This window comes from Moschus berezovskii, chromosome 8 (genome assembly GCF_049115385.1).
Source record: "Moschus berezovskii isolate FMDL1 chromosome 8, NW_MosBer_1.0, whole genome shotgun sequence".
Classification (NCBI taxonomy): domain Eukaryota; kingdom Metazoa; phylum Chordata; class Mammalia; order Artiodactyla; family Moschidae; genus Moschus; species Moschus berezovskii.
This window is the reverse complement of record NC_142467.1, coordinates 83,285,823-83,357,911: the sequence shown is the minus strand read 5'-3', so window position 1 is coordinate 83,357,911 and position 72,089 is coordinate 83,285,823.

The following is a 72,089-nucleotide window of genomic DNA, read 5'->3' as shown; positions in this document are numbered from 1 at the left end:
TCTGGTCCCATCACTTCATGGGAAATAGATGGAAAAACAGTGGAAACAGTGTCAGACTTTATTTTGGGGGGCTCCAAAACCACTGCAGATGCTGATTGCAGCCATGAAATTAAAAGACGCTTACTCCTTGGAAGGAAAGTTATGACCCACCTTGATAGTATATTAAAAGGCAGAGACATTACTTTGCCAACCAAGGTCCGTCTAGTCAAGGCTATGGTTTTTCCAGTGGCCATGTATGGATGTGAGTGTTGGACTGTGAAGAAAGCTGATCGCCGAAGAATTGATGCTTTTGAACTGTGGTGCTGGAGAAGACTCTTGAGAGTCCCTTGGACTGCAAGGAGATCCAACCAGTCCATTCTAAAGGAGATCAATCCTGGGTATTCATTGGAAGGACTGATGCTAAAGCTGAAACTGCAATACTTTGGCCACCTCATGCGACCAGTTGACTCACTGGAAAAGACTCTGATGCTGGGAAAGGTTGGGGGCGGGAGGAGAAGGGGACGACCGAGAATGAGATGGCTGGATGGCATCACCGACTCTGTGGACATGAGTTTGAGTGAACTCTGGGAGTTGGTGATGGACAGGGAGGCCTGGCGTGCTGTGATTCATGGGGTCGCGGAGAGTCGGACACGACTAAGCGACTGAACTGAACTGAACACCAGTGGGACAAAGAGGGAAAGATGGCTTCCAAACCCAGTGGTCACCAGGGTTAGGAAAGGAAGGAAGAGCTCCAACCTGTGAACAAATTCCTCTGCTAGGACTATGAGCAGTTTAAGGAGGCTCCACATTACTCACAACTTCAAGTTTCTAGGCAGATTTTCAAAATACAAGGCAGTTACACATTCTGTGCATCAAACACTCCACACTTTCTTTTCTGCCTTGGTCATTCAGAGAACAGGGGTTCTATGCTGTTGGTCCCAAATTTCTTCAAAATATCTTGCATAGCTGGAGGTACCTCTCTGGAGACTTTTTAGCTGTGTTTGGTTCTGTGTGTCTCATTTAGGGGCAAATTAGCAGCCGGGTGACAGGGTAAGTAATATTCACAGATGCAGGGACGTCTGTCAGGGTAGACAAGTTAAGGAAGAGTTCTCAAAGGCTGGAGGCAACAGGACATTAAAAGCATGAGCTACGACATGGCTGAAGTCGGCTTCCTTTCATCTGATACAGATTGAACATCTATAGTACGGTGTGTGCTTATTTATTAACAAAATTATTCACAGCAATTATCTGAGTCCTTAATCAAATTTAGTCTGCTCTTGAATATTCAGAAAAGAGTCTTCCTGAATAATGCATAGTTTCTCTTATCCTTTTCTTTTTTTTTTTCTGAGAGTCTAATGCATCCAAATTTGCTTTTTTTTTTTTTTTGGCTTTTTCATTTTACTTTAGTGTGTTGTTTCCCTAGATTTTTTTTTTCCTGTGGTAGTCCAGTGTCTTCCTTGTTGTTCAGTCACTCAGCCATGTCTGACTCTTTACGACCCCATGGACTGCAGCACGCCAGGCTTTCTCATCCTTTACCATCTCACGGAGCTTGCTCAAACTCATGTCCATTGAGTCAGTGATGCCATCCACCCATCTCATCCTCTGTTTTGTCCTTCCCTCCTGCCTTCAATCTTTCCCAGCACCAGGGCCTTTTCTAATGAGTTGGCTCTTGGCATCAAGTGGCCAAAGTATTGGAGCTTCAGCATCAGTCCTTCCAATGAATATTCAGGACTGATTTCCTTCAGAATTGACTGGTTTGATCTTCTTGCAATTCAAGGGACTCTCCAGAGGCTTCTCCAACACCACAGTTCAAAAGCATCAATTCTTTGGCACTCAGGCTTCTTTATGGTCCAACTCTCACATCCATACATGACTATTGGAAAAACTGTAGTTTTGACTATATGGACCTTTGTTAGCAAAGTAATGTCTCTGCTTTTTAATACTCTGTTTAGGTTTGTCATAGCTTTTCTCCCAAGGAACAAGTGTCTTTTAATTTCATGGCTGTAGTCACCATCTACAGTGATTTTGGAGCCCAAGAAAATAAAGTGTCTTCCTTAATCTTTCAGTTTTGTCATCGACAAATTCAGTGACTTCTCATCTCATCCATCTTCTCAGTTGTTAACAAATATACTGAAGAACAGTGTTCTTAGTATTGATTGATCCCAAGGGAGCTTTCCTATTAATCACTCCAGTCTTAAAGTTATCCATTTTTTCTTAGTGTCCCCATTAACTCCTCTTCATCCTGTGCGCACATTTTAAATATTGACACCATAGTAGTTTATTTATTTATTTTTTACTATATTCTTAGTATTTCTCATAAACATTTATCCTTCACTTCCACAATTTTCATACCTCTTAAAGGCTGAAACTGCCTGTGTATAATGAGGGGGCTGGACTCGATGAGCTCCTTACTAATGTTCTATGATCTATCTTTGTCCCAACTAGAAACCAAACAGGTGCCAGACAAAAATCATTAGCACATCCATTAACTTGGGCCCTGTTAACACAGCCACTGTTAAGTCTAATTACTGGTAGATTTCAACTGAGCTCTGCTGTCTGAGTGACTGCTGGTGAATGATAGTGTATGTGATTTGACAGTCATCATACATATTGAGGACTAAGCCTTAGTCACCTTTCACACAACTACTGATAAAGCTGAAGGGTCTAAGCTAGCGGATTAAAAATATGTAGGCATGCTTGTGATACAGGAACCCGCAAGCGCTTGTTGTTACTGCTTTTGATGAGTCAGAATGTGGGCATTTTATGTGCTATAATTAAATGTGAATGTATTACAGTATTATGCTTAGCACTTTACCTTTAGCAGTTCATATTAAAGTAGTTCAATTTTTCATGTTTCAGGAAGCCATATACCCTAGTATAGAAACACGAATCTACAGAGTAATCAAAATATATATGTATACACACAAACATATTATATATATGTATATAAGTTTAAACCCACTTTTCCCTCCTCAGTTCCATTTCTGCCATCACATGAAGGTACGTTGTTACAAATAGGACGGTTGGGCTCCTGCTGTGGCAACGCTGTGCATTCCCCCTGCAGAGGGGTTCCCACTTGTTGACCCCTCGTGTGATGAGGGGCACAAATCACAAACGATATTGGCCGGGCTGAGAAACAAAGGGTGTCTTAGCATCACCTCCCCAACCTTATGCCAGAGACAGACAAATTTCAAATCCCTTTTGCCCTTGTTTTGGAAACAGAGCCTCCCTTTGAAGGGAGGCCACCGCTCCATGCAGTCTGCAGATTATACTGCTGCTACTGCTAAGTCACTTCAGTCGTGTCCGACTCTGTGTGACCCCATAGACGGAAGCCCACCAGGCTCCCCCGTCCCTGGGATTCTCCAGGCAAGAACACTGGAGTGGGTTGCCATTTCCTTCTCCAGTGTGTGAAAGTGAAAAGTGAAAGTGAAGTCGCTCAGTCGTGTCCGACCCATAGCGACCCCATGGACTGCAGCCTACCAGGCTCCTCCATCCATGGGATTTTTTAGGCAAGAGTACTGGAGTGGCTTGCCATTGCCTTCTCCAGCAGATTATACTAGCTACTAACAATATCATCTGTGGTAGTTATGAGAATGGAAACACCCTCTTTGTCCAGTTCTGCTTGGACTATGACACTTAACTGGCCAGGGCCTTCTAGTTACAGTGCTATGAAGTAAATAGTGCTAGTTGCTATGTTAGTAATGGTAATAATAGTAAGCATCCTTATCACCATCAGGTACTGAATACATCATTCCAATGTTTCTAACAACAGCTTTAAGTATTGTTCATCCTGTTACTTGAACTTGGGTAGAGTGAGGTACAGGAAAGCTTAATAACTCAAATTTTTGATTTACTTTGGAAATGGTTCACTTGGACACATGGGTGATAAGATGAGGTATTTTTTTGTTCATGTTTCATTCAGTATTTATACATAGCATCACGAATATAGTCACTGTGTCTTCCCTCTGTCTAAGATGGGTCTAGCGAGCCCCACATCACTGTGTTGGGAAGAGTCAGCCAGCGAGTGTGAAAGCATTGAGTGTGTGGCTGTACCACTGACCTGCCTTTCATTGTTCTTCCCCACCTAGTCCTCTAGATATCTTGTGAAGCAGTAACTTGTTCTTAGTATGATGTCATTTGCTATTTTGCAGGCTAGGAAAGAAAGGCTAAAGGAGATAAAGCGATTTTCTCAGGGTGGACTCTGTGGTGAGGTAATGCAGGCATGGTTCACCCGCAGCCCATTTCCCGGTCCTGGAGGCTGCGTTTGCTCTTGTGAGGGCAGAGTTGCCCTCTTGTTCACTGTGTCGTCTGGCCTGCTCCACGTGCGTCTTCCCAGGGCGTTTGGTTCCTGCTCCTGGAAGCAGTTCCCTTGCATGGATGTCGAGAACTCTCGCCGTGGATCCCAGTCTGGAGCCCTGCATTGTAACCCTCCTGGTTTATTCCCATAAATAGTGAGTCACCTGGGAACAATAGCCAGACCCAGACGTCTCATAACTGTTCCTTCTACCTGGCTTCCGCTTTCTTGCCCCTGTACACGCGTGCTGCCCAGTTTCAGTTCACTCACTTTAGATGCTGTCGCTCAATCCCAGTGCCTCGGGCACTTAGCTCTGCTTCCCCGCCACGCCCACTGCACCTGTGCTTTCTGTGTATGTTCATTTAATTAATAAACTTTATTTTTTAGAGCAAAGGTTCACACCAAAACTGAGTAGAAAGTAGAGTCCCCATATACCCTTTGTCCCCACACACCACCACCTTTTTTTTTTTGAAGCTAATATAGCAATGTGACTTTCCCATCGGGGTCTTTGTATCTGAAATGCTACTTCTCAGTTCAACTGCCCTAGCACAATGCAATAAAGGGCCCATCACAATAACGTGGGTGCTGTACATTACTATTCTAACCATATATTTTATTGGAAGTCATATACCTCTGAAAGCTGGCATTTCGTTGGCCTCCTTTGCTTTATAGAAACCCTGCCGCTATGACAATGGGTAGGAGCAAGCCTAATGATCTTTTCCACATTCCTTCTTAGATTCAGAGCAAGAAAGAAAGTGTGAAAGAGAGAGAGTGAAATCACACAGTCATTTCCAGCCATTTGTGTTAAAATACAAAGAAAACAAGGCACATTCAAAAATGATGTGCCGGGCAGCCTCCATTAATATTTATTTTGGCATTAATATTGATAAGAAAGTACTTTGTAGCTGGGCTTCGCCGCCTCCCCCAGTGTCCTCCAGCTGTCTGTACTTGGGTCTCGTGGCCATTAGCTCACGTCTCCCTCTGTACCCAGAGCCTCCGAGAGCCTTGGCGGGCCTCCAGCTCACTTACGCTTAAATGGACACTCAAGCTCCAACGGACACACAGCTAAATAGAGGCCAATAATTCAATACAGTATGACTGTACTGGGGCTGCTAGTAAATCCATCAAGCAGTAAATATCATCTGAAGCCAATGCAAGCTTTTATCTTTCCAATTTTTTTTTTTTTTTGTATGTCTGAGCGAAGCCCAGGCATTCAGCAAATCATGTAATTTATTCTGCTGTGCCAAGCCTGGGCTGTCTCAGGCATCATATTGACTTTTTTTTTCCCCCATCTGTCAGGGGCAGTCAGCAACTCCAGTATTGTAGGAGCGCATCACATTACAGCTATTTATTTATTTATTTCTGCTGCCGCTTTGTAGAATGATTGGGCAAGAACACATTATCTCAGATCAACGAATACTAAGAAAAGCATCTGAACATCATTATGACAGCATGTTAAACATTTGTCCTCCCCAGTTTGTTAAATCAGCAAGTGTATTTCCGGAAAATGCTTGTAATTGTTCATAAAGGGCTCCCTACTGCAGAGTTATATTAAGCTGAAAATATGGCCTGTTATTTTCTTCAGCTCTTTAGGTCAGCAGTGATGCCAATATATTGTAAATAATGCTGAACGGCTGTTGTCGTGACTCGCTCTATGTGTGTGTGTGTGATGCATGCACAGACACACACTGCTGTGTCTCTGAATGTTGCAACATATTTTGTGCACATGTGTAGGTCAATGTGACATAAACTGCTATATGCAGGATGATTAGGTTGATAATCAGGTTGTGGTTTCCAGTGGTTAGAAAATACCTTGTCTTCCACCAATCATTCTAAATTTAGAGTGATAACAAAGTTCCTTTGGTTATTCTTGCTATCTTACTGAAAACCTAAGAATTATAAACCCTAAATTTGAATGTTGCTTTTGAAGTCTCTTGGTCTTGCTTCTATACGTAACCTCCAAACTGAACAGAGAGACAAGAGGAAGATGGATGTCCCCAAAGTCCTTCCTTCACAATGGGATGTCATAGTGTGAGGACAGCTGAAGCCGGTGGTACATAGAATGACTGGATGATGACACACTAGGCGCAGCCTGCTGACCCCTGAAGACTTTCCCCTCAGCTCTTCTCTAAAACCAGGTATTCTCCTTCTGAGATTCAGTTTGACTCTCAGCTGACTCCATTTGAATTTGATTAGCGTCCAACTCTTGAGAGCACACATCACAGAAAAGTGTTGTAAAGTAAGTGTCTTGATCTTCTGTAAGTAAATAAATATATGTTCTAAATATCCTTCCTAGAAGCACTAATGCGATGTGTACAAATGGAGCAGCGCCTTAGAATCAGCTATGTTGTTTGCCAACTCCTCCTAAAAATACTGTTTTAAAAAAGAACAGACCCTTTGTAAATGACTGTAAGTGAGGCAATTCATATTTTGAAAAGAGGTAGAATCAACATTGTTTTGAGAACCTGGTTCCTCCATATGTATGATCAGCTTTTTATAAAGTAACATCCCATTCCTTTGGAATGCTTTGCTTTGCACTCTTTGAAAAAAATACCTGTGGCTTGTACTTGAAAGAAAGTATCTCCCTGTGGGTTGATCATGAAAAACGACTTTGTATTTCATGCTCCGTTATTAGTGTCACTGCCTCAGAAGATGTCAGAGTGGTTTCTCCTGCCACATCTGATTGGGAGAATCTGGGTAAGCCTGAGCCTTGTTCTGAGATGGGATGAAGTCATGGCTCACACTCTTGGGTGTATAATTAGATGCATTTTCTGCCTCCACACAGCAGAGAGCATCAATGCATATGTTTACTTCCCCTTTATTAACCTGCAGTTAGGAAGTCCTGCACAGTACACACTGCTCTTAGTATTCCAAAGAGCTGCCACACTGTCTTTCTAAAGAAACATTAAAAGGCAACTCACCGAGCCATTTTCCAACACCTGAGAGCAATTAATGTAAGCAGAGACAGGAAACATCATCAATTATTTAAAATAAAATGAATATGTAATGCTGACCTTCTCCAACTGCCATCAGTTTTGTACTTACACCTGAATAAACTCAAGGGAACACAAAACCCACAAGGTACTTCACACTGCAGTTTGCAGCAAGGCAGGCAGTTGTTGCAGGGAGAGCTGCCTGTTGGTGGCCTGTTCAGCCCAGAGAGGGCCGTGCCAGAGCCCAGGACACCTGATGAGGGCAGGTGGACCTCCATTTCCGAGAATGCAGCAGCATCTGTGACCAGGAGCTTCATGTACGAGTTCCCCTTGGCCACAGTTTCTTTCTTTACTTTATACGCACTCCATCTTAAAAGGGAGGGCTGATGTTTCTATCTCGATGAATTTCTGAATATAGATATATGGGGAGGCATATACGCTGTATGTGCTTAGTTGCTCACTCATGTCCGACTCTTTGTGACCCCATGGACCCTGACCTGCCAGACTCCTCTGTCCTTGGGATTCTAGGTGAGAATACTGGAGTGGGTTGCAATGCCTTCCTTCAGGGGATCTTCCCAACCCAGGGCTCGAACCCAGGTCTCCCGCATTGCAGATGTAGTCTTTACTGTCTGAGCCACCAGGGAAGCCTGTGTGTAAGCACGTATATATTCTGTTATTTCTATTTATTCGCTCATATAAAGTCATTAGTCTTTTTTGTTTTACAGTTACCTTGTCTGTCTTGGGGAAAAATAGGAAGTGATAAATGTGGGGTGTGGTAAATGTGGGGTGTGCTTATTTGGGAAGCCCAGAGAGATGTGTTTATATAGTTGCAATATTGAGTTGCTGGAATTAAATGAATCATCTGCTTTCTAAACAGAGTCTTTCGGCAAATAGGAGAGCCTAGACCTTCTCTAAGGGCAGTGTCACCGACAGCGGTTAGGGGAGGGGACAGGAAGGGAACATGGAATTTACTACCTCATGTAATTGTTGCCCATGGCATATGGCATGGAATTTGGCACAGCGATGGTTGAAGATTTTCAGAGCAAAGCCTATTAGACACAAAGTACAAAAAGTTCTTTGTGACTGTTCAAGCTAAACAAGGCTTGAAGTGCTGGTGTCTATTTTCCCCCTGATCTGTATTTGCGATTCCGAGAAAACTCACAGAAGACCTCATGCAGAATGACCCAGACTTCCACTTTGGCCATTGTCTTAAGATCCCCTTACCCATATTCTGAGACCTAGGCTAATAGTTCTTGGATACAAGTCTCAATCATGGCTACGGAGGCAAAGCTGACTTTTAGTTTCTGTGACCAGATTTATCAGTGATACTCCTTGGGTTATTATGAAGAATCTTCCTGAGTTTCTGCAGTAAAACTTAATTTCTTTTTTAAGGAAATTATCCATTCATCTTGGCGCAGAGCCCAATCAAACAAGTTTCTTTTGAGAAGCTTAAAAAAAAAAAAAAAGACAAGGAGGGGATCATTTGCTAATGCTAATTACAGATAAACAGCAATAAGTTTTTATGCTATCCTCATAATCCTATGGCCAAAAAAGGCTTTGTTGCTTTTAATATGATGTTACGCATCTTAAACTTTAATGTGAATAAGTGGCTTTAGGGGAAACGCTAACAAAAAGAATGTTTTTTTTCGGCTGCATTCTTTATCACCACCATATCAGATTTCCTCTCACACAAAGAGAGGGTGCTGGGTTTTAGAAAATTCATGCTAAGAATTTGCACTGAAATAGTGTAAACAAAATTCATAGACGGCACAGAACAATCTTTTCACCCAGCTACTCCTGATTAATTAGCCATCTGTGCAACTGAGGCAATAAGAACATTCACCCTTGGTGTGCTTTGAATTCCCACAGCCATAGGTGGAAGCCAGAGCCTCAGGGTCTGTTGAATATCATGAATCTGTTAATTTCAATGACATGTATATGGTAGTGTTTATATCTGGGCATAAATGGTTAAAAAACACACACCAAAAATCAAAACTGGGTTATTATGGTTGGCAAATAAAGAGTGGAAAAGGAACTGTGGTTTAAATATATTAGGAAAAAATGTAAAGTTCATGATTCTGGGGAACTGTTTTTCCAAGATAAATAACCAGGAAGCTGTGACCCTATCCAAAAGGCGTGAGTTTATATAAAATTGTCTCATAGATTCTATGTCACTCAGAGCCACTGAGCCCAGAAATTGGTAGAAAAAGGGACATTTCCCAGGTTATGGAATCTCAGGCAGAATTTGAAGGGGCATATTAAATGAAAACTCAGCTTTTTAACTGCTGTCATTGCAGAAATCTCTGCCGAAATCATAACTTGAAAGCACAGTACCCGAGACTATGGTGCTGAGTCAATTTAGAGCAATCATCCATGGAGAGACTGAGTATTCTTTGCAATCAGGTCTTCCCAATGCAGAACGTGAACATAGAAGGCAGATGGCATGGGCCAGAGCTTGATGATTGGGTGAATGGAGTGAGGGGCAACTCCGGGATGGACAGAGATATTTCCCTCAGTCATCGCACGGAAGGCTTTTTTCCATAGTAAGGCATTGTTACCAAAATCCCTTGCCAACTGGAGCAGAAGTTTAGTTTGGCCTTAATACCAGGGGAAGTAAGACTGGGCAGTGGGAAGATGGGGTGACAGGACTATCAGGGCCAGGGGCCAGAATCGTTTGCTTGACACTGTGAAGGAACCAACACATAATAAAATAGACACCTTCATTTGTACTGCCTTTTTATTGGAGTATAATTGATTTGCAATGTTGTGTTAGTTTCCGTGGTACAACGCGGTGAATCAGCGCTCCATATACATGTATCCCCTTCCTCCTACCCCCTGCTCCGATCCCTCCCCTCTCGGTCATCACAGAGCACTGAGCTGAGCTCCCTGTGCTATACAGCCACTTCACATGTCAGCGCTACTCTCCCAATCCGTCTCACCCTTCTCTTCCCAGTCATGCCCACGTGTACTGCCTTTAGATTTGGGCTTTCAGCAGTGTAGTTCATACTGTATCATGTAATATTGGCTTTGTCACAGTCTCAGCATCACATCTGTATATTTGTGTTTGGCATTTGTTTTGTTTTTAATTCTGTTATGTTTGGAAAGGGTATCCCAACCCCTATACTTCTGTCCAGGGAGATCCTTGAAAAGTATTCTGGTCGGCAAAATCACCTTGACAGGATAAGGAGAATTAGAAGATTAATAAAGTGAAAAGGAAAGTGAAAGTGAAGTCGCTCAGTGTGTCCGACTCATAGCGACCCCACGGACTGCAGCCTACCAGGCTCCTCCATCCATGGGATGGCTTACCATAGGAAAATAAAACCCATAAAAGTCCTTAAAGTCATCCATTTCCAGAAGGAAACAGCTTTAGAGCATTGTGAAGTGTCTTTGCTTTTCCATTCTCCTTCGGCTGCTCAGAAACTGTGGATGTGACACTGCCCTATCCATAGTCCCTCAAGCTGTCTATGTTATGCATGCTAAGCCATTTTTTAAATGTGTTTGCAAATATGATGTCAAATTGCACATGAAAAAATTTTGGTGTGAAATATAAAGCTACATTATCTCAAGCCCACAACTAGCAACAGTTTAATGTGTGAAATATCACTGTATACTCTTTGTAGTCAGGGCATATACAGCTGTGTACTATATTCATGCTTGCGTCAGAAAGTGATACTGTTAACTCTCTTTTCAAGAAATAATTTAATCCTTCTCAGTGAATGATGCTGTCTTTCTGAAGTTCTTAGTTGGAGGCTGAGATCCATAGATATAGCTACACATTGCAAGATCCATCCCTATATAGATATGTTCCAAAAGAGTGAAGAGCGTGTGTGATAAGACTGTGAAGGGAAGTAGTGTGGTTTATTGAGAGGAACGAAAGGAAGCCACGTGGATTAGATGGTCTTAAACAAAGCAAGGAAAGGTAAGATGTAGGCAGTGTTGAAGCCTTACAAAACCCAGACCAGACTTAATAGCAGTGGCAAAGTATTGGAAAGACTTCAGACTGAGACTGGGAAGAAGGCCCTTACATCAGAAGAACTTCATCATGGATTGAATATGGGAATGAAGGACAGAGAGCTCTCAGGGAAATGCTCAGATTTCTGCTTGATCAGCTTTCTGTGTGGTGTCTTGATGGTGGTACAATAGAAAATTGGAAGCAGGCTTTCAAAGAATGATTCTGACTTTGGTTTTGGATGTGATGGATAGCTTTGGAGTATCCAAGTGGAGATGCCATGGGGCAGCTTGAAAATAATAAAGCTTATCAATCTCCATAACACACACGGAGCTATACGCATCATATAACCTGCTAGGCAGATGAAGAAAAATTCTCCAAAAGACAAAAGCTGTAATATTTGACCAGTAGTTTAGATGCTTTCAAATGCATGGCAGTTCCCCTTTCAAATAGCTCCTTTGAAGTTTGTTAATATGTAGGTCTCTCCTTTCCCTCCCTAATGAATTTTATCATACTTTTTTCCATAACTTGAGTTTCCAAACCTTCTTTCTTCCCTTGCTTATTACCGCAAGCATTTTTCAGGGAGTATTGATTTTAACTGATAAAAAGAGCCTGTCATTTTGAAGAAACTGAGTTGTTACAGTTGTAGGACTTCTGGCTGGTGAAGGTCTCTCTTTATTAAATCTGGCCCTATTTTCTCACAATAAATAAATCAGGTCTGAAGCTCAAAAGAAAATTTTAGATCATCTATGTATAAGTGTGGCCGTGGATGAAATTGCCTAAGCAAATAGACAGACATGGTAAGAAAGATACTCCTCTTAGAGTTTACTCAGCAACTTTTATCCCGTACTATTTGAATGTACAAGTTATTGCATGGGTTAGACATAATATTTTTATGTTGAATTTTACCTTTTATTGTAGTTGTTGGCATCACATGATGCTAGTTTAATGGCCTTATCTATATTTTATAAAGAGTGTCTAACTGCTTATATATTGTATCAAAATACATTTCTTACACTTTGGTCTCCCATTTCTATGAAGAAGAGAAAGCATACAGATGACATACCTGCCATTAGGTCTTTTTATATGAGAGGGTTAGACAGTAGCGTATGCAAGGATCCTGTTTTATACAATATGACAACTGCTAGCAAATTGAAGAATTGACTACAGAAAAAAACATCCCTTTTCCTCTCTTCTGTAACCTTCTTTTTTAAAATAGAAACACAGAGCATGGATAATCTGAAAATTAGATAATCCATTACAGGATAATCAAGAGCTGACGGTATAAGCAAATATTAAGGATTTTATACATCATTACCCATCAAAACTCTTATTCTTTGAGCTTTTCAATACATGCACTCTCTTCTGTACACATTCTCACAGGAAGGTGAAGGCTTTCATGAGAATCCTGTAAACTACTTTAAGCAGAAGCAAACAAAGAAAGCCTCATTGGTCACAGGGAGCTGGTTCTTTTTGCATGGACGCTAAAGGCATCAAAAGAACATTGCTGTAAAGAGTAGTTTAGTGATCACCTCTGGGTACAGCAGACCAAGTCTATGACTCATGTATTATTGGAACTGGATTTTAGAACTGGGCTTGATAAAACTCTGTAAATTGGGTCCTTATACACCATTTATTTACTTTTGTTTTAAAATAATGGATTTGTGAAGGACTGGGCTCAGTTGGTAAAGAATCTGCCTGCAATGCAGAAGACCTGGGTTTGATACCTGGGTCAGGAAGATCCCCTGGAGAAGGGAATGGCTACCTACTCCAGCATTCTTGCTTGGGAATTCCCATGGACAGGGGAGCCTGGCGGGCTACAGTCCATGGGGTTGCAAGAGTCAGACACACTAAACCACCACCACACTACAAAGGACCTCAAAAGACCCTTTTTATCTCCACTTCAAATATTCAAATATGGAGGATACTTGGAACATTTTAACTGGCTAGTGGATATTATAGACCCACCTGCCTGTCCTTCTGTACACTCGTGTCTAATCATCTTTGTCCTCAAGCATTTATGCAGCTGGTAGCTGTACTGGATCCTTATTTCCCTCACCAGGTTCACAGTCTTTTCGGTTGATACTAATTTTTGTCTAGGGTGTCCCTGGTGGTTCAGATGGTAAAGCCTCTGCCTGCAATGCAGGAGACCCAGGTTTGATCCCTGGGTCGGGAAGATCCCCTGGAGAAAGAAATGGCAACCCACTCCAGCACTCTTGCCTAGAAAATTCCATGGACGGAGGTGTCTCATAGGCTACAGTCCATGGGGTCACAGAGAGTCGGACATGACTGAGGGACTTCACTTTCACTTTTTGTCTTAGGAGATCGATTGTGATTGTGAAATGACTGGCCTCTAGTCACAGTCACCATTTGTTGTTCTGATTACTTGACCTAGGCCAGAAGCAATTTTTAAATTCTTTTTTCTGCTCCTTCTTTTCTGTAATTGCTTCACCTTTCCCCCCTAGCTCTAGTGTTACTACCTCTACTCAAAAGTTTTAATCAGCATCTCCTTGGGGAAAAAATAGGAAAAGCTCCTTGGCATGCCATTCTAGGCCTTCACTCTCAACTGACTCTCTTGACCTTGGGAACCCTTGGGGATAGACTGTCCCCCAAATTGGACCTTTACCTGTATGTCCATTTGTCAGCTCATTCTTGTGTTCTTCTGCTCATATCCTACCAGCAAATCTCTGCTTATTCTTGCAGGTTCACTTCAAATATTTCCTCTTCTGCAAACCTTTTCTTACTCACATAGAATTATTTTCCCCTTTTGTGACTGGGTGTCACTTAGTTCATATGTTCATCCCTCTGGTCCATTGCTTATCATATTCTGAGATGTCTAATGTTCATTGTGCTGTGACTGTCTCTTTCAGTGGAAAATGAGCTCTTCAGAGACAGGATTCATGTCTCATTCATCTGGAACCATCAGCACCTAAAACAGGGCTCACTCAAAGCAAATGTATTGATTTGCTCCTAAAAGAACTGTAGGAGATAGGGATGGAATTTGAATCTCGTTGGTAACGGATGTTGTAAGAAACACTGGAGAATGAATCTTTCTTGCTGTATTTACTGATTCTGCTATATTGGAGAAGTTATTTGTTGCTAAAGCTCGACTTCATCAACTCTCTCAAGATAATGGTTGTTGCTATTCACTCATTTCTTGATTCTTCTCTAATTCTGTGAGTATGACTGCAGTTATTAGCGCTTGTATAGGTAAGTGGAGTCATGTGACTCATTCTGGACGATTTATGGAAGGAAGGGGGTGTGCATTGTTTCCCACCTAGGCATCTAATTGTTTGTGCAAAGCCCTCACAGCTTTCTCGTCCTCCTCTAACAGCAAGTGGCAGCATTCAAGTCAGTGGCTGCTTCATAAGTCTGGGACCTTGAGTAACTGAGATAGAAACTAGTTTCTGTGACCCATGATGTACAAACAGCAGGGGCAGGAAAAAAATTTCTGTTTTCTAAAACTACTGCAATCAAATACTTGGAGGACATCCCGATAGAGATCTCTTAGAGAATGGTCCCTTTTTCCCATATCATCTTGAGCTCCTCCTATCGTGAAACTCACACTGTATCGTAAGGACTTATTCTTATATATGTGGATACGTGTTCTTGGTTGACTATTCTCTGTGGTTTTCCTGGGCCATTTGTATCTATATCATCTGGGAAGGTTATCAAAAAATTCAGATTCCAGGACTCCTGCCCACTAGTAATGAGTCAAATTCTTAGACAGTCTGGCCAAAGAGTCTATATTTTCAATAAGCCCTCTCAGCACTATTATAAATTTCATGAGGAACTGTGTGTCTTACTGGTTGATTTGCATTAAGTGAGAATGTCAGTTCTTGAAGGGTAGGGACCTTCTTTATCTTGTGTATATTCTGTTTCAGTATCCAGCACAGGGCTGAGCTCATGGTCCCTATGTAATCAGTGCATAATCATCGGGTATAGTGGAAAGAGGACAATAATTCTTGCCCTTCCCATCTCAGGGGCATTGTTTGAGGATAAAATAACAAGGATATGACATCCCTTTGTGTGCAGAAAAGTAATATACATAACTATCACAACAAACCACACAGTGAATATTTATTTACTAACACTGTTATGTCTAAGCCCTTAATGGCTTACTGAGCACTAAAACTCACTACTATATGCTGGGCACTCTTCTAAAGGCTTTCTGAGAATTTGAATCGCTTTAATCTTCCCAAAAGTCTTGTAGAGAGAGACTGTTTTTGTTTTTTTTCCAGCCTGTTTTGCAGATGAGAAAACCAAGGTTCAGGATTATCATTATGGTCAAGGTCACATAGCTGCTAAGTGCTAGATCAATGCTTCTTGAATTTGACCAAGCACGAGAATCACTGGGAAGGTTTGTTGAAAGATAGATTACTAGGCAAGGTCCTGAGAGTTTCTGATTCAGTAGGTTTGGGATCAGGTCTGAGAATTTGCAGTTCAAGCAAGTTTCCAGGTGTTGCTAATACTCCTAATTTGGACCTTGGTGGAGAACTGTTAAATCAGAGCTAAATTTGAATCCAGGAATTTTGATTCCAGAGCCTCTGTTCTTAATATTTTCTTTTATTTTACTACCATCTTGTCATTATAGTCTTAATTTATTGTTGATTATAGATAAGTTTTTAATATATATATATAGATAGATAGATAGATTATATATATATATCTGAAAAGTCTATATATATATCTATATATATAGATATATCTGAAAAGTCAATGCCAACTACAGTTGGATGTTTCTTATTACTATTTCAGAATTACAAAATGGATTTCTTTCCTCATGGAATCCTTAATAGGTGAAATACATTGGAAAATTTTTAAATTTTTATAAATTGAAAGCAAGAGTCATAACTGGGAGCAAATTACTAGCCAGGATTTTCAGCTTTATTTGTTGTACTTGGTCTGCCAATAGTACGTGTCCTATTCATCAGATGCCTTCAGCCGAGATATGTTTCCTTCCATTTACTTCGTCCTTGTATCCTAAGCAAAGGATGGTTCTATTTCTGTGAGTTTAAGGAGACATGAATAACATGGAGCTTTTTTTTTTTTTTTATACAAAATTTGGAAATTCTCCCTGAATCCTAAACCCTGAAATAGTTAAAGTTAGATTGATTTCATGTCTTCTCTTTTCTAGAATGAAACAAATAAAGCACTATTCAATGAGTAATTTACATGTAAACAGAATACACAGTTGGAGCTAAAAGTCCAAGATGACCCTTCTAAATTTAGTACTTTTCAGTGGGCCTTTGTTTCTTGCAAATGTCACTGGACTTATGCCAAATTCAACTTCCAGTTCTAAATAGAGGCTTGGTTTTCTTTTTAGTCAGTGTCAAAGAGACCTCAATGTCTACGCAAATTAGATATATCTATCTCGTAGAACATCCGTGTTGAATCCGGCCTTTATTGTTGTAAGCTATAATGAATGTTTGTACACTTCAAACTGAATTTCTGCTGCTCTATTTAATGAAATCAAGTTGTTGTAAAATAACAAATACATCATCTTTGAAAAACCCCAAACCCCAAGGACAGTTATTTTCTTCACTGCTTTCTGTTGACAGTCTATTACTCAGTATTGGACAGCAACCTCCTGACATAGGAGCTGTTCTGCTCTCTTATGTCCTGTGCCATTACTCAGTGATGGACAGCAGCCTTCAAATAGAGAAGCCACTCCAATCTTATATGTTCAGACTGACACTCACGAGGGCTTTGGGGTGCCAAGAGAGGACCACAGAATTTGCCATTTAAAAGAAACCATAAATATGTTTCATAATAAGTACAGGCTTTAAACTCTCCTTATAAAAGGTGTTTCAAGGGAAAACATTTTGATCACATAAAACTAGAAGTACAGGAATTGAGAAAGATAAAATTTTTAAAAATTGTATTTGTTTTTTGAAATAATGAGCTAATTAATTCATATTTCCTGAATGTCAGCTGTTGCCCCCAAAATCTATTTTTAAAGTTAAAACTGATATTTACAGTATTTTGACCACATTTTCTTCCAAATTAAGGCAGCAAATGAAGTTTAAGAGGGCAAAATATGAAAAAGAAGGATATTATTGATTTATAATATAATATTTCCCTGTGGTTCAGATGGTAAAGAATCTGCCTGCAATGCAGGAGACCCAGGATCGTTCCCTGGGTTGGGAAGATCCTCTGGAGGAGGAAATGGCAACCCACTCCAATATTCTTGCCTGGATAATTCTGTGGACAGAGGAGCCTGGTGGGCCCAGTCCATGGGGTTGCAAAGAGTTGGACATGACTAAGCGACTAACACTACAATAGATATATGTTAGAATCTAAAGGTTATTATCAATATTGATAAGAATAGCATAATAAGAATAACAATTTGAAGCATTTTCAAACATTTGGGAACAGCTCAAAACAAGGCAGATAAAATAATACCACATTTATAACAACAAAGTAACAGCAACCAATAGTAAGTGGTAATTCACCTGATTTTATTAACATTACCAGTTCAAATGTTAGGAATAAAAATGAAAAAGCAGAGACATATGAATCGCATCACATATAAGCATCACAGAAAGATTCCTACAGTTCATACCATAGCATTCATTAAATGTATGAGTGAGAGTGTGTTATCATGGTAAGACAAGACAAGCAAACTCTGAAGTCAACGCAATTGAACACTCCCAGGGCCATAATTGTCATAGGAGTCACCGTGTTACAAAACCCCTGCTAGAGACGGGCTTCCGTCTATGGGGTCACACAGAGTCGGACACGACTGAAGTGACTTAGCAGCAGCAGCAGCAGAGACACTACACTAATAGAATTGCATTTAGCTGCAACTAACAGAATCATCTGCTCAGAAGCTTAAACTGGTCAGCTTTGATATGTTTCATGTATGATGGTATCTGAGGGGCAGTAGCCCTTGAGTGCATCACTGGCTCACTGTTACTGTCATGGCACTAGGTTTCTGACTTCTCTGTCATCCTCAGCTTGTGACTTCTCTGCTCCCAGATGTAAGATGGCTCCTGCACTTACAGGCATTGAACCATTGTTTCAGGCAGGGAGAAAGAGAAAGGGTGAGAAAGAGGAAAAGATGTGTCCTCTAGCATGGGTTTTCCTTTCTGTTTGACAAGGAACACACACGCTGGGCTTCTGCAGATAACTATTGGCCCAGACTCTGACTGATGACTGCCCCTAGCTGCAGTGGAGTCTGAAAAGGTAATTATATCAGTTCTTGAGCCTGCTCAGAAGAGAAAGACAAAGGAAAAGGACTTGCACGTGGCTTTTCATGAACTAATCTAGCGTGTGCACCACAATAGCACTGCTAGGGCAACCCCTAGAACATTTTTTCTTTTTTACTGGAGATAATCCTGCTTCCTGTAAACTTCTCCCAGTGGTGCCCCTGCATGGGAAACTTTAGTTAAGGGTCCATTTGTAGAAGACACCTTGGTAAACAACAGGTCTTCTGGAGATGTCTCTGCTGGAAACAGAACTTTTAAGGATACTTTTGCTGAGGTGTGTCTGCCTTTGTCAGACCAAGAACTGTTAGGGCAGTGGAATTAAACACTTTTACATATACCTGGAGCTCCCAAGGACAAGTGTTAATTCTCAGAGACACGGCAGCCTGAATTCCTGCAGTGAATAAGGTGATTCTCCATGTACTGGAGTTGGTACTTCACCTAATTATGGAGAGCAGTCTTATTTCCCTCCTTTCTTTCCCTTCCTTTCAAATTGATACGCTAAAGGCCTGCCAGGCATAAGAAAGGACCCACTGCTAAGCCATCTACCCATTTAATGACCTCTCCTTCAAATACACAAAGACCTAGTCAAAGCTTCGAGATTACTGTTAATGAGTATTTGATGAAATCTTTAGCCAAGGGCCCTCCAATGCCTTGATTCCTATCTAGGGGAGGTGTATTTTTACTCCCAAAATTACATCATGTTCCCCTAGTAATATGTATAATTGCCTGTCCTGCTGAGTGAGGCTGTGTTACATATGAGCTAAGCCAACTCCATGACTGACCTCATTCAAGTCTGGTAGTGATATTTTCAACTTTCTGACTGCCCAACATCTTCCTACTTGAGAGAATGACGTAACGTGTGAGTCTTGATAGAATTCACAACTCTGCCACCAGCCAAAGGGAGCTGGAGTTCTGGGATCATATTCAAAATGCTAACCAACTCCTCTAGGACAGGCACCAAACAAATAGAGTCAGTCCTGGTTGAATGTTGACACCAGTGTTTACTGGTAGGAGTTCAGCCTTGGAGGCAGGGTCTCCCCACTTCTCCCACCTAAACCAACTGGAAAGTGAGTAGGGTGACTTTGTTCAGTCAACTGAATCCTCCTGCATAGGACTTTCTGTTTTGATTGAATGATTAAAAAAAAAAAGAGAGAGGGCTAGTCAGATTCATCCAAACAGTAGCATTGATGTCCTTTGGGGACAATGTCCTGTGGTGGACAGTGAGCCTGCAGACAACCTATCATGTTGTTTTTCCTGGCCAAGGTGTTATTAAAAATAATCACGTGTACCCCAGTATTCATCACAGCACTGTTTACAATGGCTAGGACATAGAAGCAACCTAGATATCCATCATCAGACGAATAGATAAGAAAGCTGTGGTACACACAATGGAATATTATTACTCAGCCATTTAAAAGAATGCATTTGAATCAGTTCTAATAAGGTGGCTGAAACTGGAGCCTATTATACAGAGTGAAGTAAGTCAGAAAGAAAAACACCAATACAATGTATTAACACATATATATGGAATTTAGAAAGATGATAACAATGACCCTATATGCAAAACAGCAAAAGAGACACAGATGTATAGAACAGTCTTTTGGACTCTGTGGGAGAAGGCAAGGGTGGGATGATTTGAGAGAATAGCATTGAAACATGTATATTATCATATGTGAAACATATCGTCAGTCCAGGTTCGATGCATGAGACAGGGTGCTCAGGGCTGGTGCACTGGGACAACCCTGAGGGATGGGATGGGGAGGGCGGTGGGAGGGGGGTTCAGGATGTACACCCGTGGCTGATTCATATCAATGTATGACAAAGGCCACTACAATATTGTAAAGTAATTAGCCTCCAATTAAAGTAAACAAATCAATTTTAAAGAAAAGAATCATTTCTGTGCTTCCTGCCTCTTGGTTCTCCACAACTGCCTTAGTTTCTATCAATACCATTTTCCAGGCCTGCTTCTTCCCTCCCATCTCCTCTGTAAACACCTAACACTTTCTCAATTAATCTCTTTGCTTTTAAGATAACCAGATCTTGTGTGTGATTTTGATAGCAGTAATTCTGGTCGAGAATAAACTGAAGAGAGGCTTCCACTGCCTGCTTTAATTCCTCCTTTCTCCTTGGCCAGCCCTGTCCTCACAAGGCTTTGGGGAAGAGGGAGGCCCACACAGGAGGGGAAAGAAGGCTGTCTTTCTCTGCCAGTCTCAAGGATTTCCACTAAGAAAGTTCTTCTCCCTCCCTCGCTTCCCTCTTCTCTCTCAAGAACATGAGCAGGAAACTTCTATGTTTTTCCCACTGTAAGCCGTTCACTGGGGGAAATGCAGTAGGGGGAGTTTATGTCATGTCCTCAAAGACAATGAGTATGTCATTAGTTAAGAGTTAGTCATCAGTCATGTCTCTTTGTGACCCCATGGACTGTAGCCTGCCAGGCTCCTCTGCCCATAGAATTCTCCAGGCAAGAATACTAGAGTGGGTTGCCATTCCCTTCTGCAGGGGATCTTCCTGATCCAGGGATCAGACCCGGGTCTCCTGCATTGAAGGCAGATTCTTTACAGTCTGAGCCACCAGAGAAGCCCCCGAGTATGTCATTAATAGCAAATCATTTTGCTTTTGTGGATTCATTGACCAGGAAATATTTACGCCAGATTTGGCTCTAGTATCTTATTTACTATGGCACCCAAGTAGATATGCTATATAAAAGTTATTTCTGTATACTGCCTTTGTGACTGGATATATACACTCCATAAAAATAAAATTAATTTGAAATAAGCAAAATGGGGTTAAGGAAGAATGCCCACAGGCATGAAATTGGTGCATAAATTGTATGCCAAGAAATCCTATATCTTCTAGAAGTAAGTCAGTTTAGTCCAGTTGCTCAGCTGTGTCCAACTCTTTGTGACCCCATGAAGCGCAGCACGCCAGGCCTCCCTGTCCATCACCAACTCCCAGAGTTTACCCAAACTCACGACCATTGAGTTGGTGATGCCATCCAACCATCTCATCCTCTGTCGTCCCCATTCTCCTCCTGCCCTCAATCTTTCCCAGCATCAGGGTCTTTTCAAATGAATCAGCTTTTCACATCAGTTGGCCAAAGTATTGGAGTTTCAGCTTCAACATTAGTCCTTCCAATGAACACCCAGGACTGATCTCCTTTAGGATGGACTGGTTGGATCTCCTTGCGGTCCAAGGGACTCTCAAGAGTCTTCTCCAATACCACAGTTCAAATGTATCAATTCTTCTGTGCTCAGCTTTCTTTATAGTCCAACTCTCACATCCATACATGACTACCTGGAAAACCATAGCCTTGACTAGACGGACCTTTGTTGACAAAGTAATGTCTCTGATTTCTACTGTCTAGGTTGGTCATAACTTTACTTCCAAGGAGTAGGCATCTTTTAATTTCGTGGCTGCAATCAGCATCTGCAGTGATTTTGGAGCCCCCCAAAATAAATCTGACACCGTTTCCACTGTTTCTCCATCTATTTGCTATGAAGTGATGGGACCAGATGCCTTGATCTTACTTTTCTGAATGCTGAGTTTAAAACCAACTTTTTCACTCTCCTCTTTCACTTTCATCAAGAGGCTCTTTAGTTCCTCTTCACTTTCTGCCATAAGGGTGGTGTCATCTGCATATCTGAGGTTATTGATATTTCTCCCGGCATTCTTGATTACAGCTTGTGCTTCTTCGAGTCCAGCGTTTCTCATGATGTACTCTGCATATAAGTTAAATAAGCAGCGTGACAATATGCAGCCTTGATGTACTCCTTTTCCTATTTGGAGCCAGTCTGTTGTTCCATGTCCAGTTCTGACTGTTGCTTCCTGACCTGCATACAGGTTTCTCAAGAGGCAGGTCAGGTGGTCTGGTATTCCCATCTCTTGAAGAATTTTCCACAGTTTATTGTAATCCACACAATCAAAGGCTTTGGCATGGTTTATAAAGCAGAAATAAATGTTTTTCTGGAACTCTCTTGCTTTTTCCATGATCCAGGGTATGTTGGCAATTTGATCTCTGGTTCCTCTGCCTTTTTTAAAACCAGCTTGAAGAACTGGAAGTTCATGGATCACATATTGCTGAAACCTGGCTTGGAGAATTTTGAGCATTACTTTACTAGCATGTGAGATGAATGCAATTGTGCAGTAGTTTGAGCATTATTTGGCATTGTCTTTCTTTGGGATTGGAATAAAAACTGACCTTTTCCAGCCCTGTGGCCACTGCTGAGCTTTCCACATTTGCTGGTATATTGAGTGCATCATCTTTTAGGATTTTAAATAGCTCAACTGGAATTCCATCACCTCCACTAGCTCCTAAGTGGTGCTTCCTAAGGCCCACTTGACTTCACATTCCAGGACATCTGGCTCTAGGTAAGTGATCACACTATCATGATTATCTGGGTCGTGAAGATCTTTTTTGTACAGTTTCTGTGTATTCTTGCCACCTCTTAATACCTTCTGCTTCTGTTAAGTCTATACCATTTCTGTCCTTTATTGAGCCCATCTTTGCATGCAAGGTTGCCTTGGTATCTCTAATTTTCTTGAAGAGATCTCTATCGTCTTTCCCATTCTATTGTTTCCCTCTGTATCCTTGCATTGATCGCTGAGGAAGGCTTTTTTTTTATCTCTTCTTCCTATTTTTTGGAACTCTGCTTTCAGATGCTTATACCTTTCCTTTTCTCCTTTGCTTTTCGCTTCTCTTCTTTTCACAGCTATTTGTAAGGCCTCCTGAGACAGCCATTTTGCTTTTTTCATTTCTTTTCCATGGGGATGGTCTTGGTCCCTGTCTCCTATACAGTGTCATGAACCTCCGTCCAGAGTTCATCAGGCACTCTGTCTATCAGATCTAGTCCCTTAAATCTATTTCTCACTTCCACTGTATAATCATAAGGGATTTGATTTAGGTCATACCTGAATGGTCTAGTGGTTTTCCCTACTTTCTTCAATTTAAGTCTGAATTTGGCAATAAGGAGTTCATGATCTGAGCCACAGTCAGCTCCCAGTCTTGTTTTTGCTGACTGTATAGAGCTTCTCCATCTTTGGCTGCAAAGAATATAATTAATCTGATTTCGGTGTTGACCATCTGGTGATGTCCACGTGTACATCTTCTCTTGTGTTGTTGGAAGAGGTTGTTTGCTATGACCAGTGTGTTCTCTTGGCAAAGGCTCTATAAGCCTTTGCCCTGCTTTATTCTGTACTCCAGGGCCGAGAAATAAGCCATGAGTTCTGCAAATCACTCTTAGAATTAGAAAGCATCACGTATTAAGCATATTAACTTATCAAAATCAATTTAAAGATTTAGGAAATAGGTGTTTCCTTAAATAGACTGGGCAATTTGTTTTCTTTTCCCTGACAACCAGATATGTAACAACCACCAGCCCTCAGCATTGTCTGAGTATTTTTCAGCCCTAAAATCTTTAGCTGTCTAAACTTTTTATCATTTAATGGTAGTACCTTGAGACAGCTTTTAAAAATAATGAATTAAAAATTTTCCTTCTGATGTCCTTTCATGGGATTCTGACATTCAGTTCTGTTTTGTTAGATTTCTTCGTGGTTTAGGAGAGTCTAACAGATTAACATACCCGTTTTCCCCTGAGAACCTCGTAGCTTAAATAAAGATGATGGTTGTGTCAGGTCGCCATTTGTTGCCTTGTTGTTAAGGAGCTGTTAGGTAAGCGGAATATTAATTTATGAAAGAGTCATTTTCATAAAAGAGTCAAACAACTACTAAAAAGAGTTGTTTTCTGTGGAGGTTGTAGTTTAAAGTCCACCTGACTCATTATAGAAGTGGTTATAACACTCCTTATTAGAAGTGCTCATAGAGCCAGGGTGAGCAGTGAAGGCTTTGGCTTACTAGCAGCCAAGAGCAGTTCTTTCATGGCATGGGGCATTTCACTTTAACCTTGAGCCCTGGTTTCTTTATCTATAAGTGGGGATATTAATATACACCTCAGAGAGTTCTAAGGCCCGTAGTAAATAACATATTTTAAAAATTGTCCTTTATGGTTTCTGGCACAGAGTAGGTGCTTTTCAAATGTTTCTTTTTTATGTCACCCAGTGGAACAAACTAACTTCTCAGTAACTTGACTTATACCTAATATTGTGGTTCTATTATGAAAAATTCTAATTTTAAATTATAATAGTTATTGTTGAAAAGAAAACAATGCTCAAAACTCCTCTTGTGGGTAGTATCATCAAATCGGTGCAGAAAATGTTCAGATTTGATAGTATATTTCATCTCTTGCATTAGAATTATAAACTAGTTATGACAATGGACTAAAAAAATTTTGTGAGTAGAAGAAAAGATGCATTGTAGCATTAAAACAATGTCATTTTATCCTATTCTTTGTGGACTTTAAATATGTTGCTCAGCATACAATAGAATCCTTGACTTATCTTCTTTCTCCCTTTGTTTTGTTGTTATTGTGTATTTGTGTATATGTTTCAAATGTGTGGAGACCTCAAAAATTTTAAAGAAGTCTAGCAGCATTCTGATGGAGAAGGCAATGGCAACCCACTCTAGTACTCTTGCCTGGAAAATCCCATGGATGGAGGAGCCTGGTAGGCTGCAGTCCATGGGGTCACTAAGAGTCGGACATGACTGAGCGACTTCACTTTCACTTTTCACTTTCATGCTTTGGAGAAGGAAATGGCAACCCACTCCAGTGTTCTTACCTGGAGATTCCCAGGGACGGGGGAGCCTGGTGGGCTGCCGTCTATGGGGTCGCACAGAGTCGGACATGACTGAAGCAACTTAGCAGCAGCAGCATTCTGAAGAAGAAAATTAATGTCAAGAGTGACAGTCCTTCATTTAGAAATTCTAATTTGCCTTGATCTGTAGAGCAGTAGATCTTATCCTTGGCTGCACAGTACAATCACCCAGGGACCATTTGAAGAGTGCTGATGTCTGGGGCCTACCTCCAGGGATCCTGATACAAATGATATGGGACTTGGGCATTTGAAAGAGTGAACATTCTTCAGGAGGTTTCTAGTGTGCAGCCAGACTTAGAATCCACTGCCATATGTGTTTGTAGTTGATTGTTTTCCATTATCTCCACAACCTTACCTGCCTCCTGAGAAATCTGTATGTAGGTCAAGAGCAACAGTTAGAACCAGACATAGAACAACAGTTCAGTTCAGTCACTCAGTCATGTCCAAGTCTTTGTGACTTCAGGGACTGCAGCACGCCAGGCTTCCCTGTCAATCACCAACCCTTGGAGCCTACTTAAACTCATATCTGTTGCATCGGTGATGCCATCCAACCATCTTATCCTCTGTCATCCACTTCTCCTCCTGCCTTCAATCTTTCCCAGGATCAGGGTCTTTTCCAATGAGCCAGTTTGTCTCATCAGGTGGCCAAAAGATTGGAGTTTCAGCTTCAGCATCAGTCCTTGCAATGAATATTCAGGACTGATTTCTTTTAAGCTGGACTGGTTGGATCTCCTTGCAGTCCAAGTGACTCTCAAGAGTCTTCTTGAACACCACAGTTCAAAAGCATCAATTTTTCAGCTCTCAGCTTTCTTTATAGTCCAAATCTCACATCCATACTTGACTACTGGAAAAACCATAGCTTTGACTAGACAGACCTTTGTTGGTAAAGTAATGTCTCTGCTTTTTAATATGCTATCTAGGTTGGTCATACCTTTTCTTCAAGGAGCAAACGTCTTTAATTTCATGGCTCCAGTCACCATCTGAAGTGATTTTGGATCCCCAAAGCAACAAAGAACAACAGACTGTTTCCAAATTGGGAAAAGTAGTATGTCAAGGGAGAAGGCAATGGCACCCCACTCCAGTACTCTTGCCTGAAAAATCCCATGGACGGAGGAGCCTGGAAGGCTGCAGTCCATGGGGTCACTGAGGGTCGGACATGACTGAGCAACTTCAGTTTCACTTTTCACTTTCATGCATTGGAGAAAGAAATGGAAACCCACTCCAGTGTTTTTGCCTGGAGAATCCCAGGGACAGGGGAGTCTGGTGGGCTGCCATCTATGGGGTTGCAAAGAGTTGGACATGACAGAAGTGACTTAGCAGCAGCAGCAGCATGTCAAGGCTGTATATTGCACCATGCTTATTTAACTTATATGCAGAGTACATCATGAGAAATGCTAGGTTGGGTGAAGCACCAGCTGGAATCAAGTTTGCTGGGAAAAATATCAATAACCTCAGATATGCAGATGACACGACCCTTAATGGCAAAAGCCATAAGAAGAACTAAAGAGGTTTTTGATGAAAGTGAAAGAGGAGAGTGAAAAAGTTGGCTTAAAACTCAACATTCATAAAACTAAGATTATGGCATCTGGTCCCATCACTTAATGGCAAATAGATGGGGAAACAACGGAAACAGTGACAGATTTTATTTTGGGACTGTGTGGATCACAATAAACAGTGGAAAATTCTGAAAGAGATGGGAATACCAGACCACCTGACCTGCCTCTTGAGAAACCTGTATGCAGGTCAGGAAGCAACAGTCAGAACTGTACATGGAACAACAGACTGGTTCCAAATAGGAAAAGGAGTACGTCAAGGTTGTATATTGTCACCCTGCTTATTTAACTTATATGCAGAGTACATCATGAGGAACACTGGGCTGGAAGAAGCACAAGCTGGAATCAAGATTGCCGGGAGAAATATCAATAACCTCAGATATGCAGATGACACCACCCTTATGGCAGAAAGTGAAGAGGAACTCAAAAGTCTCTTGATGAACATGAAAGAGGAGAGTGAAAAGGTTGGCTTGAAGCTCAACATTCAGAAAAGAAAGATCATGGCATCTGGTCCCATCACTTCATGGGAAATAGATGGAAAAACAGTGGAAACAGTGTCAGACTTTATTTTTTGGGGCTCCAAAATCACTGCAGATGCTGATTGCAGCCATGAAATTAAAAGATGATTACTCCTTGGAAGGAAAGTTATGACCAACCTAGATAGTATATTAAAAAGCAGAGACATTACTTTGCCAACCAAGGTCCATCTAGTCAAGGCTATGATTTTTCCCGTGGTCATGTATGGATGTGAGAGTCGGACTGTGAACAAAGCTGATCGCCGAAGAATTGATGCTTTTGAACTGTGGTGTTGGAGAAGACTCTTGAGAGTCCCTTGGACTGCAAGGAGATCCAACCAGTCCATTCTAAAGGAGATCAATCCTGGGTGTTCATTGGAAGGACTGATGCTAAAGCTGAAACTGCAATACTTTGGCCACCTCATGCGACGAGTTGACTCACTGGAAAAGACTCTGATGCTGGGAAGGATTGGGGGCGTGAGGAGAAGGGGACGACCGAGAATGAGATGGCTGAATGGCATCACCGATTCGATGGACATGAGTTTGAGTGAACTCCAGGAATTGATGATGGACAGGGAAGCCTGGAGTGCTGTGATTCATGGGGTCACAAAGAGTCGGACACGACTGAGTGACTGAACTGAACTGAACTGAAAATCACTGCAGATGGTAACTGCAGCCATGAAATTAAAAGACCCTTGCTGCTTGGAAGAAAAACTATGACCAACCTAGACAGCATATTAAAAATCAGAGACATTACTTTGCCAACAAAGGTCCATTTAGTCAGAGGTATGATTTTTCTAGTAGTCATGTATGGATGTGAGAATTGGATGATAAAGTTGAGTGCCAAAGAATTGATGCTTTTGGACTGTGGTGTTGGAGAAGACTCTTGAGGGTCCCTTGGACTGCAAGGAGATCCAGCCAGTCAATCCTAAAGGAAATCAGTCGTGAATATTCACTGGAAGTTTGGAAGACGCTAAGTTGAAACTCCTATACTTTGGCCACCTGATGAGAAGAACTGACTCATTAGAAAAGATCCAATGCTGGGAAAGATTGAAGGCAGGAGAAGAAGGGGACATCAGAGGAAGAGATGGTTGACGGCATCACTGACTCGGTCAACATGAGTTTGAGTAAGCTCCGGGAGTTGGTGAGGGACAGCAAAGCCTGGTGTGCTTCAGTCCATGAGATTGCAAAGAATTGGATACAACTGAGCAACTGAACTGACCTGATTCTCCATTATGTTTCTAGCTCCCCAGGTGATTGAAGGAAATTGTCCCCTTCAGAAATCTCCCCTCCCAGTAGGGCTGAGTTAGGTTCTTGTGCTATTTGCTTTTCTGGGATCATGCACTTCCCCTTTCCTAGCATTTACTGCATTAACTCTGGTTGTTTACTCATCACACTAGACTCTAAACTCCATGAAGGCAGGAATCTTGCTATATTTTCACTATTATCTTCCTGGTGTGTAAGGGAAACTCAGTGACTACATTTAAAAAAATTTTTTTTTAATTTAAATATAGTTGATTTACATGTTTTGTTAATTTCCATTCGGTTATACATATATATGTATATATTCTTCTTCATTACAGTTTATGCAGGATATTGAGTATAGTCCTCTGCTATATAGTAGGATCTTATTGTTTATGCACTCTCTATATCATGCTTTACATCTTTAACCCTAGCCTCCCAATCCTTCCCTCCTCCCCCCCGAACTTGGGAGCCACAAGCGTATTCTCTGTCTGTTAATCTGTTCTATGTTTGTGAACCTGTTTTTATTTTGCAGATATGTTCATTATACTTTAAATTCTGTATTTAAGTGATACCATGTGGTATTTGTCTTTCTCTTTCTGACTTACTTCATTTAGCTTGATTATTTTGTTCTTTCTTATGGCTGAGTTATGATAGTCCTCTGTGTGTGTGTGTGCGTGCACAGGCATGCGTGCCGTATCTTCTTTACCCATTCACGTGTTGATGGACATTTAGTTCCCTCCATATTTTGGCTATTGTAAATAGTGCTTCTGTGATTATAGGAGGTGCGTGTATCTTATTTAATTATAGTTTTGTCTGGATATATGCCTAGCAGTGGGATTGCTAGATCATACGACAACTCAATTTTTAGTTTTTTGAGGAATATCCATACTGTTTTCCAAGTTTACATTCCCACCAATAGTGTAGGATGATTCCCATTTTTTCCACACCCTCTCCAGCATTTATTATTTGTAGACTTTTTGATGATGTCCTTTCTAACCAGGGTGAGGTGATGCCTTATGGTAGTTTTGACTTGAATTACTCTAAGAACAAGTAATGATGAGCATCCTTTCATGTACCTGTTGGCCATTTGTATGTCTTCTCTAGAGAAATCCAGAGACTATTTGCTGCGGTTTATTGTTGAATAATTCTGTAAATGCTTTTTCTCAAAGAGGTCAAAGGACTCCCCATGTCTTAACATATTTCAGTGTAAGGCCTTTCACAGACTGGTGGCAAGGAGACTGAAGATGAGGCGAAAATGGAGATGGGATGAGGGGGTGGAAGAGGAACAGCCACAGCAGTGGGAGAAGGCAGTGTGGGTAACATTGCCATGTGCGACTTAGAAAAATGGAGACCTGGGCGTGAATTATTAATTCATTTATTGTACCAGAAACTATGTTTTATACTCTGCAGAAAACCCCACAGAGAGTCTCAAGACTTTTTTAAGTTGGAATCTCCATTTGTGGTAAATCAGGATAGAATGAAGTAGGTGAATTTTTCGTTGTCTAACTTGGTGCCTCTCAATACATTGATTAAAGACCTTAAAGAAATCTATTTCACTTTGTACCAGAGACAGCATTAGTCTGGTTTATTGGGAACCTTGGTGGTCTATTTACAAGTCAACTATTGACTCTACCTCTTCAACAGACTGAATTTTCAGTGTCTCAGTTTACCCATTTATAAAATAGTAGTATCTGCAGTTAAGCTGTGCAAATCCAATTCACTGATGGCAGAACACCCGTAGAACTTCTGACAGATTCATTAAAAAATTGAATAACATTTTACTGATTTGATTGCAATTGAGCAGATACACATTTAACACTTCAATTATGCTAATCAAAACGAAAGTTTTCGCGTGACAGTTTGAAGCCAGCAGTCTTGGTATTTGAACCTATTTCACCCTCTTCATTAGAGTGTAGAGTTTGATAACTGCATAGTGGTGAAATAAAACCAGAGAGCTTTTTTTTTCAGAGATTAATTGCTTTTATTCAGACCTTCTGAGAAAACACAAGAGTATTTTTATTTTGTCCGTGAAGGAGAATGATTCTTTTCCTCACTTTATCACCCTTGCCCTCTGGGGCACTTTTGTGTTATTTCTCGGAGCAGGTGTCTTGCTGACTAACTTAGCAGTCTGTCTAAGGCAGGAACCATACTGTTTCCTATTAAACCTGTTTGCTTGAATCAAGCCAGTTAGCCCTTTTGGACTCCTTTTTGCTTCTCAGCTCCTATATTCAGTCAGTCACAAAGTCTTGCCCATTATTTTTAAAGTTGGCCACTCCCCACCTCCCCTCCACACTTTCCTTCTTCTTACAGCTACCATTTTAGCTAAGAACTCGTCACTTATCTCCAAGAAAACTGCAATGAACAGTTTTTTTGCCTTCGATCTTATACCTTCAAGTTCGTTTTACACAGATACCCTTGAAACTGATTATAGATCAGTTATATATGCAAATGATAAAATATGCCTGTGGATCACGGTTATCTGAAAGTTCCCTATTTGTTTTACTTTAAAGGGTTTCTGCATTAGCTTTTGTGTGAACAGGTTGCTGAGATCAAGACACTTCATAATCCCAGATTCTTGGGCCAACAAACCGAACGATGCAGTGGACCATCCCTCCAGTCTCTTAGTTGGCCTAATGAACCTCCTGGTTATTCCAGACTATCTTTCTACACACAGTCTCCAAGACAGGCTATTTGTCCATTTTCATTCTCACTGCCTGCAAGACCCTTACCTCTTTCCTCTGCTTAATCCTTCCTCCCCTTCATCACTCAGGTCAGGTATAATGTCTTCCAGAAGGCTTCAGCTGTTTACCACTCTCAGAACACCAGGCCAGGTCCAGATGAGGTCAGCCCATGCAGCTCTCATCACTAAGATCCATGTCATTGGCTGCACTTACCACATCGCATTGAAGGCATCTGATCATACATCTGTCTCTACTATTAGATTATACATTCTTCAAGAACCTAGAACCTAATTTTATTCTCCTCTATGTCCCCAAGACCTAGTACATGGAGTGCTAATAAATGTTGAGATGAAATAGGCTTGCTATAATCAGAGTCTAGTATATTATGTGAGTACTGTTCAGTAACTACATTACAAATTTTTGGCTTTGTAGACCTTCGCATAACGTAAGGAAGACCTGTCTTACAAGGTAGCAATATCTCGTCATCAGTAACAAATTAGAACCTGACATCTACTTGTTAGGTAGTGTGGTGTGGATTGGAGAAATTTAAGGTTGATTAATTTCTGGCCTTTGCTACTCTAAAAGTCTGTGGGCCTTGGAGTATCCCATATTGAAGGATATTATTGTCAACTAATTAGTCTGTATCTTTCGTATTAAGAGCAATATTAAGAAAGCATATAGCAAATAATGCACTTGGGAAAGTGGAGTAAAGTGAACCCTCTCTCCCTGTTCCTCCCTGGCCCATCTTCCATCACAGCCCTCCCACTGCTCTTCAACCCACTGACCTTTCTGTTTCAGCCTTTGGTGATCTCCTCCAGCCTCCGAAATGCTGGTGTTCCCCTCTATTCAATATTCCTGCTCCTTCAAGAGATTACTGGCTAGTCTTCTGCCTTCAACCCCTACACACTGGCAACTCCTTAACCAAATCCTAGCCCCAAATATCCAACAAAGCACAAAATGGATATTTAACTATTTCAGGTCTTTACTTGTATGTCCCACAAACTCCTCAAACTCAGCATAGCCTAAACTAAACTTTCATCTCTCCTCATATTTGCTGAACACAGACTGTGATTAGGTTGGTTGGGGTGGAATCTGCCATTCTGCATTTTTAACAAACTCCCCAGTGAACCACATATTGGGTACCAGCACTTAATTTCATTTGCTTGTTTTTGTACCTCTCTCTTTTCTTTATGGTATACTTCTTGAGGTCACTGATCATGCTTAGGCATCTGAACTTAATGCCTGACACCTAGTAGTCACCCACAAGTGTGGCATAAGTGGAAAATAAAATACATGATGAATGATTAACTAGGGATAGATGGGTAGAAGGAAGGAAGAGAGGAAGAAAGAAAGGCAAGCAGTTACGCATGTCTCAGTTCAGGCAAACAAGTGTATCTTCTCTAAAAGAAATGTTTTCAGAATCTGTTTCAGCAGTATTTTGACAATCATGCCAGAAATGATACTCTCTCAGAAAGCAGCTTCTTTCTGCCTTTCAAAGGAAAACAGTCGCGATATTTCTGAGAAAGAAGTGCCCTGGATTATGGAAATTGAAGACACTGAAGTCCGTCCTAGAGGAAATCAGTCCTGAATATTCACTGGAAGGACTGATGCTGAAGCTGAAACTTCAATATTTTGGCCACCTGATGCGAAGAACTGACTCATTTGAAAAGACCCTGATTTTCTGTTTAGTTGATCTGTCCATAGGTGTGAGTGGGGTATTAAAGTCTTCCACTATTATGGCTTTGTTGTTAATTTCCCTTTTCATACTTGTTAGTAATTGTCTTACATATTGCGGTGCTCCTATGTTGGGTGCATAAATATTTATAATTGTTATATCTTCTTCTTGGATTGATCCTTTGATCATTATGTAGTTTCCTTCTTTGTCTCTTTTCACAACCTTTGTTTTAAAGTCTATTTTATCTGATATGAGTATTGCTACTCCTGCTTTCTTTTGGTCTCTGTTTGCGTGGAATATCTTTTTCCAGCCCTTCACTTTCAGTCTGTATGTGTCCCTCATTTTGAGGTGGGTCTCTTGTAGACAACATATATGGGGGTCTTGTTTTTGTATCCATTCAGCCAGCCTTTGTCTTTTGGTTGGGGCATTCAACCCATTTACGTTTAAGGTAATTACTGATGAGTATGATCCCGTTGCCATTTTCTTTGTTTTGGGTTCAAGTTTATACACCATTTCTGTGTTTTGTGTCTAGAGAAGATCCTTTAGCATTTGTTGGAGAGCTGGTTTGGTGATGGTGAATTCTCTCAGCTTTTGCTTGTCTGTAAAGCTTTTGATTTCTCCTTCATATTTGAATGAGATCCTTACTGGGTACAGCAATCTGGGCTGTAGGTTATTTTCTTTCATCCCTTTAAGTATGTCTTGCCATTCCCTCCTGGCCTGAAGAGTTTCTGTTGAAAGATCAGCTGTTATCCTTTTGGGAATCCCCTTGTGTGTTATTTGTAGCGAGGACATGGAAGCAACCTAGATGTCCATCTGCAGTCGAATGGATAAGAAAGCTTTGGTACATATACACAATGGAGTATTACTCAGCCATTAAAAAGAATGCATTTGAATCAGTTCTAATGAGGTGGATAAAACTGGAGCCTATTATACAGAATGAAGTAAGCCAGAAAGAAAAACACCAATGCAGTATACTAACTCATATATATGGAATTTAGAAAGATGGTAATTATAACCCTGTATACGAGATAGCAAAAGAGACACAGGTGTATAGAACAGTCTTTTGGACTCTGTGGGAGAGGGCGAGGGTGGGATGATTTGGGAGAATGGCATTGAAACATGTATATTATCATATGTGAAACAAATCACCAGTCCAGGTTCGACACATGATACAAGATGCTCAGGGTTGGTGCATGGGGATGACCCAGATGGAGGATAAGGGGAGGAGGGAGGTGGGAGGGGGATTCAGGAAGGGGAACTCATGTACACCCGGGGAAGATTCATGTCAATGTATGGCAAAACCAACCAATATAATATTGTAAAATAATTAGCCTCCAATCAAAAAAAAAAAAAGCAAAAAAAAATTGAAAAGACCTTGATGCTGGGAATGATTGAGGGCGGGAGGAGAAGGGGACAGCAGAGGATGAGAAGGTTAGATGGCATCACCGACTCGATGGACATGAGTTTGAGTAAGCTCCGGGAGTTGGTAATGGACAGGGAAGCCTGGCATACTGCAGTCTATGGGGTCTCAAAGAGTCAGACGTGACTGAGCGACTGAACTGAACTGAGAGTGCGAGATAATTTATGGCTCTGGTGGAAAAGTATGTATTGCAGGAAAACATGAATAGTGGTAAGATATATCATGATAACTCACAGCCAGACAGCTGCATGACCAGTGTTTTTAAAACAATGTCTTCATTTTCCCTGGAAGAATGTCTCACCCACTATTTTACATGTGGTCAGATGGGAGACAGGGTGCCCAGGGCACCAGCTTTGGTGCTTCTTTGTGATTTTTGATTCAATGAATTACTAGCTATGTGACTTTGAGTGATTTACTTTACCTTGATAAGCTATGGGCTTCCCTGGTAGCTCAGATGGTAAAGAATCTGATGCCTACAATATAGGAGACCTGTGTTCGATCCCTGGATTGGGAAGAGCCCCTGGAGAAGATAATGGCTGCCCTCTCCAGTATTCTTCCCTGGAGAATTCCATGGACAGAAGAGCCTGATGGGCTACAGTCTGGGGGATCTCAAACAGCGGGACAGGACTGAGCGACTAACACTTTCACTTTCACAGACAAGTTATAGTTTCTTCATGTTTACAGTAGGATAGTACAAACTCACATTAAAATTTAATATTAAAGACTGTATGAGATACTGTATGCAAAGGACTTGGCATAGTGTTGAGGATATTAAAAGAAGAAAACTTTCAGTAAATGTTAGTAGTGGTAGCTGTTAGGATTCAGAAATAAAGAGCACAGTGATTTTTCATTGCATGTGGACACATGGGGGGACATACTTGAAGTAAAGAGGTGTAAGTGTTGGGACTAGAAAATCCAAGTTCAAATACTCATTTTTTTAAACTATGTATTCAATGTGACCGAACAAGTTACTTAAATGCTCTGATCCTCAGTTTTTTCACATGCAAGTTGGGCAAAATATTATATACCTTACTGAGTTGTTCGGGGAAAAATAGCTGGCATTATTCAGATTTGATTTATTTGTTGTTTTGAAGTTATTGGAAAAGTTTTGGTGTAGGTTTCTTGCTACTTACAAAGAAATAGCCTGAAAAATAAATGTATATTATAATATTATGTACTGTAACATATAGCAACAGCAATTATGTGTTCAATACATTGTGATTTTAAATGACTGGCCACTCTGTTAGTAGATGCACTAGTAACATATTGATATTTAACATCTACAGGCCTGTGGTTTAAATAAAGTTTTATTGGCACATCACCACACTCATTTGTTTATGTGGTTCCTATGGCTCCTTTCTTACAAAAAGGAAGAGCTAAAATTCTTACAGATCATCTGGCATGCAAAGCCTAAAATGTTCACTGTTTTCAGAAAATTTTGCAGGCTCTTGAACAACATTAATAAAGTACATAGAAATATTTCTGTATCACAGAAAATTGATGGGTTAGTAACATGTCAAGATTAGAATTCACAAAACAATGATAATTACTTTAGGAGATCTCATGTAAGAGCCTTGAAACGCTATGTGGGGACTTCAAACAACTTCAAAGACCTTGGTTAACAACTTGTCTCATAATTCTTTACATTTATGTAGAAATCAAGATACTCACAGAAAATAACAAACAAAAAACTACTTTTATGCTACAAGTTAGAAAGAGAACCTTATAGCAACTCAAAATAAATGCAGTGTAGTGCCATACAAAATATATATATTAGTAATCTATTAGCAAAAAGATACTTATTTTAGTAATACATTAAGTAGAAATTGCATATACTGTGATTTTCATAAAGTAAAAAGCAATAATATAAAAATGTTACTTTTTAAGGAATAAGAATAGAATAAAAACCATATAAAGGGAAAGTGAAAGGCTGATGATCAAGGAACTAAAGGTGAAATTTACTGTAGTTTCCAGGAGCTTGGGGAATGGGGTGGGAGATCACATATTAGTAGCTATTTTCTAATAATTATTAAGACCTCAGCTTTTGTTTTGAATAGTAGAGTTAAAGGTGCTTATTTCATTATTAAAAATAAATAACCAATTAAATCAGTAAAAGTCAGTCATGGCCATGCTTGGATAGTAAGAATGTACTGTGAGTCAAGAATGACCATTATCGGGGGGTTCAAGAAGGGGAACACATGTACACCCGGGGCGGATTAATGTCAATGTATGGCAAAACCAACCAATATAATATTGTAAAGTAATTCAGTTCAGTTCAGTTCAGTCACTCAGTCATGTCCAACTCTGCGACCCCATGAATCATAGCACACCAGGCCTCCCTGTCCATCACCAACTCCCAGAGTTCACTCAAACTCATGTACATCGAGTCGGTGATGCCATCCAGTCATCTCATTCTCTGTCGTCCCCGTCTCCTCCTGCCCTCAATCGCTCCCAGCATCAGAGTCTTTTCCAGTGAGTCAACTTGTCGCATGAGGTGGCCAAAGTATTGGAGTTTCAGTTTTAGCATAAGTCCTTCCAATGAACACCCAGGATTGATCTCCTTTAGAATGGACTGGTTGGATCTCCTTGCAGTCCAAGGGACTCTCAAGAGTATTCTCCAGCACCACAGTTCAAAAGCATCAATTCTTTGGCGATCAGCTTTCTTCACAGTCCAACTCTCACATCCATACATGACCACGGGAAAAACCATAGCCTTGACTAGATGGACCTTTGTTGGCAAAGTAATGTCTCTGCTTTTTAATATGCTATCTAGGCTGGTCATAACTTTCCTTCCAAGGAGTAAGCGTCTTTTAATTTCATGGCTGCAATCAGCATCCGCAGTGATTTTGGAGCCCCAAAAAATAAAGTCTGACACGGTTTCCACTGTTTCCCCATCTATTTCCCAAGAAGTGATGGGACCAGATGCCATGATCTTCGTTTTCTGAATGTTGGGCTTCAAGCCAACCTTTTCACTCCCCTCTTTCACTTTCATCAAGAGGCCTTTGAGTTCCTCTTCACTTTCTGCCATAAGGGTGGTGTCATCTGCATATCTGAGGTTATTGATATTTCTCCCGGCAATCTTGATTCCAACTTGTGCTTCTTCCAGCCCAGCGTTCCTCATGATGTACTCTGCATAGCCTTCAATAAAAAAAAAAGAAAACCAGCTTGAAAGTCTGAAAAAAAAAAAAAAAAAGAATGACCATTATCTGTTCTGTGCACTTGAATTAAGAGAGAAACTTTACCATATGACCTAGCAGTCCCATTATGGGGAATCAGTTCAGTTTAGTCGCTCAGTCATGTCTGACTCTTTGCGACCCCACGGACTGCAGCAAACCAGGCCTCCCTGTCCATCAACAACTCCCAGAATTTACTCAAACTCATGTCCATTGAGTCCGTGATGCCATCCAACCATCTCATTCTCTGTCATCCCCTTCTCCTCCTGCCCTCAGTCTTTCCCAGCATCGGGGTCTTTTCAAATGAGTCAGTTCTTCACATCAGGTGGCCAAATAATTGGAGTTTCAGCTTCAGCATCAGTCCTTCCAATGAACATTCATGTCTGATCTCCTTTAGGATGGACAGGTTGGATCTCCTCACAGTCCAAGGGACTCTCAAGAGTCTTCTCCAACACCACAATTCAAAAGCATCAATTCTTCTGCGCTCAGCTTTCTTTATAGTCCAACTCTCACATCCATACATGACCACTGGAAAAACCATAGCCTTGACTAGACGGACCTTTGTTGGCAAAATAATGTCTCTACTTTTTAATATGCTGTCTAGGTTGGTCATAACTTTTATTTCAAAGAGTAAGCGGCGTCTTTTTATTTCATGGCTGCAATCAGCATCTGCAGTGATTTTGGAGCTCCCCAAAATAAAGTCTGCCACTGTTTCCACTGTTTCCCCATCTATTTGCCATGAAGTGATGGGACCAGATGCTATGATCTTTATTTTCTGAAAGTTGAGTTTTAAGCCATCTTTTTCATTCTCCTCTTTCACTTTCATCAAGAGGCTCTTTAGTTCCTCTTCGCTTTCTGCCATAAGGGTGGTGTCATCTGCATATCTGAGGTTATTGATATTTCTTCCGGCAATCTTGATTCCAGTTTGTGCTTCATACAGCCCAGCACTTCTCATGATGTACACCGCATATAAGTTAAATAAGCAGGGTGACAATATACAGCCTTGATGTACTCGTTTTCCTATTTGGGACACTATGGGGAATATACCCTGAGAAAACCATAATTGAAAAAGTCATATGTACCCGAGTGTTTATAGTAGCTCTGTTTGCAATAGCTAGGACACGGAAGCAACCTAGATGTCTGTCATCAGATGAATGGATAAAGAAGTTGTGGTACATATATACAATGAAATATTAACCATAAAATGAACTCATTTGAGTCAGTTCTAGTGAGGTGGATGAACCTAGATCCTGTTATACTGAGTGAAGTAAGTCAGAGGAAAACAAATTTTGTACGTTAACACATATATACGGAGTCTAGAAAAGTGATACAGGTGATCCTATTTGTAGGGCAGGAATAGATGCTCAGACATAGAAAACAGACTTTGGACATAGCCGGGGAGGGAGAAGGTGGGGCGAATTGAGAGAGCAGCACTGACATATATACTCTAGCATGTGTTAAATAGATAGCAGTGGGAAGCTACTGTATGGGCACAGGGAGCTCAGACCAGGGCTTGTGACAGTCTGGAGGGGTGGAATGGGGTCAGGGGGTGGGGAGAGGTTCAGGAGGGAGGGAACATGTGTTTGCTTGTGACTGATTCGCGTTGTTGCTATGGCAGGAGCCGACATAATATTGTGAAGCAATTACCTTCAATTAAAAATGAATTTTAAAAATTTAAAAAAGAAACTGGAAAATATGATTATAATGTAATTTGGTTAAAGTGCTAATTTGGACTCCACAAAAAGCTTCTTGCTATTTTCAAGCTAAAGATTTATCCAAAATATAAAGTATTTTGTATGTGCATTTGGAATTGTGTCCCCCTCTCCTACCGCCACTGTCCTTTCCATCTTCTGGCAAAAGACCAAAAGGAAAAAAAAAAAGGCAGTATAATCTAAAGTTGAGCGAATTCAGGCGAAACTATGTTAATTCTTTTGATTATGTCTGAAAGTATCTCTCTGAACTTGAGTTAATGATGACCTAAGGTAAAGCTGTCTACACTCCTGACCTCTTTCAGATGCATATCCCAGAGCAGTCAGAATAATGTAATTTTTACATCTGTCATTTCAATCAAGTGCCAGGCTAGGTGACATCATGTGGTTTTGTAACCATCACTGAACAATGTCACTGTTTTAGCTAATAATGACTTACAGTGGCATTCTATCAATAAGGAAGGACACAGATAATTTAGTTGAGACATTAATGAATACTTCCTATAATAACATTAATTAAAGAAATAATCAGTCTTTTAAAAGTAAGAATTTTTATTTTATTTTTATTAAAATTAAAATAATTTTAATTTTCAATTTTAAAAGTAATTCCATAAAATGTTATTTAGTTATGATAACAACAATGTGGCTGAAGCTTAATTTTAACCTTAGAACAGGTCTTATACCCATCTTACAGATGAAAAAAATGAAAGCTATAGAGATTGTGACTTCCCTGTGGTGACATAGTTACTTGATGGTATTGAAATTTTATGACCCTAGACAACCAGTGTATTAAGTCAAATGTCAGTCTGTACATTTTTAAAAATTAAGCTTCAACCATATTGTTATTATCATAAGTGAATAACATAATTAAGTGGCATTTAGAACATAATCTCTGAGGTCAGAAAAGGAGATCTGTGTCTGAACCATGGAGCTTACTGGCAGTGAATTTGGGTAAGTGACCTAGTTTTCTGAGCATGTTTCCTCAGCCTTAAATAAGGCTAAAGCCTAGTTTCAGACTTTATTTTTTTGGGCTCCAAAATCACTGCAGATGCTGATTGCAGCCAGGAAATTAAAAGACGCTTACTCCTTGGAAGGAAAGTTATGACCAACCTAGATAGTATATTAAAAAGCAGAGACATTACTTTGCCAACAAAGGTCCGTCTAGTCAAGGCTATGGTTTTTCCCGTGGTCATGTATGGATGTGAGAGTTGGACTGTGAAGAAAGCTGATCGCCGAAGAATTGATGCTTTTGAACTGTGGTGCTGGAGAAGACTCTTGAGAGTCCCTTGGACTGCAAGGAGATCCAACCAGTCCATTCTAAAGGAGATCAGTCCTGGGTGTTCATTGGAAGGACTGATGCTAAAGCTGAAACTGCAATACTTTGGCCACCTCATGCGACAAGTTGACTCACTGGAAAAGACTCTGATGCTGGGAAGGATTTGGGCGGGAGGAGAAGGGGACGGCAGAGAATGAGATGGCTGGATGGCATCACCGACTCTATGGACATGAGTTTGAGTGAACTCTGGGAGCTAGTGACGGACAGGGAGGCCTGGTGTGCTATGATTCATGGGGTCGCAAAGAGTTGGACACGACTGAGTGACTGAAATGAACTGAACTGAACTGAACTGAAAGCCTAGTTTATAGGGCTGTTGTAAGCGTAGAGTGAGATAACGTATAGAAAGTTCTCAGTGTAGAACTTCACATATAAGTAATTCAGAGTGTATGGTAGCTAATAGTCTTTATTATCATCACTATATTTTCTGCACCTTCATATCTAAACAGCTGTTTGCAGAACCATTCACACATGCCTGTATGCATGTACACACACACACACACACATATACACACTAATAACCTCTTCTGTTAGATGAGAAATTCATATTTTAGGCACAGAGTAATTAAACAGTACAACCGTGGGCTCCTGGTGGAGGAGAATGTGGGATGGTGGATGACAGAGGAGTTACAATATATTGATGACTACTATGCACCAGACCTTTTTCACTTCTGCATGTGGGTTCCATCCCCGGGTTGGGAAGATCCCCTGGAGGAGGTAATAGCTACCACTTCAGATCTGTGGCTGAACCTGTTTTGGGAATCATTTTAGACTTGTGAAGAAGTATCTAAGAGAATACCGTGATTTTCCTTGTACTGTTAACCCAGGTTCCCCTACTAGTAACATCTACATAGCCATGATGTGTTTATTAAAACCAAGAAATTAAACATTGGTCCAATACTATTAATTAAGCCACAGATTTCATTTGGATTTCACCAGTTTTTCCACTAATGTTCTTTTTTTGTTCCTGAATTCACATTGCATTTAGCATGGTTGATTTTAAATCAGTCTTTTCCTTGTATCGCTTCTTTCCTCCTCTAAACCACTTCTTTGGCATTTCAGAGCAGAGAGCACAGCGTGCAGAGAAAGGGAGTGATACACTCAGATTGAAGAGGCCTTTCCAGAGAAATAGACAGTTAGAACAGGTTTTTTGGAGTGTCTCTGTGCTGCAGCTTTACAGATTTCCACAATGATATGTTAGCAATAAGGCTAGCTTGGGCTAAAGAACTGTGGTAAAGTATAACTGGTGGAAAGAAAATGATATAAAACAATCTAGCTGTTATGTGTAAAGTTAGTTTAATCATATATTTTGAAAATAAAGTATGCAGTGTAGTTAGTAGTATTGTGCCAATGTTAACCTCATAGTTTTTAACAAATATACTGTGGTCATATGGATATTAACGCTAAGAAATATATGAAACTCATATGGTTGTTTAGGTAAGATATGGTTAACAGTCAAGTCATTGAGTATTTGTTACATAAAACCTTCCATGGCATGGGAACTGCAGGAAAGCTTCTTAACCTTTTCAGTGAGGCTAATGTTACAAAAAACTCCATTTGATAAAATGGAGTTGGTGATGGACAGGGAGGCCTGGCCTGCTGTGATTCATGGGGTCGCGGAGAGTCGGACACGACTGAGCGACTGAACTGAACTGAACTGATAAAATCTTGCCTGGAGAATCCCAGGGAAGAGGGAGCCTGGTGGGCTTCCGTCTATGGGGTCGCACAGAGTCGAACACGACTGACGTGACTTAGCAGCAGCAGCAGCTTTAATTTTTTTTAAATGAAAAGCTATCTAAGGAGAAAAATACATTTCCTAAAACTGACAATGGCTGTCTAGCAAAGACCTACAGTAAGCAAAATATTTGGCGAATTATGAAAAGCTTTCCCACTAAAGTCAGAACATACACAAAAATACTATCATCACTTGTCTTCAACACCGTATTCAAGGTCCTAGCCGTTGTAACAAGAAAAGAAAGTAGCTGCTGCTGCTGCTAAATCGCTTCAGTCATGTCTGACTCTGTGACCCCATAGGCGGCACCCCACCACACTTCCCCGTCCCTGGGATTCTCCAGGCAAGGACAATGGAGTGGGTTGCCATTTCCTTCTCCAATGCATGAAAGTGAAAAGTGAAAGTGAAGTCGCTCAGTTGTGTCCAACTCCTAGCGACCCCATGGACTGCAGCCTACCAGGTTCCTCCATCCATGAGATTTACCAGGCAAGAGCACTGGAGTGGGGTGCCATTGCCTTCTCCGAAAATAAAGTAGAGATAGTAACATTGGAAGAGAATAAACTGTTAGTATTTATAGACTTTAGTTTTGGAACTAGAAAATCCAAAAGGTTGAAAAGAGTATAGTATATTAAAATAATATACTACATATGATAAATATATTAAAAATAGAAGGATGCATGAGTAAGTTGCAAATATAAGAGGCATATACAAAAGCAACAGTTTTCCTACATATCAAAAATAATTTTAAAATGTAATAAAAAGGAGCCCATTCATAGTGTATAAATATAATGATAACAAATCCCACAAAATATCTAAAAATAAACCTAACAAGAAAGGAGTAACATATATAAGGAAAATTATATTACTTTACCGAAGGACCTAAAAGAAAACCTAAACAAATTTAAATACTGATTTTTAAAAATATTCATTCCTATATAATTCTATATATTGCATTCCTAACTCAAGTTCCAATAATTTTTTAAGTTGATATTGACACATTTATGTTTATATTTTAGATAAAATATATATAGTCAGTAATTTTTTAAACTTGTGATACAAGTGACACATGACATTATATTAGTTTCAGATGTATAATGTTATGATTTAGCATTGTATATAGTGGGAGATGATCACCCCAGTAAGCCTAGTTAACCTCTGTCACCATACATAGTACAAATTTTCTTTCTTATCATGAGAATTTTTAAGATTCTATTCTCTTGGCAACTTTCGAATATACAGTACAGTATTATTAACTTAGTTGTTGTGCTGTACATTGCATCCCCATTACTTATTTTGTAACTAGAAATTTTTACCTCTTGACTATTAATATACTTGCCCATTTCAACCACCCCCCAGTTCCATGTTCAGTGATATTTTAAAAAATAAATGAAAGGGGGAATTGTCTTTCTAGCTATCAAAACATACTTTAAAATTAGAGTAATTGCAGCAGTGTTATCTTGGTATGTGAATAAATACTTAGATTGTTAAGAAACAGCCTGGAAGCAGATTGTGGATATAGGAGTGGTTTATAATAAATGTAGCATTTCAATAAGTAATTTGTGACAAATAGGTAGTAAAATTAGACCTGTATTTAGCATCTTACACAAATATTTGATGAATAGAAGAGCATAGAGTGAGAAAATAAAAGAATATCTAGGATTTTTTTTTTTATTGTGATTTGATAAAAGACTTCCTAAAAACGACAGAAAACCAGAAAATGTAATAGATTGACATGATAAGAATTTAAAATTTCTTTATAAGAAATATAAGCTTAAAAGGGAAATGAGAGATAGAATATATTTAACAGGCAATTCTCCAGCCAGGCTTCAGCAATACGTGAACCGTGAACTTTCAGATGTTCAAGCTGGTTTTAGAAAAGGCAGAGGAACCAGAGATCAAATTGCCAACATCCGCTGGATCATTGAAAAAGCAAGAGAGTGCCAGAAAAACGTCTATTTCTGCTTCATTGACTATGCCAAAGCCTTTGACTGTGTGGACCACAATAAACTGTGGAACATTCTGAAAGAGATGGGAATACCAGACCACCTGACCTGCCTCTTGAGAAACCTGTATGCAGGTCAGGAAGCAACAGTTAGAACTGGACATAGAACAACAGACTGGTTCCAAATAGGAAAAAGGGTACATCAAGGTTGTTTATTGTCACCCTGCTTATTTAACTTATTTGCAGAGTACATCATGAGAAACGCTGGGCTAGAGGAAGCATAAGCTGGAATCAAGATTGCCGGGAGAAATATCAATAACCTCAGATATGCAGATGACAGTACCCTTATGGCAGAAAGTGAAGAGGAACTCAAAAGCCTCTTGATGAAAGTGAAAGAGGAGAGTAAAAAAGTTGGCTTGAAGCTCAACATTCAGAAAACTAAGATCGTGGCATCTGGTCCCATCACTTCATGGGAAATAGATGGAGAAACAGTGGAAACAATGTCAGACTTTGTTATTTTGGGCTCCAAAATCACTGCGGATGCTGATTGCAGCCATGAAATTAAAAGACACTTCTTGGAAGGAAAGTTATGACCAACCTAGACAGCATATTAAAAAGCAGAGACATTACTTTCCCAAAAAAGGTCCGTCTAGTCAAGACTATGGTTTTTCCAGTGGTCATGTATGGATGTGAGAGTTGGACTGTGAAGAAAGCTGATCGCCGAAGAATTGATGCTTCTGAACTGTGGTGTTGGAGAAGACTCTTGAGAGTCCCTTAGACTGCAAAGAGATAAAACCAGTCCATTCTAAAGGAGATCAATCCTGGGTGTTCATTGGAAGGACTGATGCTAAAGCTGAAACTCCAATACTTTGGCCACCTCATGTGAAGAGTTGACTCACTGGAAAAGACTCTGATGCTGGGAAAGGTTGGGGGCAGGAGGAGAAGGGGACGACAGAGAATGAGATGGCTGGATGGCATTACTGACTTGATGGACGTGAGTTTGGGTAAACTCTGGGAGTTGGTGATGGATAGGGAGGCCTGGTGTGCTGCGATTCATGGGATTGCAAAGAGTCGGACATGACTGAGCGACTGAACTGAACAGGCAATGGATTAATTTATGGAATATAACAGCAGTTCCAAAACATCAATTTGAAAGGAAGAGAAGTTTTTTGCTTTTTGTTTTTTTCACAATGGTCAAAGGATTCAAAGTGCAATTTGGAGAAGAAATACAAAGGAATGGCAAACCTATGAAACAGTGTATCAGCGACATTAGTCATCACTGAAATGGGAAATTAAAGCAATAATGAATTAATGACCCTCATTGTATTGATTCATAGTCTCATGAGCTGATGATAATGTGAGACAACAGACAGGTCCACAACACCATTGATACAATAAGCAGGGTTATTTGGGCAGCAAGTCAGGAGTATCTATAAATGGTTAGAGATAACAACTCTGAAATTCTCCTAACATCCTCTTCTATGGAAATCCACACACTGTGAATTTATTCACAGAAGTATTCAGATGATGTCATCTGTATGTTCAGAAAGATCACTAGTGTTGACCAAGAATTATAGAAATTTTAAAATCAATTGGTGTTAAGCATATTCTTGTATTTCTATATTTGAAATATTTCACCATTAAAATAATAAAATTGATCTGTTTATGCTAATATGATATCTAAGACATTAGAACCCAGTTGACAAGATGTCTACAATATAGTTCCATGTAAGTTTTTTTAAAAAAAATCCCAGTGCTTTTGTACAAAAGAGACTTCTCAAAAGAAGTGCCAATTGAAAGCAGTAGGTTGATGGGGAGTGGTGTGAAGGGGACTATCACATTCAAAACTCTCATGGTGAGAGGATATTTCTGTAACTTATGACTTATGTAACTGCTCAGTGTCCTCCACAAAGTCCTTTACTCCAAAAGGACATCTTCCCCACAGCCTCTAGTCAAGCCCAGACTGTTCCAGCTGCCTGGTGGAGGGACGGAAGAAGAAGGGTGTGTGTGTATCTGCCTGCTCCCTCTGTGCAGAAATTCTAGATTGGTGTTAACATCCATCAGTGACTTTCTTTTGCTTCATGAGCTAAACAATTTATGTCCAATTTAGTTGTAGAGACATGTATACCAAAAGATCAAGCAAGTTTGCCTAAACAAAGGGGATTCCCAAAGGGATTTTTTCAGGTGTTTCAAGGTTTTCTTCAGTGCAAAGATTCAGCCTGTCTTTTAGCAAGGGTAGTTTACTTAGGTATATTTTACTCAAGAAGAGTGGTCACATTCCACTCTTTCCAACTGTCTCACTTTTTCTGTTGGTGTTGATTATTCCCCCAATTCTGTGGAATAGTAGATTTTTAATAAATGCAGATCAGATGTCTTACTCAACTTTGTATTGGGTTGGCCAAAATGTTCGTTTGAGGTTTTCCCTATGATGTCTGGTAGGTGAGCAACAAGTATTTGCTGAATACATATTAATAAAAACAATATATCAGAAGAGGTAGAAAACAGAACCTTAATTTTATTTGTGGAACACAATTAAATCAAGATAGTAGTTCATATGTAATTATAGTCATGTTCGGTGAACTGTACTTAGTTTATTCGTGTTTATTCATTGTTTTTAAAAAACATGTGTTACAGAACTCTTTCAGGTATTGTTAAAGATAACATTCTTACTCAGGTAGCATTCTGACTCAGGTGTATCAAAGGGAGCAAGTAGACAGTATGGGCAGCACTCCTCACTGCCAGGAATTATTATACCTTACACCTCATCTCAGATTAGTTACTATATGCTTGATAGATTTCACATTTTAACAACATGAATGTCTCTCAGGTAAATGTAACATGCCAGATATTTTCCTGTTCTCTCTTGTTTAAAAAACTTTGAAAGTGAAAGTCGCTCCGTCGTGTCCAACTCTTTGTGACCCCATATACTACACAGTCCATGGAATTCTCGAGGCCAGAATACTGGAGTTGGTAGCCGTTCCCTTCTCCAGGGGATCTTCCCAACCCCAGGATCGAACACAGTTCTCCTGCATTGCAAGCGGATTCTTTACCATCTGAGTCACAATGTTTTCCTTTCCTAAATCAGCACTGGCAAAGGAAATATGGGAAAAGCAAACAACTATGACTTCTCACAGGCTTCCCTGGTAGCTCAGGTGGTAAAGAATCTGCCTGTAGTGCATGAGACCTAGGTTTGATCCCTGAATCGGGAAGATCCCCTGAAGAAGGGAATGGCAGCATAGTCCAGTAGTCTTGCCTGGAGAATTCCATGGTCAGACCATAGGGTTGCAAAGATTCGGACTGCTCACAAATTAATTTTAGATAGCTGTGGAACCACTTAGAAGAAGGGGTAAGTTTGATTATTCTAATCCCTTCTGGTTTTAACATTTTATGACCATGTGACTGCCTCAACTGATGGATAGTGCAATCAGCTAATGTTGCTTATTGGATTAAAACATACCTGAGGGTGCTTCCTTTTTCTCAGGTATTTTTGTCCCCAAGGAACCATTCTCTGGAGTTCATTCTAGTGATGGGCCAGTAGAGGAACAGGCTCCAACCTGAAGCCCCTGGGTTGCTTTCTCAGTGAGAATGCAGCTTTCTATAGTTGACAGATCAGAGCTCTGGCATTTAGGCCACCATGGATTCCAAATCAGGGTTAACTTCTTAATCAGGTTTGTGGCTCTGAGCTTCAATTTCCTGTCTTACAAAATGGCAATAATAACACAAGTCTCATAAGATTACCATTAGCATTTAGATAACCTCAAGAAGCTTTGAAGATCCTTGGACTGTGTGAATTTTAAGATTTGTGTTCTCAGCACTGCTTGAGCTGCAAGAACACTCAGTGGATTAACAACTGTTCAGTACACCCATTCCAATCCCACTCCACCAACAGTGTCATGGAAAGTATCAGCCTGAACTGCTTGTAACATTAGTTTATCTAGGCTCCTACCAGCCCATTGAAAAAAAAGAACATTTATACAGCATATTAAAAAGCAGAGACATTGCTTTGCCAATAAAGGTTCATCTAGTCAAAGCTATGGTTTTTCCAGTAGTAACATATGGATGTGAGAGTTGGACTATAATAAAGAAAGCTGAGTGCTGAAGAATTGATGCTTATGAACTGTGGTGTTGGAAAAGACTCTTGAGAGTCCTTTGGACTGCAAGGTGATCCAACCAGTCCATCCTAAAGGAAATCAGTCATGAATGTTCATTGGAAGGTCTGATGCTGAAGCTGAAACTCCAATCCTTTGGCCACCTGATGCGAAGAACTGACTCACTGGAAAAGACCCAGATGCTGGGAAAGATTGAAGGCAGGAGGAGAAGGGGACGACAGAGGATGAGATGGTTGGGTGGCATCACCGACTCAATGGACATGAGTTTGGGTAAACTCCGGTGATGGACAGCGAGGCCTGGCGTGCTGTGGTTCATGGGGTCACAAAGAGTCGGACGCGACTGGGCGACTAAACTGAACTGAACTGAAAAATCATCCATCAAGTTGTTTTGGTCCATCTGGATAGATTTTTAAAATATGTCACAAGCAAAGTCTTAAGATAAGTCATCTTGAATTAGTTATTTCAGAAGTCATGTAGATGAATAGCACAGAAAAATGAATATTTAAAATGAGTATTTAATTGAGACTGAATAATAATAATTAAAATGGTCAATGCTTCTAATTATTGTTTCAATGGCATTGATTATTAAGTATATTTATTGAACTAGAAGAAGTATTATGTATAGGGCCATTCCTTAATTAAGTAAAATTATACAAGCAATAAATATATAATTACATTTCTGTCAATTTATAAAACTGTATCATTTTTAGGTGAGTTTCATTTAACACAATAGAGGCAGATTAACATCATGTAGCAGTATTTCTAATGTTGACAATAAATGTTCACTGATATACTATTAGGATATTAATATCTGGATTACATATGTAATATTACATAGTTTGGGATTTGCCACAAAGCAGTGAGACACACCTTTTTGACAATAAATGACCAAAAATGTTTAAACTTACTGGATGTTTTCTACAGTTGTTCTAGTTTTAGCATAATGCTTTTAAGAGTCTGTTCTCACAATTGAGCCCTTAAGAATGCACAGTACTCTTCTTTCCTTGGCTCAAAAGCCCATGTAACTCTAATAACTGCTAAATCCTTACACAGCAATACAGAATTTACAAAGCACTCTTAAAAATTCCAAATTAAAATCTTGGCATGTAAACTTTAATTAGCCCATAGCATTACACATAATGAATATAGCACAACCAAAAGAAATACCTTCAATAAAACATATATGCTCTAGTAATTCAGAAGTATTTTATGCTGCTCTTATGAAACTTGGCTTTGCTTTGTTTATACATATGCATGCATGCATATATAATAACATATTTACTATTATCCTTGTGTTTTCAACCTCTTTAAACTAGGAGGTCCTTTGGGAAATCAGACTCACTCAGCTTGGCAACCTTGTGGTTTCTAGAACAGTGTCTTCCATATAATTGAAGTTCAATAAATATCTGTGGAGATGAGTCAATGACTCATGGTATTTAAAAGATGAAGCTGCACAGGTGATGGTCAAAGCAGAAGTAAGAACAGTCTACATTTTAGTCAGTGCCTGGGTTTTAGGTAGGTTTTATTTTTCTCCCTTTAACATTGTAATTATATCTGAGGCAAAATCAGAAGACATGCTTTCAAATGATAGCACTCATTCATTTCCAGCTCTGTGTGTGCGCTCATGCCCATGCACACAGTACTGTATCTGTGGATATATATAAAATCCAGCAGCTTTGCTGGCTTCTGCTAATGAGGACTCTGAACACGGCAAAAGTGTTATTTCTGTAAATCAAACTGAAGAGTGACTTGCTTGGAATTCACGCCTTGTTTTGATTCTGTTCCTCTAATGTCTAAGGCATTACTTTGGATAAGGTGCTGCTTCCTCCCATTGGTTGTCAGATGTTCTCATGAGACAGAACTCTATGACAACTGGTTGTGAGAAAGTTTCTCAAAAGTAGAGGAATGTGTGCATAAAAAGAGGGTGTGCAGAGGGTGGAAAGGAAGATAAAGCTTACCTAGTAGACTGAATCTTCACATTAAGTGGAAGGCTCCTCATTAATGCAAAAATACACAGGCATCACCTCTCTGCTGCATAAGTGTTTAACTGATATTATGGGTGCATTTCTGACAAGAAACACAATCCAGCATGGGTTGACTTAGGTCAAGATCCTCACTAATTGAGTTGAGAAGGCCTTTCTGTTTCCTTACTGTGTAAATCTTACCAGCGTCTTGTAACTGACCATTCATTTCAGTCCCAGAGCCTGAGTGTGCACATGCTTTTGTGTTATCTGCCCAGTAGGAAGGCGATTATCATACAGTGGAAGAAGCAGCAAATAGAGTGATAAAATGTATCATGTTCTTTACAATATGAATAATAATGACACACATATTGAAAGTCACCCAATAGGAGAGGATGGTGTAAAGCACTGTCTTGATAGACAGATTAGATGATTTGCTGAAGAGTGAAAATAGTGGTTGGGGCTGTTAATGCAGTGAACTCAGGCCCTCTTCACAAACAACATGTTAGTGTTATTGTTAAATATCTACTCACCTCTATTTTGCCAGCTTTTCATTTGGTTATATATAATCTCAGCTGTTTTTACCCCTGAAAATGACAAAGCGTGTAGGAAAAAAAGCCCTTTAAAAAAAGGACCTATGAGCAGCCGTAGATGTTATTCCATGTTTCAATTCCTATGGAATAACATCAAGGCCCCCAAATTGGACGAGCCCCTTTAATGCACAAAATAAAGAGATGGGAACCTTTTTTTCCTAATAAAAACTGTGGTTCTGCTATACTTGCTGAAACCAAATAAACAATCTGGAATTGACACTCAGAAATGTGTATAAATTATTCAGAATGAAATGTTCAAGTAATATTAACCTAAAGGTATAGTCATCAATTTTGTCCTGACGGATGGCATTGGGTAGTTAGTATTCAAGTGTTACTACATAAATAAAATTGATTTATGCTAACGGAGAAGACGGAGAAAAATTTTTATCAGGATGCCCAAATTCTGCTCCTTCTGGCTTGATCAATCACCTTTCTACTGAACTGTGTATCGTTTTCTCGCAAAATTCTTAGGCGAGAAATTGGGCTAAGGAAAATGAATAATACATTTGCTGCAGTGTTAGACTAATGACCCTTAAGTGCTTCTTTAAAAAAGGAAAAAAAAAAAAAAAGCAGCAGTGACTGCTTTCCTTATGAACAGATTCTCGTTCTTTTCTCCCTTCCTCTTGCTCTCTCTCTCTCTCTGTTTCTTAGAAAATAATTAAGTCTCAAGCTGGGTGGCTGTTTTGGAGGTAGAAGTAGTGAGAGGGTAAGGAATCAATAAAGCCAATCGAAGCAGATATGGGGTTACAACTGTTTGGTTTCCTTTCTTATCCCCCACCCCCATCATCTTGCTCCCCCCCCAACTTTCAGGCCCATTCAGAGTTGCTGAGTTCTTGAAGATGAAGTTAATCATCTTCATATTTCCTTTTCCTGTTTTTATAATGCTATTGTGTTACCATGAAGACATTGATCAAATGACGACAGGCAAGACAGAAAGCTATTTACTTTGCAAAAGTAGGAGGGCTCTCTGACAGGGCTGCACAACAGTTAAATCTGCCTCACTGGTGTTTGTAATGCATGAACAATTTTTTATCTGTCCCTGAGAGGGTCCCTAAAGAGACACAATAGTGGCTCAAGTTTCTGTTCCCAAATATCTTTTTCAAAATTGCATAAAACTGCAAAGGAAAGACAAATGCCTACATTAAACATGCTTTAAAAGGAGTTTGCACAAAGATAATTAAAGAGAAAGGCAGAATCCTGGCTGCATAATGCAGGATTACTCTGAATTAACTTGTTCTAAACCCATCATAATGACACTTGAAGTGGAAATGAGGTATTTTGGGATTTATAACGGAAGGAGAGGTACAGCCACCATTGTGTGTGTGTGTGTGTGTATTGAGAATGTAATTGGTAGACAGCTGGTGAAAATGGAATTGTTCTCTAAGAAAGTAGTCATTTACAAACTAGCGTGGGGTCAGGTAACCTCATTATTCCCTTTGCAGTTCCCATTAGGTCAAAATAGCAATCCTCCTAACCATCACTTTCATCTTAAGAAGCATGGGCTAGTTTTGCGCTTTTAACTTGAGCTTTTTATTCTGGGAAAGGATTAGACTCTACATCACCACTGTTTCTTTTTCATTTCATTGCTATTCTATCTTTAGGGGAAATCAGCCTCACATTGTGTTCTTCTTATGTCCCTAAGTAATGTTTCTTAAAAAAAAAAGGAAGAAAAGATGAATCCCTTTCAATAAAGCAGCCTTGGTTTGATGGAACTACCAAAGTCAAAAGAAAAGAAAAAAAAAAAAACCTTCATTATTTGAAAAAGTCACATGGCATTATTATATCAGTCAAATCCCTAAAGTCTTATGGTGAAGTCATTGATGCATTATTCTTTTTTGGCTCCTCTTCTTTCAAATAAAAATGTAAGGGAGATGATTTAAAGCCTAAATGATATCACTGGACAGGAGCTAAAAGACATGCCTGTCTTCCCTAATGTTGAAGGTGAGAAAATGTACACCTTAATGTATATTTAGGTAACAGATCTCAGTGTCAGATTTGTCTAAATTGGAAGCACTCAACAGGAATACACACACACACACAGTCAAATGTATATATACACAGCCTTAAAAATGACCCATTTGCAAATCTTCCCAGGTTCCATTGCCCCACTTTTTTGCCTGAGTGCATAAATGAAAGAAACATATTACTGAGTATTAAATTGGAGGCATAATAAGACCCTCTAGCTAATAGTAACATAGCAACTGCCACCAACCTTTCCATAGAGCTACATAAATGTCTTTCAAACATCTGTTTCCTTCTGCCACTTTCTCATTTCATCTGTCATTATGGTCTAATGATTTTATTATAAGAATGAGTCTTTCCACAGAGGTTAAATGGGTCCAATTTACATAAAATGATACCGTAGGAGAGCGGAGTGGTAGAGGGATGTGGTTGGACAGAAGTGGGCAGAATTAATTGCTTTAATTCCAAGCAATTAAAAGCTTCTTGACTAAAGTTATTGCTGACAAAATATCCTATTTACTTACATAAATAAGTAAAGTATTATCCCATTTTGGATAATAATTTAATAGTATCTATGATAATTTGGATAGTAATTTCATCATATTTCATCATAATGTAGTATAAAAGGTCAGCTGTAGTTTGGTTTCCAAGCACCAGATGCAGCATTCTTTCTGGAGAAGATGCATTTCAACTAGATAGTAAAGGTTTTAGTGGCCAGTGATGACTGGTTATGGGAAAGCTGGGTGGAAAATCCTAAGCATCTGACTTTCCTCAGCATTTGTAAGTTCTGTCTTGATAGTGCCAGCACCCAGGAACAAAGTAGGTCAGTGCATCTTCTGGGAGCAGGGGACGGTTGGGTTGTTTACTCCAGGGTTTTGTGTTGAATTAAAAGAACATGTGAAGAAATATAAATCAATGAAAGCCCTGGGGACGGGCGAAATACCTTTTATTATTGTCATTGTTCTTGTTACTATTTTATCAATGAAGTGTCCAAAAGGGGATGTTGTGTGGTCATGACTGGAATGGTGTTCTCTATTTTTAGGGAATAAGATTTTAGCTCCTAACTTGTAAGGATAGAGGCAGGTACACATCTCTCACAAGGGATTTTTTAAAAATAAACTTTTTGAAATCTACATTATATATAAAACATTGTGTAAATTTAAGGTGTACACCATGCTAGTTTGACACATTTTTGATTGTAATATGATTGATGCCCTGAGAGAGAAGGACATCCTGCGTTTGCGGCAACATGGTGGACCTTGAGCGCATTATGCTAAGTGAAATAAGTCAGAGGAAGCAAGCAGAGTGTGATCTCTCGCGGGATTTTGCAGGTAGGGGGAGTGTGATGGAGACTGGCTGCTGGTCACCTGGTCAGTGTTCATTTTTGAGGAGAGCTGACACAGCCACACATGTTCACTAACCACCCCCCGCCCTCACTGTGCCACCCCACGCAGGGACTTTCTGTCCTGAAAATATCCTCTTATAGATATTACATGGCTTTTGTTACATCATATCTTATTTGGCCTTAATATTTCCCAGAAGGGAGTTATTAAACCGTCCAGTATTGATAAAATTTAGGTGACACTTTAGACCTAGCAGCAAAACATTTATAAATCTGTGTGAGGCTCATCTTTGCCAATTGTGTGTTATGTTCATTGGCTCCAATTTTAAAAATGTTTTAAAAATCTTGGCTCCCACTCCAAGGGGACCCACTGTTTTGACTTATATTTTCCAACTCACACACACACACACACACACACGACCTCTTAGAATAAATGAAATAATAAATGGAGTGCTTTGTGAAGCTTGGTGGGAGAAAGACTAATATCAGAAAGCATTGTTGGTATTCTTTGTGGGTCAGGATTCAGCAGTTTTTTAACCTCCATGTGGCTTCTCCAGTTGAGATAACTTCAGCTTCCCACTGCTCTTTTTTGCATGCCCAGTATTGCTGCTAATGGTCTCCAGCTGTAGCTGGCTTACTTTAATAGTTTCATTTTATGCTCTCATCTCTCATCTCTGAAGTAATTGCAAAGACAATGGAACTCGAGATGCAACTTAAGTGAGTGATAATGATAAGTTTGTCCCTTGACTGAGTACAAGTAGCAAGCTACCCTGGAGCTTTAGTTGGTTTTTATAAATTGTACAAGACAGCAGAAAAATCCAGGCAGCAATTTTGAAGCTCCATTTTTGCTTTGCAAAAAATGCATATTAAAATAGAATTTTTAGCACTTTATTAATATTATTTAGATAAGACAATTATATGAGTTCCTTTGTCAGTCATAAATTAAATCTACTTAATTAGTGCGTACAGACACTTACCCCACTTCATGCACAAATGGTCTCATGTATTTCTTTCCATGTTTTAAGATCCTGTACCCACAGACATCAAGACTACCAAACTCCTTTTTGTATTCTAACCAAGAATACCAAACTCCTTTTTGTATTCTAACTCCTAGAAAGTCAGTGACTCTATGAGTTGCTTTTTTATTTATTGGAAAGCCATTCATTGAGGAGCCATCAAGGACTAGGAGCTGTTCTCAATGCAGGTGATACAGAAGTAAACAAGTGGCTCAAGAACCTACATTGAAGTGGCTTACAAACTAGTTAGGTTTTGCAGAGGACTAATAAAGTGATAGATACAGTGATTTCAGATAGTGTTAAGTGCTATGAAGAAAATAAAACAAATTGATGTTCTAGAAAAAGACTTTCTGTCACTGGGGAGGGGATTATTTTAGATTGGTTGGTGAGAGAAGGTAGTGCCAGGGAAGTAATATCTTTTTGAGCTATCACTTGAATGACTAGAAGGAGGAAGCCAAGCAAAGATCAGGAGAAAGAATAGAATGGTAGGGAACAACTATGTGCAAAGAAACTCTTATTTATTTATTTATTAATGAAACTTTTGAGGCTGAATTTGAATTAGAGAATGGTAGAAAATGAGGTGGAAGAAATAGTCAGGAAGTAGATCATGTCGGTCCTTGAAGTCTTGTTCAGAATTCTCCTTAACTTGGAAGTCATTGGGGAATGTTAAGCAGAGTTGTGCTGCAACCAGAGTTAAGCTGGAAAAAGTAATGGCAGCTACTAAAGGATGCAGGCTGATGGCTGGCTATGGAAGTAGACTGGGCAAGAGGGGTGGCTTGAACAACAAATGGTGGTAGCATAGAGGAAGAGAAACTGAATGGATCCAGACACATTTTGGAGTCAGATTCCAGAGGACTTACATTTGGGTGAATGGTAATGCCATTTATTGACATGAGGAACATTGGGGAAGTAACAGGCTAGGACACATGGGCGGGAGCAAGAGTTTTATTTTGAACAAGTACATTTGAGAGCACTTTTAGATATCTAAATGGAGATGCTAAGTAAACAAGCACATACCGAACTCTGAAAGTCTGGGAGATAGATAGGTGAGGGTAGAGTTACTGGCATGATAAGATACAACGTGAAGATGAGATCCTTTTAAAAGTTTTCTGTTTCTTACATATGTGTCTAGCTGCCTCCATTTTGTATTTTGGTTTCCAAGCAGTTTGCTTTGGAAAAGGTATATTTTGTCTCAGGATCCTCTTGAATATCCCTTTTAGCCATAAAGCTTTTCCAAGTTGAATGGGAACAAAGTAGAAATACTAAGTGATAAATCCTTTGAAGTCTTGAATGCAGCAGTGAGTTGATGACAGTAGTCACTAGGTGTTCCTTAAATACCAAGACAGTGAAGTCTAAATACAGGGACAACCAAGTTATTCATATTCTATGTCTTACGATATTTCCATTGGGTGTTTATATCCCACTATGGGCATATTTTCAATGATGTCTGTTGCAGTATGTGTATGATCCTTATAGACAGAGATCTGTTTAATTTGCTTTATGGAGAGACTAGTATTGTTTCATGTATGTGAGGAAGTGTAGTAAATATTTAACAGAGACAATGATAAATGAATCTAAATAAACAGCTCACATTTTTAAAAAGGCCTTCAAAATGTTTCCTTTATTAAATGTGAAATCCAATTTGTTTTCAGCATGCTTTTTCTTTGAGTTGCTGATAGTTTCTATTAAAATTTTGTAAAATAAAAGGTCTTTCATTCTCACACTTAGAAGAACAGAATTATTTTTATGTTACTTATTAAAACAGTCACTTACGTACTTTATCAAGTAATGACTTATTCTGAATCAGCAGGAAAAAAAATACTGTAACACTGGTGTATTTTTATGCAGTTGAGCGACCTGATAGGTTTTTTTCCCCATGTTTTAAATTTACTGTATATTATTCAGTTCTCCCAGTCTACCACCATTTCATCTTTGCTGGAGGAACATCATATGGATTGTAACTTTGTAATTAAAAAATTGGCAACATAATTTCAACATAATGCAAAGACACAGACCATTTTTAAGGGGTCTCCCTGCCCACCTACTTACTTGTAAGGCTAATCTAATATGATATCTGTGAAGAATGATCCAGCAGTAAAGAGTTTAGTACAAATTTCAGCTGAGATTGTTGATAGAGTAGGAATTAGCTAAAGCAAATATAAACAAACAAAAGACTTCATCTGCAGAAGTGTGCATGTCAATGGCTGATCACAATGCCACACAAGAGATAGTGGTAGCTGAAGTAAAATTCAATATAGTCAAATAACTCTGCGAAACAGATCATTTGATTTACAAATAAACAGTCTGGTCTAGTGGCTTCAAAAGAGTTCCTGGATCTTAAAAACTTTATGGGACATACAATATATAAAACCATCACATTTATTACATATTTACTTGCAGCTATTGTAAGAACACTGGAACTTGTTCCAGTCTAGCCATGAAAGGAACTAAACATTAGCGTAGACATTCTGAAAAAGATTTGGAGCTACATGGCCTGAAGGCAGCAGAGAATTTGGGTTAAGAGCCTGCATTTGGAGATTTGCTTTTAATCTTGCTTTTTTCACCTAGGGAAAGAGTCACTCTGTAGCCTTAACAACCTCATTGACTCTCTTACCTGCTACTGCTGCTGCTAAGTCGCTTCAGTTGTGTCCGACTCTGTGCGACCCCATAGATGGCAGTCCACCAGGCTCCCCCGTCCCTGGGATTGTCCAGGCAAGAACATTGGAGTGGATTGCCATTTCCTTCTCCAATGCATGAAAGTGAAAAGTGAAAGTGAAGTCGATCAGTCGTGTTCGACTCTTCGCAACCCCATGGACTGCAGCCTACCAGGCTCCTCCGTCCGTGGGATTTTCTAGGCAAGAGTACTGGAGTCGGGTGCCATTGCCTTCTCTGCTCTTACATGCTAGATGGCATGAATACTAACTCTTACTTCACAAGGCTGTGTGATGGTTAAATTAGATATTGCAATGAATTGGTTATTACAGTTCTACACTCATAGAAAACACAGATATTACTTATTATTAACATCATTAATTATGTTGACTGGGAAATATAAGAGACAAGACTTCAAAAATGACCTAAAAACTCATATGGGAATAAAAGACCTTTTAGTTTACAAAAATTTAATAGAAACTATCAACAACTCAAAGTGAGAAAATATTAAGTCTCAAGGCAGGAAGTATTTTTTTCTCATATTCTGTTGAAATGTTTTTGTTTTACTGTAGACTTCCCACTTGAAGGTTTTCTACACTGCCCCCCAAATTATATAGTTGTTCAATTAATATTTATCCATCCTCTCTATTTATTAAGAAAGATCAAGCATTTACTCCATGCCTCACCTGTGACAGACAGTGATAATTCAAGAAAAAAAACAGCAAAATTTCTATCATATAGAAACTCAGTCATGGAAATAAATTGCTTGAGTAAGAAGATAGATGCTCTAATTCAATACAAACAAAGCGTTAAGGGGACACAGAAGGACGAGTGCTAATTCTGCAAAAGGAAGTAAAGAGAACTTGCCAAAGGAAGTGATATTTAAGCTGAATATTGAGGTTTATCAGGTAGGCATGAAGAAAAAAGGGCATTTCTGGTAGAGAAATTTATTGCATGCAAGGGTGAAAATAAAAGTTTTGGTGCCTTCCCAAAAAGTCACTTTGACATAGCTGGAGAGGCAGGTGGAAAAGTAGGAGGAGCCACCTGGAGAGGTGAGCAGGCACAGATGGTGTTAAGATTGGGAGTTTCAACTTTGTCCTATAGGCAAGACTCACCACTAATGGACTTGAGTGGAAGGGAAACAATCAGTAGGAAGTTTTGGCAAGAGCACCTAGGCCACTGGGTAAAGCTCATGTTGGAAAGAAAGAGTTAAAGTAAGCAAGGAGACAAGCTGGAGATTGCAAGTAAGAAAGAGTTCACAGGAGTGTAAGGTTAGGCTGTGGTGGGTATGGAGAAGAAGCGGTCATTGAAATATATTCGGAGAAGAAATGGATAGGACTTATTTTTTAGCTGTGGTATTTAGAGGAAAATGAATCAAAGATAGTTTTCTCTTGGGTATACAAACAACAAGTTGTGGGAAAAGCTGTTTCATTAACATTTGTTTTAATGTCGTTCCTTTTGAATTTTAGGCTTTGTGGTCACTAAGTCATGTCCAACTCTTTGCAACCCCATGAACTGTAGCCCACCAGGCACCTCTGCCCATGGAATTCTCCAGGCGAGAGTACTGCAGATCTTCCTGACCCAGGGATAGAACCCAAGTTTCCTACACTGCAGGTGGTTTCTCTCCTACATTGCAGAGAAGCCCTTTATAATGTGTATAATATAGTAAAAGGATTATATTTGAATAATCTGTTTAAATATGTTTATGGGATTTTTATGTTCAGAATTTTTCTTTTTTTTTTTTACTGGTAATGATACATGATGAAAAGGTTTAGAGAGCACTGCCTTAGGAAAACCTCTGTGTTTGGATAAAACTGGTGCTATTAAGGGCAACATTTTCCAATTATCATTCTAAAAGCTGTGCCACATGTTTTAAAGAATTGTTTTCCATTCCCTCAAAGGCTTACAGCCTAAAATAGGCCTCTCTAGCTTCTTTCTTACTTATTATGTAATGTAGACAGTAAGAAAGGCTCAGAGACTTTTCTGCTTGGCTCAACTATATGTATATACACATATATACATACCTATATATACCTCAAGTATATATATATATATATATATATATATATATGTATTTGGCTGCATCAGGTCTTTGTGGCACGCAGGATCTGTGTTGTGTCATGTGGTTTCATTCGGTGTGTCACATGCCATCTTTTGTTGTGGCTCGTGGGCTCTCTAGTTGTGGTACATGACTGAGTAGTTGGGGCCTATGGACTTAACTAAGTCCGTGGCACATGGGATTTTAGTTCCCCGACCAGGTATCCCATCCACAACCCTGGCTTTGCAAGGCAGACTCTGACCATTGGACCACCAGGGAAGTCCCTTGTCTTTCAACTCTTTGTTAAAACCATCAACCTAAACTAAGGAAACTGGATTTTGTGCTTGCCCTTTTCCCTTTTGCTCAACAGTTTTAATAGACAAATGAGCTGTGCATTTGGACACAAGCAGAGAGAACTGAACCAACATATGAACTAAATGAATAAGCTATCAATGTATGTGCGTATTAGCGAGCGGAGTGGGAAAAAGAGACAGGTCTTCACCATATAAACAGTGTGAATCTGGAAGGAGGGATGGATGGTACTGCCAGAATTCAAGTTGCTAAGTTTAGAAGGCAGGGAGGATGTCACTGGGGAAGACTCAAGGGGTGATGGGAACTTCTGTGGTGTGCTGAATGGGGTTTGGAAGGAAGCGGGAGGGGACCGGCTGAAGCTTGCAGAGGATAGAACCTGTAATTTAGAGCTATCTGCCCCTCCCCCTACCTCCCCCTTTCTCTTTGCTTTCCCTCTTGACTTTTTGCCTTGAAACAACAATCACCTTCTGATTGATCTTACTTCAAAAGTTGTAGTAGAGGTTTTCAACTATGCTGGAAATTTCTGGGCTCAGCTTGCTGATAAAAGTAATAATAAAAGAAATACAACTGAGAAAAGTTTTAAATAGAACAAAAAATAGTGGATGGCACCACCAGAAAATAAGGAAGCCCTTTCAGCTGGATATTGAGCAAAAGGAAAGCATTCAGTTCAGCTCAGTTCAGTCACTGAGTCACGTCGGACTCTTTGCGACCCCATGGACTGCAGCACGCCAGGCTTCCCTGTCCATCAGCAACTTCCAGAGCTTGCTCAAATTCATGTCCATCGAGTCCGTGATCCCATCCAACCATCTCATCCTCTGTTGTCCTCATTCCTCCTGCCTTCAATCTTTCCCAGCATCAGGGTTTTTTCCAGTGAGTCAGTTCTTCCCATCAGGTGGCCAAAGTATTAGAGTTTCAGCTTCAGCATCAGTCCTTCCAATGAATACTCAGGACTGATTTCCTTTAGGACTGACTGGTTGGATCTCCTTGCAGTCCAAGGGATGCTCAAGAGTCTTCTCAAACACCACAGTTCAAAAGCATCAATTCTTCAGCACTCAGCTTTTTTTATAGTCCAACTCTCACAGAAAGCATTAGTCCAGGTTATTCAAGAAACTTGAAATCTAGTTCAGAATCATAAGGAGAGAGTCAACGAGATAGTAGTTAACTGAATAAATGGTGCAGGGAAAAAAGCAAAAAGATACTTTATCTAAATGACTACCTACGTGAAAACCTGAATAGAAGAATTCATCAAGGTAATAAACCAGAAATATACGTGGTGAACACCAATTCTACATGCTTTTCCAAGAGAGGAAAGTATGTAAAGATATGTAAAGTATGTGTCAGAGTGTAAGGATCCAGTTCCATCAGGCTTCTTTCAAAAAGACAAACTCTAGACAGAAGTCTGAGAACAGTCTGAGCTACTCTGACATAGAATAAGAGTTGCTGAATGGATTCAGTGTGAAGAAAACTCAAGTACCTCTTGACCAAATCAACTTACACGAGAATATGAAAAGTAGATGACTCCATTTATGTTTATATAGACATTTGAGTTTGTACTCACGCAAATGAGAACATTATCAGAGGGTTAACAGGAGAAATGCTAAAATATTAGGAGCTTCTTACTTTTCAGTGTAATACATAGTTTCTGGGAATGAAAGTTGGAAGAACTCAGTAATAGATGCTCAGTACATAGCCTGGTCCACTTTATCTTTCATTCACATCTGCACCTGGGAAAATGAAAAGAGAAAAAAAGAGGAAAAATCCTATTTTTTCAAAGGTCATTAGGCATAAACTCTGTTGGGGAGGAGACATTCCACATAGCTCTATATCCTCTGGCAAAGGAAGGAACAGAGGTTAATTTGAGGATTTGGAAGTCATACCCAAAGGAGACAGTCAAAATGTTTCAGACCTCAGGTAGAGGGCAAAACACATGCCCAAGGAGTGCTTCTTAGGTTTATACAGCTTCACTGTAAGCACTGAAGCTGATGCTACCAAAATTCAAGGAGCAGCAGAGACAGTAGTTTAAAGTGACTAAAATGAACTCTTCCATCACCAGCACTGAGTTATTTTCTTATAAAGAAATAAAGAAATCAACCCAACATCTCTCCTGATGCTTCTAAGGAAAGTCTTCAAGATAGTATGTCTTAAGATGGTTGGTTTTTTTCTATCAGGGCTATGAAAAATGTCATCACAAACTCAAAAAGATAAATCCAACGAAGGGAACGTAGGTATTTTGTGAGGTATTTCACAATTAAATTCATGAACTACCTGATTTTTAAATAGGAGTTGATCTTACCCCTCCTGTGGTAGTGACATCAGCCAAGAATTAAATGTCATATTTCCATGAACACAGAAATTGACTTTTAAATTGCTGTTTGAAGTATGATTAGCACTTCTGTGCAAGCTGTGAGACCCAAACTCAGGTGCACATTCAAGTGGAAAATGCTGCATTATTAGGGTAAGTGTTGATTCATATCAGATTAGTGATTTCAATCCAACCCTTCCCACCTAACACTACAGGCTAGAAATACTCTGTGGGTGAATTGTCCCTGGCTTCTGGGCAAGCATTAGTCACTCAGTTGTGTCTAACTCTTTGTGACCCGATGTGCTGTAGCCACTAGGCTCCACTATCCATGGGATTCTCCAGACAAGAATACTAGAGTGGGTGGCCATGCCCACCTCCAGGGGATCTTCCCAACCCAGGGATGGAACCCACGTGTCTTATGTTTCCTGCATTAGTAAGTGGGTTCTTTACCACTAGTGCCACCTGGGAAGCCCCTTCTTTTGTGGCTCAGCTGGTAAAGAATCCACCCGCAATGCGGGAGACCTGGGTTAGATCACTGGTCGAACAGGTGGTGCCTGGCATCCATTTCCACATCAACAAGAAATGCTAACCATGCTAGTATCACACCGGTAGTGAGCCACGTAATCTTGGTGACTCAGCCGCTCCCCTGCTAAACAGTGTTGAGAAACGGCACTTAATCTTTGTTTACCATGCTAGCATTTAGGAATTTGAATAAATTGCCTTTTCAGTGTACTAAATTGTTCCTGGGGGATTGGAAATAGTGAACAGAGCTTCCCCAGGGCATTGAGTTGGTAAGCAGGTGATAGCCAAGACATTAGAAAAATGTGAGCCTCTTGAAGGGCAACAAACCAATTGTCACAAAGACTTGTTTCAGTGCCCATGTTTTTCCCCACCAGTGGGGAGGAAGAAGGGATCACCTACTTGTTCTTTCATTTTTTTCACTTACTTTAATAGTGCTTGAGCATATGGCTCTGCAGCTAAACTAGCCAGTTTTCCATCTGGCACCTTTAGGAATAAGGTGAAATTACCTATTCTATCCATGTATCAGTTTTTTAATTTTTTTTTAATTTTTTAACTTTTTATTTTGTATTGGAGTATAGCCAATTAACAATGTTATGATAGTTTCAGGTGAACAGTAAAGGGACTCAGCCTTTATATATATACATGTATTAATTCTCCCCCAAACTCCCCTCCATCCAGGCAGCCACATAACATTGAGCGGAGTTCCCTGTGCTATATAGTAGGTCTTGGTTATTCTTTTTTTTTTTTTGCAAGTACTTTTTTTTTTTTTTTATTGGAGGCTAACCGACTCTGTAGACATGAGTTTGAGTGAACTCCGGGAGTTGGTGATGGACAGGGAGGCCTGGCGTGCTGTGATTCATGGGGTCGCAGAGATTCGGACACGACTGAGCGACTGAACTGAACTGAACTGAATTATTTTACAATATTATATTGGTTGGTTTTGCCATACATTGACATGAATCTGCCCCTGGTATACATGAGTTCCCCCTCCCGAACCCCCAACCACCTCCCTCCTCCCCTTCTCCTCCCTCTGGGTCATCCCCGCATACCAGCCCCAAGCATCCTATAATATGCATCGACCCTGAACTGGTGATTCATTTCACAAATGATAATATACATGTTTCAGTGCCATTCTCCCAAACCATCCCTCCCTCACCCTCTCCCACAGAGTCCCAAAGACTGTCTATACATTTGTGTCTCTTTTGTTGTCTCGTATACAGAGTTCTAAAGGAGATCAATCCTGGATGTTCATTGGAGGGACTGATGCTAAAGCTGAAACTCCAATACTTTGGCCACCTCATGCGACGAGTTGACTCACTGGAAAAGACTCTGATGCTGGGAAAGGTTGGGGGCGGGAGGAGAAGGGGACGACGGAGAATGAGATGGCTGGATGGCATCACCGACTCTGTGGACATGAGTTTGAGTGTACTCCGGGAGTTGGTGATGGACAGGGAGGCCTGGCGTGCTGTGATTCATGGGGTCGCGGAGAGTCGGACACGACTGAGCGACTGAAATGAACTGAACTGAACTGAACTGATACAGAGTTATCATTTGCATCTTTCTAAATTCCATATGTATGTGTTAGTATATTGTATTGGTGTTTTTCTTTCTGGCTTACTTCACTCTGTATAATAGGCTCTTGTTTCATCCACCTCATTAGAACTGGTTCAAATGCATTCTTTTTAATGGCTGAGTAATACTCCATTGTGTATGTGTACCAAAGCTATCAGTTTTCTTAACTATAGAACAGAAATTTTTAAAAAATCCCTGAAAGAGTTAAACTTGTGAATGTAAGGTTCTTTGAACATAGTATTAGCTGTGTTAGCTGTTACTGTTCATCAACAAAGATTCTTTTTGTACCAATTAATACAGTCCTTGTGAGTCACAAGGAAAATAGAATCTCTGTGAGTAACAGAGGATCTGCTTTTAATCATGACATGTGTACCTTCTTTCATTTAAGCTTCTTAACATTTTAAGTAAATTTTCAAGCTATGTATGAATATATGAGTCAGCCTATCTTTGTGTTAACATTATATCTGATGATAAATGGAGCAAGAAAGTAAAGATGGAATCTTATAGGCAAGTGAAAACTCATCTTAGTATTTCATGTTCTTAAATAGTCATGAAAGTTCTTTGAGTGTGTGCTAAGGCGCTTCCGTCGTGTCCGACTCTTTGCTACCCTGTGGACCAGAGCCCACCAGGTTCCTCCATCCATAGGATTCTCTGGAGTGGCTTGCTGTGCCTTCCTCCAGGGGCTCTTCCACACCCAGGAACTGAACCCGAGTCTCTTGTGTCTCCTGCCTTGGTAGGCAGGTTTTTTTTGTTTTTTTTTTTTACCACTAGTGCTACCTGGCAGAAAGGTTCTTAGTAAGAGTCAAATGATGGGGAGAAACAATGCCCCTTGTCATCTTCAATAATAATGCTAACTCTATAACTAAAGAATGAGGATTCATGCAAACCATCCTCGGTTACGTTCCACCAGCCCTTACGTGTCTTCCTTTGTCCCATCGCTTTCTCTAGTCTTTGGCCTCGTGAGTATCTTTGTCACTGCAGTACCAGTGACGATTCTTTCTGTTGCAAGGGGCAGACATACCAGTTCAAGGAAAGAGAATTTACTGACCAAGGAACATGTAAAGGCCAGGGGTTGGGTGTTTTGAGTGCAGCTTGATAACATCACCAGGACCTTAGGTTGCTGCTTCTGTCAACTGTTCTCCTATACAAGGGTTTCATTCTCAGGCTTCACATGGTGGCAAAAATATCTGCCAACAAATCTAGGCTCACAGCCTCTCAGACTTGACTCTGCCAGGAAAGATGGTGTCCCTCTCTCTGAGCAGTATCAACAAAAGTGCCATTGTCTCCCAGTGGAGTCTTGGACCACATGTCCACTCTGAACCCGTCTTGGTGGTCAGAGAAAGCAATCCTTTGGGTCCCGAGTCTGAGTCACAGAGCTGCCCCTGGAGCTGGGAGTGAAACGAATTCCACTTGAAGCATGAACCTTAGGAGCAGGATACGGAAAAACAGAGGAAAATTAGTGCTTCCTCATCAACACAGAGGTGGATGGGCAGCAGACACGCCACTGGCTCACTCTATCCATCCTGTAGCTCTGATCCTGCCAGATCCACCCTCCAAGCCCCAAATGACCCTTTTTACCTCTTGCATAAAATTCAAAGTTTGTATGTGGCATTCCAGGCTTGTGGCCATTCTAATTTATTTCTTATCATGCCTCCTTTTGCTTTCCTGGCTCCAGTTTATTTTCTAAGCATCTCCATTCTCTTTTGAATTTTGATTCCCTGTCTCCAAACCAACTTATTGATGCTCTTTATATTATTGAGTATCCAGCCCACATGCTACCTCACAACAAGCCAGTGAAGTCAGGGTTATTGTCTTCATTTGTAGACGAGGACATTGAAATGTGAAGAGGATAAGGAACTTGCCTGAGCTCAGGTTCTCATCAGGTGTCCTGGATCCAGAACCCTTTTAAAATGAACTCTGTCATCAGTGGAAAGATTGACACCTTCATGAAACTGTATCCCACATCAACATCAGATATGTGAAACCATGTGTCTAACAGAGGGGATGTGTTATACTTGGGATTTTGTTCCCCTGATTTTCTTCACAAGAATGTGATATTTTTCACTGAAAGAATATTGTATTCCTGCCATAGCTAGTTTGTAAAATGTGATGATCTTGCAGATTAGTGAGAACTACATATCAGTTCAGTTCAGTCGCCCAGTCATGTCCGACTCTTTGCGACCCCATGAATCACAGCACGCCAGGCCTCCCTGTCCATCACCAACTCCCGGAGTTCACTCAAACTCATGTCCATAGAGTCGGTGATGCCATCCAGCCATCTCATTCTCTGTCGTCCCCTTCTCCTCCCGCCCCCAATTCCTCCCAGCTTCAGACTCTTTTCCAGTGAGTCAACTTGTCGCATGAGGTGGCCAAAGTATTGCAGTTTCAGCTTTAGCATCAGTCCTTCCAATGAACACCCAGGACTGATCTCCTTTAGAATGGACTGGTTGGATCTCCTTGCAGTCCAAGGGACTCTCAAGAGTCTTCTCCAACACCACAGTTCAAAAGCATCAATTCTTCTGTGATCAGCTTTCTTCACAATCCAACTCTCACATCCATACATGACCACGGGAAAAACCATAGCCTTGACTAGACGGACCTTTGTTGGCAAAGTAATGTCTCTGCTTTTTAATATACTATCAAGGTTGGTCATAACTTTCCTTCTAAGGAGTAAGTGTCTTTTAATTTCATGGCTGCAATCAGCATCTGCAGTGATTTTGGAGCCCAAAAAAATAAAGTCTGACACTGTTTCCACTGTTTCCCCATCTATTTCCCATGAAGTGGTGGGACCAGATGCCATGATCTTTGTTTTCTGAATGTTGAGCTTCAAGCCAACCTTTTCACTCTCCTCTTTCACTTTCATCAAGAGGCTTTTGAGTTCTTCTTCAATTTCTGCCATAAGGGTGGTGTCATCTGCATATCTGAGGTTATTGATATTTCTCCCAGCAATCCTGATTCCAGCTTGTGCTTCTTCCAGTCCAGCGTTCCTCATGATGTACTCTTTATACAGGTTTTGAAAAATTAAGACATGGTCTATATTGTAAAACTTCACCATCTCACTAATTTCACTTTAAAGGTAAAAAACATTGCATAAATGTGTTAAATGCTCGTTCTCTGCAATATGTTAGATACCTAAAGGAAAGCATAGTGTAGTTCACAGTCTCAAGCTGTTTATTGTCTCCTTATGGAGGTACAGTTGTAAACAAGTTCAACATTGCTTCATTGTGTGTCCATCTTAGAATTCCAAAAAGGTAGTTGATTTTGGCTTTTATTTGTCTGGGGGGAGATAGTTCCAACAACAACTGAAATTAAAAATACCTTCACTATTGTAGGTGAATGGATAATTATTATAGTAATACATTTAACATTTAGTCATTTTAGCACTCAACAACTATATTTCAGGCACTCTGCTATGCAGTGGATATAATGTAGTGAATGGAGTAGATATGGTCATTGGCTTCGTGGCACTTATCTTAGAGGAGGATGACATTACATAAAAACACAGCTGAATTTATAACTGAACATGCTATCAGAATTGCTAATGAGGAGGGCAGTCGAGGGCAGTGATAGAGAATATCAGAGGGGCCATAAATATGTGGGAGGCATCAGTCCTCTAGGAATTGCTTCTCAATCTGTTACCTAAAAAAAAGGAGCCGAGGGTACAATGTTCCACACTAAAGGACATGTGGAGAAGGTTGCTGATGCCTTGAAGAACTTGGTACTCTCAAGGAAAGCCAGGATCTGTAGACAGGGTCCATGTCAACTCAGTGGCCAGAGATGAGGTTAGAGGGGAAGAAGAGTTTGAAATATAGGGCCTTGTGACTTGGCAGAGGCATGGATTTTGAGGACTGTGGGAAACTGTTGGCAGTTTGAAGCAGGGATGTTGTTATTGTTCAGTAGTTGTTCAGTCATGTCCGACTCTTTGTGACCTCATGGACTGCAGCATGCCAGCCTTCCCTGCTCTTCACCATCTCCTGGAGTTTGCTCAGACTCAATGTCCATTGAGTCAATGATGCCATCCAACCATCTTGTCCTTTGTTGTCCCCTTTTCCTCATGCCTCAATCTTTCCCAGAATCAGGGTCTTTTCCCTGATGAGTCGGCTCTTTGCATCAAGTGGCAAAAGTACTGGAGTTTTCGCTTCAGCATCAGTCCTTCCAATGAATATTCAGGGTTGATTTCCTTTAGGATTGACTGGTACGATCGCTTGCAGTCCAAGGGGCGCTCAAGAGTCTTCTTCAACACCACAGTTCGAAAGCATCCATTCTTTGGCACTCAGCCTTTATGCTCCAACTCTAACATCCATATATGACTACTGGAAAAGTTGTAACTTTGACTGTATGGACCTTTGTTAGCAAAGTGGTGTCTCCACCTCTAAGTAAACTTTTTATATGCTATCTAGGTTTGTCATGAGTTTTCTTCTAAGGAGCAAGTATCTTTTAATTTCATGGCTGCAGTCACCATTTACAGTGATTTTGGAGCCTAAAGTCTGTCACTGTTTTCATTTTTTCCCCATCTATTTGCCATGAAGTGATGAAACCAGGTGCCATGATCTTCATTTTTGAATGTTGAGTTTTAAGCCAACTTTTTCACTCTCCTCTTTGACCTTTATCAAGAGTCTCTTTAGTTCCTCTTTGCTTTCAGATATTAGGATGGTGTCATCTACATACCTGAGGTTATTGATACTTCTCCCAGCAATCTTAATTCCAGCTTGTGGTCATTTAGCCTGGCATTTTGCACGATGTACTCTTCATATAAGTTAATTAAGCAGGGTGACAGTATAACACCTTGACGTACTCCTTTGTATTCACGTTTTAGCAGGATGATTCTGTGTGCCATGAAGAGGTGACCAAGCCTTCTAGTCACAAGGGAGTTGTCCAGTGAAGGGTTCAGTGAGGACCAGAGATGGAAATGAAGGGAGATGGGCATATTGAAAACTATTTGAGAGGAAGTATCAAGAACGATGTCTGTATGTATATCTATGGCTGATTCATGTTGATGTATGTCAGAAACCAACACAAAATCGTAAAGGAGTTATTCTCTGGTAAATAAATAATCTGATAATTAAAAATAAATAAATTAAAAAGAAAAAGAATGATGTTTAGGTTCTCATCTTTACTTGCCAGAAATTTTGAGATACCGTACCTAGAAATCACTATTTAGTTAGATCCTTTGAGAGGTTGGGTAAGTAGTCTGATCCATCCTAAAAAAAATTCATAGCAAATGTTCTCTACTGGATTCCCCTTCTAGTTTTGAGTAAGGTTCACATACAAGAACTTCCTGTTGATTCTATGGCTTCCAGAGTAGAATCTATTCTTTCCCAAACTGGTCCTTTCCTGCCTCTGTGTTGTTTTCCTTTCCATTTCAGGCTGGGAACCAGCTGGAGAAACAGATGCTGTCTGTACCAAGAGGTTTCTGTTCAAGTCTTGACATTTACTCACATTCTATTAGAATGGTCTGCTGCACTCCCATCTTCAGAGTCCCTCCCGAAGAATCTGTTGCCAGGCTTTCTCCACAAATGTTAGTTCTGTCCTCTTGAGCACTAAATCTTTTTCTCCTGGCCAGTCTTTCTTTGCCTAGGAAGAACAGACATGTAAAACCCATATTTTAGCACTATTCTGAACTTGTATGGAATATATTCTTTGTACAGTGGACTGATCATCTTTTCCCAGTTCCCTGGTTCTGTACATAAACACTGTGGATTGATGTTGCTATGTCTGAGAAATCCTAATTTCATTTCAAGGAGATATTATTGTGATTAAGTCCTCTCAAATAGCATCTGCTTTTTTTTATAAATTGTTCTGATTTTACAAGAAGGCAGTATTTCCAAAATTGAGAGGTTCACAGATCTCTCTCATGTACACTGTTAGCTATTGATTATCTCAAGAATACTTAAGACAGACATTATTATTACTATTGTTACACAGGACAATTGAGACTTAAGGACTGAGGTAACTCTGCAGTGTTCTTCACCTCGAAGATGATGCTGTGGCTCTCATATTCATGGCCATATCCCACTTTTTCTGTTTTGTTACAGAAATTTATTTACTATAAGAGGTAAAGAGGTTACATTTTGAGATATTTTGCTACATTCTTTTCAAGTATAAAGCTGTTTTGTATCATGGCCTCCAGAAGTACTTATAGCAAGTGCTCTAATGGTTCCAAAGCCAGTCATTGAGAGCATTAGAGACAAACAGTGTCTAGAAGAGTTCATTTTCTTTTCACCAAGAAAACCTCTGTTCAAAGAGCAGCAGCCTACTCCTCAGGCAGCTTGTAAATTTGTTTCTTAAGTTACTGCAAATAGGAAAAGAATATAGGCTATGTACTCCTGGGAACAAAATTCTGAGTACAAGTTCTGCAGCCAATAGGTCAAACAGTTTTATTTTCATTTAGCAAAGGCAACATTTTCTATACCAAATGTCATGGCCACCCACATCAGCTCAAGGGAGCATGTAACCCATTAGGATGACCTCTGATTTAGAATGCACAGCACTGCTCCAGAAAAATCTCATCCACTTGCTTCCAATGGGAATATAAAGTCTTGTTCAAGTTCATGTTTTTGAAAGCCTGTTGCATGAAAACAAGTAAAGTCTTTGGCAATAAAGGAACATTTTTAGTAGCTCCATAGAGTTGTGTTATTATTTCAGTATTTTTTTAAAAATATATTTTAATATTCAGTTCAGTTCAGTTCATGTCCGACTCTTTGCGACCCCATGAATCACAGCACACCAGGCCTCCCTGTACATCACCAACTCCCGGAGTTCATTCAAATTCATGTCCATCGAGTCGGTGATGCCATCCAGCCATCTCATTCTCTGTCGTCCCCTTCTCCTCCTGCCCCCAATCCCCCCCAGCCTCAGAGTCTTTTCCAGTGAGTCAACTGTCACATGAGGTGGCCAAAGTATTGGACTTTTAGCTTTAGCATCAGTCCTTCCAATGAACACCCAGGACTGATCTCCTTTAGAATGGACAGGTTGGATCTCCTTGCAGTCCAAGGGACTCTCAAGAGTCTTCTCCAACACCACAGTTCAAAAGCATCAATTCTCCTGCGATCAGCTTTCTTCACAGTCCAACTCTCACATCCATACATGACCACTGGAAAAATCATAGCCTTGACTAGACGGACCTTTGCTGGCAAAGTAATGTCTCTGCTTTTTAATATGTTATCTAGGTTGGTCATAACTTTCCTTCCAAGGAGTAAGTGTCTTTTAATTTCATGGCTGCAAACACCATCTGCAGTGATTTTGGAGCCCTCAAAAATAAAGTCTGATACTGTTTCCACTGTTTTTCCATCTATTTCCCATGAAGTGATGGGACCAGATGCCATGATCTTTGTTTTCTGAATGTTGAGCTTTAAACCAACTTTTTCACTTTCATCAAGAGGTTTTTTAGTTCCTCTTCGCTTTCTGCCATAATATTACATTTTGAATAACATAGAAATGCATATCCGAAAGCCTAACTCTGAGATGTTTCAGATGAGGCTCTTCCAAATAAAGTAAATTGCCTGGTGAAGATGGCTGAGCTAGAACTTGAGTCCAAACATTCTCTGCTCTACTTCATGGCCAGGAAGGGTTAGAGTCTACAGCAGTGATGGGTATATGTTAATGGAGGCAAACCTGCATTAGCTGCTCAGCCACCAAATGAGTGTGGAAACTGGG